Genomic DNA, 72,089 nt, shown 5'->3' on the forward strand with positions numbered 1-72,089 from the left:
TTGCATCCAAAGAACACCATACCTACTATGAAGCATGGGGGTGGAAACATCATGCTTTGAGGCTGTTTTTCTGCAAAGGGACCAGGACGACTGATCCGTGTAAAGGAAAGAAAGAATGAATTGTGAGATTTTGAGTGAAAACCTCCTTCCATCAGCAAGGGCATTGAAGATGAAACGTGGCTGGGTCTTTCAGCATGACAATGATCACAAACACACCGCCCGGGCAACGAAGGAGTGGCTTCGTAAGAAGCATTTCAAGGTCCTGGAGTGGCCTAGCCAGTCTCCAGATCACAACCCCATAGAAAATCTTTGGAGGGAGTTGAAAGTTTGTGTTGCCCAGCAACAGCCCCAAAACATCACTGCTCTAGAGGAGATCTGCATGGAGGAATGGGCCAAAATACCAGCAACAGTGTGTGAAAACCTTGTGAAGACTTACAGAAAACGTTTGACCTCTTGTCATTGCCAACAAAGAGTATATAACAAAGTATTGAGATAAACTTTTGTTATTGACAAAATATTTATTTTCCACCATAATTTGCAAATAAATTCATTAAAAATCCTACAATGTGATTTTCTGGATTTTTTTCTTCTCATTTTGTCTGTCATAATTGAAGTGTACCTATGATTAAAATTACAGGCCTCTCTCATCTTTTTAAGTGGGAGAACTTGCACAATTGGTGGCTGACTAAATACTTTTTTGCCCCACTGTTTGTGCGCACTACTGTAAGTCATATTTAAAATAGGCCGACATTGTAAATAATAACTTGTTCTTAATTGACTTGCCTAGTTAAATAAAGGTTAAATAAAAAATACAAAAGTTGCCTTGGATAAATGCATCTACATTCCAGAACCACAGAGAGAAATGTGCAGAAATACAGAAAGAAAGCAGTGCTTCCCAATCCACCCAAAGTGGTGCACATTTTTGTTTTTTACTTAGCACTACACACCTGATTCCTCTAAGCAAAGGTTTGAAGATGAGTTGATTAGTGGAATTAGGTGTATAGTGCTGGAGATAAAACAAAATGGTGCACCACTTTGGGTCCCCAGAACCAGGATTAACAAACACTAGACTAAATTATGATATATGCTTAATTTTAGATCAGAGAGGTAAGTACATGTTGGAATCAGGAGAGTAACTGTGAAGTGAGGAGTGACACAGAGAAAACCCATACAGTACGATGTCATGACTAAATACTATATGTCTGTGATTCTGCTATACCATACTATTGTTTACTAATCCCATAGAACGCCCTGTGTTAAAGTGTTTTCTCTGCATTGTGAAAGGCAGGCACACAGCAAGTTAGGTTGAGTTACTGTGCTGCCTCTCTCTGGCGGTGCGTGCCATCCTCCAGCTGGTTGTGCACTGATGTATGAGGCAAACAGACATGCCCCCTAGTTATTAGCAGGTGCACGGGTCACCTCAGCAGTTGATTGATTTTTCAAACCATATTGATTTTTTTCCTGTCTTTCTCTCTTTTTCTTTTCCCCTGCTGAGCACAAGAATGTCATCAACCCCCTCGGGGCAAGATGAAACAATTCAAAGACGTGATGATGAGGGTGAGGAAGGGAGAGACAGAGGGGAGTTAGGGGAAGACAATGGGGGGAGTAACAGAGTGGGGTTGAACATACGAGCCCAGAGCAACATGCTCACTCGCTCTGAGCAAATCAAAAACACGCATGCTGCACTCCATACAGTGTGTCTATGAGTTCACACAGCAAGGCGCCATGTGTCAAGGAGCCAATATGTATAAAAATTCCACATTGGCACGTCCCCTTGTTTATATCCTGCACTGAAGCTGGACACGTCTTGGCCTAACCTGGACTGAGGGAGTCTTAGCCAGGGCCTCAATTTCCCTCCCTCCCACTCACTCACTCACCCACTGACAGACCTGGGTTCAAATTGGTGCTTTATTGGTGCTTGACTGAGCTTGCCTGTTGCAATGGAATGAATAGAAAAGTCCCAGATGTGCACACACCGCCCAACCGGTACTTCCAGGCAAATGCTGAAAATATTTTAAAGATTTCAAATAGTATTTGAACCCAGACCTGCTCTTTGACACAGGTTCATAATGGGCCAGGGGAGTAGTGCCAGAGCACATGACTGTTGGGCAGAGAGAGTGGTGGAAAATAAAATTGTTCATTCACCCTCGTAAGAAATCTTTTGAATTAACAACAACACAAAACAGAATGGTGAGTTGCATTTCCAAAATAAAATAAGAACATTCATAATCTAAGCTTGTTCCTTTTTTCCCAGTGGAGATTCCAGAATATGAGCTCAAGTTTTTTGGGCCTCTGCTAATCGTCTACTAATAGTGCCAGCGCCAACATTTCAGATTTTTACTGTCCCTTTCTCTTCTCATTATCTGTTGTAGAAATTAGGCCTCTGTTAATTCATGTACCACAGAAATGTGGTTGGTGTTCAGCTTTGAATGAGTTGGGAATGGGCTCAGACAACTCATACAAACGTGCGCACATGCACACCTCTGTGAGCTGATTTGATTAAAACCCTACACCTCTTATTACTAGGTAATGGACAGAGGGTCACTGAGGGGAGATTATGGGTGGTGTGTGCTAACAAAGCCATATCAATGAAGGGGAATTGTCAACTTTACACACACACACACACACACACACACGTGTGGAAAAAAAACACATACCCTCACTCACTCACACACACACACCACCTAACTACTTGGCAATACACGCTGGGTCCTTTAAAAATGATTACCTTGCCTTTTTGCCAGTTGAATTGAGTTAAACACATGCACGCATGCACCCACACACACTTGCACAACACCTAAATATTTTGGCTGCTGCACAGTAGTTTCCCTCTCCATCAAGGATAACCCCAACAATAGCTGACCTTCCATTTCCAACGAGCTCTGTCTGTTGTTATTGAGCTCTGAGTGCCATTCAGTTGGATCTGATATGAACTCACTTTAAGCTCCTGAGTGGCGCAGCGGTCTAAGGCAATGCATCTCAGTGCAAGAGGTGTCACTACAGTCCCTGGTTCAAATACAGGTTGTATCACATCCGGCTGTGATTGGGAGTCCCATAGGGCGGCGCACAATTGGCCCAGCGTCGTCTGGGTTTAGCCGGGGTAGGCCGTCATTGTAAATAGTTAAATAACATCTGGTGCTGGGATTATTAGCAAATTTGTCTTCATGTGCACACTGAGCAAACATAATTGTAACCACCTGAATGTGCATGACTCTGGTTGTCTACTCTATGAAATGCTGAATCACTTCAAAGATTGACTTGACCTAGCTAATCTACCTCTAGTGTGACATGTGACTGTCCATCATGAAGTTGTTTTTCCACTTATCTCTATGCACACATCACTGTTGTTTATTTTCTTCCACATGTCTTTAGCTTTCTTTCACTGAAAAAGGAGGTAATCACAGACACAGTTCTATTCACATTTTACACTGTACTACTCCTGCTTGCATAAGCAAGAAGACGCACCCAGTCTGGCCAGCCAATGAAAGTACTTGGGGGCGTGCTCCTCGAAAAGAACATGCTGTCCTGACCTAAATTAACTCCGTTCAAACCTGGCTGCAGTGAAAGCCAACCTAAGTGGCTGTCATAAGTGGTGTGCTTTTCTTAATGCGTGCCTGATTGGATAAAGCGAGTGTCAATAACATTATTTTTCACCCATACGGTAGTACAGGATGTGCCCTCACTATGCGTGTTGTTTTTAAGTCGAGTTTCGGTGCCAACTCCTGTAGAGAATGGCGCGTAAAATCAGCCCAAGATCTGTAATATAGAGTTGTGCGTCATTGTTTTGATACCACATGGAAATAGTGTGTATTGCGATAGTTGTAAAGTATCCTAGACACACTAGCGTAGTTTGCACATTACAAATGAGGTTGTTTACCTTCTCTGCAGCGCGAGCCACGTGTAATCGAAGTCCAATTATTTATTTTTATGCACATTCTCTTGAACATGTCTCGTGGAATCTATAGCGTTTTCAATTCTAAAGAATCTCTTCACTCAATAAACAGTAGCGTCATGCATTTTTTCAACTGTAGCATTATTATTTAATGTTTTCATTTAACCCTTATTTTACCAAGTAAATTGACTGAGAACACATTCTCATTTACAGCAACGACCTAGGGAATAGTTAGAGGAGAGAGGAGGGGATGAATGATCAAAAGTTGCAACTAGTCGTTGTCCTTTCACATAAGGATCCCTTAAACTCGCGTCCTGCTGCGCAACTATAATACCTGGGTGACTAGTACATACGTGAGTTTTTACACATGATCAACCATGTCATAACTAATACCTTTACTAGCCTACGGCCGAGGTTGGCCCTTGCGCACTATAGCCTAAATTAAACAATGTATAGCATACTGTGACAATGTGGACATATGGAGGAAAATGAATGGGCACATAATATGCAATTATGAAAATAATAAGTCATTTTTTTATTTAACCCAATATAATTTTTTAGCAAATGATTGCCTTTTTCAGAGACACAATACAAAATATACAGGTATATTTTTAATTAGGCTCAGTTTTGCAACCTTTTGTATCCAAAAACAACATTTTAAAAGTATTTACATAACAATGCACATAAAATGCCACTTTGGATATCCATACAACCACAAAAACCTGAACAAAAAATAAGTTACTATAATTTTTACAAGGAAATATACAAAGATACACTTCAAACTTTTATACAGTTACATGCAGTGTAACTTTGTCTTTAATCTATATAGTGCCATGTCATGCTCAACATGAATTCAACACACAATGAGAGGCAAATTGTTGATTCACATATTTATGTTTGCAAAGTGCCCAGTGGTTACAACACATCTGAGAGCATAGGCTACTCTGGTCAAACTGGACCACATTATAAATAAGTTAAAGGAAACCAACTGATTTTAGGGCGGCATAATAATAATTAATACTGAAAAATGGGAACTTATATATTTTAACCTTTTCCAATAATTTCTAACTATGCCATGAATAAGCCCTAGTCATTTAATAATTTTTCCATAAAAATAAGACACATGTTGAAACTTTGGCAGGTTCTTTCCCTTTCGCAGTAGGAAAACTTAATAATAATATATGATTTGCATGTAAACTTTTATCTAGTTAGGTCATGTAGCATATAAGTCATTCTGATTGACAGTATGACCTTAGTGTAGCGTTGGGTCAATTACATTCAAATTCAGTCAATTCAGGAAATAAACAAAAATTCCAAATATTTTCTCTCATTGAAAAGCATTGAGGAAAATTGGAATTTGAAACTTTGTTTACTTCATCAATGAAATAGAATTGACCCCACCCTAAAGACCAGTTTTTGAATAATAGGCCTTCAAACTATGTACTACCAATGAACACTGCAAAAAGCCACACAATAGAAACAACTGATTATTTGATGAGATACTCTCAAAAACCCTGATTTAGAAATAATCTACATTTATAACTATCAATTATACCTGAACAAGGATATCGTATGACCACTTTTACAAACAAACAATATATTTTTGAAAACTGCACAGCAATTCTTCAAGACACGCATTTTAACAACATAATACTATTATGTTTTATGTGCTACAAATGAAACATAGGTAGTAAAAATTAAACTGAGCAAAAAGGGAAAAACATTTTGGCACACTGCTACATTTTCTGCTTTTGAAGCGTTTGGATTAAATTGAGTGCCAAAACTTTAGTGTAAATATTCAGTGCTTGCACAGCCTCCCTCCCTCCTAAAGGCAGGCCATTTTGTATCCTGTCTTCTCTTCTATCCCTCGTCTCTTCTTCAGGTCCTGAAGTACAGTATTCAACGAAAAAGGAGGACTTCTCAGCACTGTGGGGAAAACCAATTCATATTAGCTCTGTTCACAGAAGGGGTTATGGGGACATAGCCTGAAGGTTATAACACATGCATAGTAAAGACAGTTTAGTTGTCCAGTATCATGCATTGTGTATTCTGTTGAAGCAAGTAAACAGTGCAAAAGTGTACATTAAATGTCAACATGTCACTCAAGACAGACTGCTGCAGAGTGAGAGAGCAGCAGCTTGCAGAGCTCATTCTCTTGAAAACAACCCTTCCTCATACAAAGCCTGCTGATGACGTGTTACTACTGTTCTGCACTTGAACTAGGCTTGCTTAAGTTAATATTAGACCAGATAGCTGGGGCGTTTACAAAAGTGTGTCATCACTAAGGCTTCACATTTAAAATCCAACATAGGCATAAAAACTGAAATGCTTATGTTTATAATAAGGTTATTAGAACAACCGGGTTATGCTCATTTTACAGTATGAAATTGGAAATGCATGATGATGTTCTTACCTTGGTATTAGTGTTCATGTGTCCTGGAATCGTTTTTGCTGGGTGTCTGCTCTACTGACTTTGACACAACTTCATCCTCTTCACTGGAATGCAACTTTTTACATGTACTTTGGGGCTCTGATAAAACACAATTTAAAGATATGTCAGTAAACAGTTTTTCTACAAAAAAAAGCTAATTTCCCGCTCGGTTGAATAGTTCCGAAATTAAGTTTATCATCAAGCTAAACAGTCAAGTCAAATCAAATTGTATTTGTTACATGCGCCGAATACAAATGTAGACCTTACAGTGAAATGCCTACTTACAAGCCCTTAACCAACAGCGCAGTCCTAGAAGAGTTAAGAAAATATTTACCAAATAAACTAAAGTAAAAAATAAAAATAACAAACAAAAGTGGTCATATAATCATGCTATTCATTAGGCCACAGCAGAACAAACAATTCAAAACTCAAGATGTCAAGAAATCAACGAAATCACAAAGCGTGTCTTTCTGGAAAGAAAATAAGTATCAACGGAATCAAGCGGTGTGCGGTACAAAGTATTGGCTTTCTGCGAGTTTATCAGTGCAGTGACGCAGAATTGTTATACAATCTCGCAGATTGCCACAATTTAATTCGACTGTGCCATATTGTGCGATGGAGACTGTCTGACTCGTTTTTGATTGGTTAACTTAAATGCTCAAGTACATTTTCAAAACTGCATAATTTACCTGGATTTGCAAGTCTTTTCCTTGCCCCGTTGTGAGAGTGGTGACAATCCGTCTGCCTCTCGCTCTTCTCGGATAGCTCAGCCCCGTTCGCAGGACAGCTCGGTCGGACTCCATGATTCCCGTTATGGTCCACATTTCCAGAGGACCACACTCGCTTATGAGACGGTCTGCTGTAAAAGTCTGGCATGTCACTGCTTTTCATCGGTTCCCATTTATAATCTCCCTGGGGAAGGGGCTCGTCGTTTAGAAAATCAAAATTCCATTTGTCAATAAAAACCTTCTCCATCTCTTTCATTTGAACCAAACACTCCCTCCCAAATTCGTCATGATCCACCGATCCGAAAAGATTTCTGCAAATCTGGGGCTTCGTGTGATCCGTCGGGCGCGGATCCACCCTTTCCAATGTCGGACTCCCATTCGAAAGACTAACATTTGACATGTTGTTGCACATATGAAAACGACCCTATATCGCGACGGTTTATCCCAAAAAACAAGTACTCCTTTTAAATAAGCGACCTGGATCACAAGATAGAGACGCATGCATAGCATCCGTAAACAGCCAACGTGACTAGCCCTCAATCTGCCCGACTAGTGACGGTTTAGTTCTGTTGGTTGTTTTCTGCCGTTTGACTACGGAACTAAGTCATCTGTGCTGTACCAAAGATGATGGATATACTGACAAGATACATGTCTCTCCGCCCTAACAATGGGAGTCGTTGTCCACACGCGGCACCCTGAGCTGTCTAGCTCCCGCCTATCCTTTCTTTGGATTGGTGGATACATCTCAATATTGTAATCAGTTTTTCAATATTCGATGACGGTGGTTGACGTCAACCGTCTGTACTGAATGGGGAGAGATGCTATGCTACTAGCCTCATTTCATTAATATGCATAACCATCTCGAGACAACTCCAATATAAAGTGTTTATCCTTAAAATTTGCCGGGATGTCACGTCTTTCTTATATCAGTATACTCGTAACAATTTAAGCATTACGAAACTTATATTCGATCAAATAAACCTCACTTAGAAAATAATCCATACTTTTTGTTGACCAAATTCGACATTCTTAAAAAACGCCTTGCTTGGTGGGCGAAACAACGAATAACACCTCCTGCTGGAGGGAGACAGATGTTTTTTGTAGAGTTGGGCCTCTCTTCCTCTCCCTGGCTGTACCCAATATGGCGATACGGCTCGTGTATACTAGCACGCAGTAAAATGCAGAGTGCTGCTTCTGCCGCACAGAGTGGCTCGCTTGTGGGCGTGCTGGCAACATATGGACACTACTCAATTGTGCGTCAATAATTCAGCGTAACACGTTTGTAGGAAGGTCTGGTTATTAAATGGGTTAAGAGTTGAATCCATTCTCCATTTCATGAATTTATTCAGAGGTAAATGGTAATATGCTCTAAACCGCTCTCGTGACAAACTTTGCTGCCCTGTTTCCAATCGTCCACAATGACTGGGAGAACCTATTCAAGTAACGTTAAGTGAATACATTTCGAAAATGTTTTAAAAAAATGTATTATGAGCTAACTAGCTACAGTGCAGGATAACTCAAATGAGCTGCTAGCTATCTAGTCAACTTTACATACTGTATAGATATAGTTAAGTTAATTAAATATCACATGCTACCTAAACTTCATATTAGCTAGCTATCTTGATATATTTATCACTGTAAAAAATAAATCGAAACGCATTTGTAGCTAGCTAGCTAACAGCCATGGAGGAGGGTGAAAGGATAGCAGCCCCAAGTGTCAAAGTGAGAGAAAAGGCTATTCTGGATAGGGCAGGTACTTTTGTGTAGTTCCAGTCCCTATAAGTGAGGACGGAGATAATAGTAACGTAATATTCAGTGCGGTCTAATTTGAGTAGAATTAATTCTGTTTCTTGTGAGGTTTTCTGTGCTCAGAGCTGTGAAAGCCTGTCTGCGGATGAAGCGGTACCAATGAAGTGCAGTGGTTCTCAGTCCTGGGGACTCAAAGGGGTGCACTTTTTTGTTTTTGACTTAGCTCTGCACAGCTGATTCAAATGATCAACTCATCATCAAGGTTGAAGTGGTATTTATGTATTAATTAGTGATGCTATCCTTGATATGATCCTGCTATTGTCTTATGCTACACATGTGTGCACATGCATCTATCTATCCAATGTTATCATGATTTGTTATAAGGGTTATTATAAACTGTGTGGTGCCAGCCCTGAATGCTGATTGTCTGACAGCCGTGATATATCAGACCGACAAGTATGACAAAACATTTATTTTCACTGCTCTAATTACGTTGGTAACCAGTTTATAATAGCAATAAGGCACCTCTGGGGTTTGTGGTATATGGGCAATATACCACAGCAAAGGGCTGTGTCCAGGCACTGCGATGTGTACCGCATAAGCAGTGGTATATTGGCCATATACCACATCCCCTCGTGCCTTATTGCTTAAGTAATCTACAATGACCTGGTGATGTAAAAGTCTAATAATGACATCTTCCATATTTCTACAGATACCTTGTTACTGGAGATTCCTTCAAACTGATTTCCTACAGTTACCGTGTAGGGCACTGCAAGGTTGGGTGACCAGGGCCATCTGGGACTGCCTCCTGGGGGAATTCATGCGTGTGAAGGCTACCTGTGTCCTGCATAACTTCATGAGTATGGACACGAGGACCTGGAGGGGTTCTACTGCCGTGTGCTAGAGGAGAGGTCTGCTGGATGGGGTCCAACAACGCAGCACGGGAGGCAATCCGTACTACTTCTTCGAAGAGGTTGCTGGCCCTTGGCAACAGCATATACTACACTGTAGATGTCTCTTTTAAGAGCCATCCACATTGCAATAAGAGTATTCTTACATCTATGTCAACTGCAGTTATTACATTTCCCAGTTTCTCTCCTTTTAATTTCTACTTCTCAGGTGAGGGTGCTGTTCAAGTAAGGGTGATGTCTGTACAAAAACAAAACAGGCGCTTTTAAGAGTCACCCATATTGAAAACATTTAGAACAAGTAGACATCCTATAACCCACACCCTCATGTATCAATCTGATTGATGGATTGTGTTTTGCAGTAAGCAGGCTCAGGTGTATAACTGTGGCTCCTTCAACCTTCAAAGAATGGGCAAGGGGACCAACCATGGAGAACAGTAAGACACTTCATTATTTCTATTCATATAACTACGCTATATTGTTTGTCCTCTGGTCTGCAAGTTTTTCAGTATTAAGTACTTTGCAGCCACACAGATTGGTGCAGTTCAGGTATGAATCTCTTGAGATCATTTTTCAGTCATATCCAATACCAGGAGTATCAAATTCCAGTCTTTGAATGATGGTGTATCTGCATGTATTACAATTATACACTTCAAGTGTTTATCAATCCTGGTTCTGGGACATCAATGGTTACACATTGTAACTAATAGACTAGAAACAGGATTTAAATAGTTAAAAGGCTGATTTGTATTTCATATATACAGAAATATAATTTAAGACAGTACACTACACTTCCTATGCATCATGTAAATACTCTAAAACCGGTTCATCTCAATATCGAATGCCCTTGATCTGATAAACACAGGATAGGTGTAGTATTTCATCAAATGAGACTTAATTTGAACCAGTAAAGAATGTGAAACGCTTTATTGAAAGAAGTTAATTATCCAAGTGTTATAAATAGATGCATTATAAATACAAGTTCAATCTGTACTTCAATGCACATCTGTGGTGTATTATAAAAACAGAGGAAGAAAGAGGTGGCGAGAGGTGTAAAAGACAAAGGGAAAGAGGTAAGAACATAGGAGCAGGGAAGATAGCATATGATTAATGAATCACAGTGCTACCCACACAGTGCTACAGTGCTACCTCTCAGTTCATCACAATTACATAATAGTGTCTCTAGTTGGCCCGAAGGTTATCTTAAAAGCAGGTGAGATGGAGATGATGGGACTGGGGGTTGGCATCCTCTCTCACATCAAAACATATCTGCAGACGAAAGACAGATGGGGAGAGAGAGAGAGCATGTTTAAGCCTGATGTTTTTATTTTTTATTCTAACATTGTTAGACATAATAAGCAGGAGGTGAAATGCAAAACTGACCTTGGATCAGTGGAACTCTGGGACTACTGCATCTCTGTATTTCAGTGTAAAGCATCTTTTTAATAATAGTTCCTGTTGACCTGACCAAGTGACCTCACCTCTGATCATACGGTGCCCTCTGTCAGCCAGTTCAGATGTGGGAGGGGTTCACCGACACAGCTGATATAACCTAGGGGAGTTAAAGAGAAGAGGGATGAAGTGAAGGAGAGAGACTTATTGAGAAAATAAGGTAGTTAGAGACAATGTTCAACAGGAATGTCTGTGTGGTCTCACCTGGTGTCCACACTAAGTGGATGCAGAGTACTTTATACTGAAAAACATGTACAGAGACGACAAACAATATAGCATAGTTATATAAATAATGATGTTTCTTACTATTCTCCATGGTTGGTCCCCTCTTCTATTCTTTGAAGGTGGAAGGAGCCATGGTTACACACCTGAGCCTGCTTACTGCACAACACAATCCATCAATCAGATTGATACGAGGGTGTGGGTTATAGGGTGTCTACTTGTTCTAAATGTTTTCAATATGGGTGACTTTCAAAAGTGCCTGTTTTGTTTTTGTACAGACAGCACCCTCACCTGAAGTAGAAATCAAAAGGAGAAAAACTGGGAAATGTAATAACTGCAGTTGACATAGCTAAGTAAATGGAAGAATACTCTTATTGTAATGTGGATGGCTCTTAAAAGAGCATTTGGTTGTGCATAGTGTAGTCTATGGTGTTGCCAGGGAACAGCACCCTTTGAAGAAGTAGGAGGTGAAGATCTCCCCCACAAGGATTGCCTCTCGTGCTGCGTTGTTGTCCCCCATCCTTGAAACATCCTGCAGAGCAGCAGACCTCTCCTCTGACACAAGGCGGCGAGCTGCAGATGCCCTCCAGGCCCTCGTGTCCATACTCATGAAGTTATGCAGGACACAGGTAGCCTTTCACACGCCTGAATTCCCCCAGGAGGCAGTCCCAGATATGGCCCTAGTCACCTAATCTTACAGTAACTGTTTGCAATTTAGACTTTTATAATCACCCGGTCATTGTGGATTCTCTCATCTCTCTCTACCCAGACTATTTGCATTGCCCCCCCCCCTCTTTTACACCGCTACTACTCTGTTGTTATCTATGCATAGTCACTTTAATAACTCTACCTACATGTACATATTACCTCAACTAACCAGTACCCCCCCCCTGTATATAGTTTTCACTATTGTTATTTTACTGCTGCTCTTTAATTACTTGTTACTTTTATTATTTCTGTATTTTTTTTAAACTGCATTGTTGGTTAGGGGCTCGTAGTAAGTAAGCATTTCACTGTAAGGTCTACCTACACCTGTTGTATTCGGCGCATGTGACTAATACAATTTGATTTGATGACTAAAGTATAATATCACGTAACAAATCATGATAACATTGCATAGATAGATGCATGTGCACGTGTAGCATGTGACAATAGCAGGATAATAATCAAGGGTAGCATCACAAATTAATACATAAATACCACTTGATGATGACTTGATCATTTGAATCAGCTGTGTAGTGCTAAGGCAAAAACAAAAATGTGCACCCCTTTGAGTCCCCAGGACCATGACTGAGAGCCACTGCTCTTCATTGGGCCTTCATCTGCAGACAGGCTTTCACAGCTCTCTGTATCCGAGGACAGAAAACTTCACAAGAAACAGACTTCATTATACCACACTGAATATTATGTTACCATCATCTCCGTCCTCACTTATAGGGACTGGAACTATACAAAAGTACCTGCCCTATCCAGAATAGCCTTTTCTCTCACTGACAGTTGGGGCTGCTATCCTTTCACCCTCCATGGCTGTTAGCTAGCTACCTAAAAATGCGTTTCTAGTTTTTTTTGTTGTTGTGATAAATACATCAAGATAGCTAGCTAATATGAAGTTTAGGTAGCTGGTGATATTTAATTAGCTCGCTATCTATACCGTATGTAAAGTTGGCTAGATAGCTAGCAGCTCATTTGAGTTAGCCTGCATTAAGTAGTTGGCTAATAATACATTGTGTTTTTTACATTTTCGAAATGTATTCACTTACTTGAATAGGTTCTCCCAACCATGTGGACAATTGCAAACAGGGTAGCAAAGTTTGTCACCAGAGCATATTACTATTTACCTGTGAATACATTCATGAAATGGAGAATGGATTAAACTATTTACTCAATTTAATAACCAGACCTTCACACATTTGCTATGCTAAATTCTTGACGCCCAATCGGACGTGCTGCTATATGCTGCCAGCATGCCCACAAGCGAGCCACTCTGGGTGGCCTTAGCGGCATGCAGCAATTTACCGCTTGCTAGTGTACACGGGACATTAGAGAGGAACTACTAGTTGGGGAATCAGATTGACAGGGAAGGCTATTCAAACAGAAAATGAGCTTCTTGGTTTAAGAACATGTAACCAACCATATTTCTTTCTTAAAGGTGAATATGGTTGTAGGAATATTGTATTTTTAGAAGTTAAACAGATCAACCCATTGAGATAAAAATGGTATTCATTTTTTATTGGTTTATGACAAAAGAAGGGATTAGTCTCTTGTGATCTGTCATAGAATGACACTTTGTGTCAGTTTTTGGAACAAGGGAAGGAGATTCTTGTTTGGAATGGTCTCCCTAAAGAGCTGGGAGAGGGAAAGGTTCTGTGGAATTATACCGGTCCTGCATTTGGCAATGTTGGGTTCAGGGTTCAACATATCCAATATCTCCATTTTGTTTGTGCTTTTTAAATCTGCTTCCAGTCCGGAGTGACATGTCCTCAGTGTTAAATGCCTTCCATCATAGTTGGCAGCTCGCCTATCATCAACTGCCTTTGACACAATCTGACTATCACTGCAGTTTAGTGGTTACAATTGCCTATGTACTTGGAGTTCCCTCACTGGGACACATACAATTTAAGTTTTGTCCAAAATAGCTCCCTATTTAGCGCACTACTTTCAGCCAGGGTGCCATTTGGGAGGCATACACAGAATGTTCCTTGGGAGCAGAGAGTTCTCATTTACTCTTCAAGGTCAACAAGTCAGTGCATCTTGTTTTATAAACATTGAGGTCGTCTATAGAAAAATAGCATTTCTATCACTGCTTGGGCAAAGCATATTTCATAAAGTGCAAACTACATGTATTTCTGGTAGTATATTTTTAACATTGTCAAATTTTTCCATGTTATACTGAAATATTAAACAAGGTACATTATATATTTTGACGTTGGGACTCCTTGTATTCAGCTGCTGTGAATGAGGGATGTAATGAACTGTCATTTTCAGTCTGGTAATAAGTCTTTACTGACATCTAGTGGTAAAACTGTATGACACCAAGTAGAATCCCTTATGTGATCCAGAAGTTATGTTCAGTTCCAACCATTTCTCCCAAAACAGAAACGTGTCTATTCCAGCGGGGTATATCACGAGAGTATCGCACTAAGTGGGAATACTACCCGGGTCACCTGACCAAGGCAAGCACGCTAGCCACAACCCTGAGAGATATCTTCTAATTGAAAGGCTATATATTTTCCTTCCTGAAGTACCTCCAGAGTCTTTAATATGTGTCTTATAGAAATCATGAAACATCTGTCTTTGATGGCTGCTTTTTCTTGGCGAGCTCAGCTTGAATGTGAGGGGGGAACTGGTCCAAGTGTTTGTTCACACACTGCATGCAGAATCGCTTGGAGTAGAAAAGGCTGCAGCCCTGGAAGAAGAGAAACAAAAATAGTAACAAACACATTAAGCAAGCACACTATCCCTGCAATGAAGTTATGACATGTAAACTCAGCAAAAAAAAAGTCCTCACTGTCAACTGCGTTTATTTTCAGCAAACTTAATGTGTAAATATTTGTATGAACATAATACGATTCAACAACTGAGACAAACTGAACAAGTTCCACAGACATGTGACTAACAGAAATGAAATAATGTGTCCCTGAACATGGGCGGGGGGGGGGGTCAAATTCAAAAGTCAGTAAGTATCTGGTGTGGCCACCAGCTGCATTAAGTACTGCAGTGCATCTCCTCCTCATGGGACTGCACCAGATTTGCCAGTTCTTGCTGTGAGACGTTACCCCACTCTTCCACCAAGGCACCTGCAAGTTCCCAGACACTTCTGGGGGGAATGGCCCTAACCCTCACCCTTCGATCCAACAGGTCCCAGACGTGCTCAATGGGATTGAGAGCCGGGCTCTTCGCTGGCCATGGCAGAACACTGACATTCCTGTCTTGCAGGAAATCATGCACAGAACGAGCAGTATGGCTGGTGGCATTGTCATGCGGGAGGGTCATGTCAGGATGAGCCTGCAGGAAGGGTACCACATGATGGAGGATGTCTTTCCTGTAAGATTGCCTGCAATAACAACAAGCTCAGTCCGATGATGTTGTGACACACCGCCCCAGACCATGACGACCCTCCACCTCCAAAAATGTATCCCGCTCCAGAGTACAGGCCTCAGTGTAATGTTCATTCCTTCGACGATAAACACAAATCACCCCTGGTTAGACAAACCCGCGACTCGTCAGCGAAGAGCACTTTTTGCCAGTCCTGTCTGGTCCAACGACGGTGGGTTTGTGCCCATAGGAAACGTTGTTGCCGGTGATGTCTTGTGTGGACCTGCCTTACAACAGGCCTACAAGCCCTCAGTCCAGCCGCTCTCAGCCTATTGCACAGTCTGAGCACTGATGGAGGGATTGTGCGTTCCTGGTGTAACTCAGGCAGTTGTTGTTGCCATCCTGTCCCGCAGGTGTGATGTTCAGATGTACCGATCCTGTGCAGGTGTTGTTACAGGTGGTCTGCCACTGCGAGGACGATCAGCTGTCCATCCTGTCTTAGGCGTCTCACAGTACAGACATTGCAATTTATTGCCGTGGCCACATCTGCAGTCCTCATGCCTCCTTGCAACATGCCTAAGGCATGTTCACGCAGATGAGCAGGGACCCTGGGCATCTTTCTTTTGGCCTTTCAATAGAAAGACCTCTTTAGTGTCCTAAGTTTTCATAACTGATTTTAATTGCCTACCGTCTGTAAGCTGTTCATGTCTTAACGACCGTTCCACAGGTGCATGTTCATTGTTTACGGTTCATTGAACAAGCATGGAAAACAGTGTTTAAAGCCTCTACAATGAAGATCTGTGAAGTTACTTGGATTTTTACGAATTATTTTTGAAAGACAGGCTCCTGAAAAAGGGACGTTTCTTTTTTTGCTGAGTTTAGAACCTGGGTGTATTCACTAGGAACCAAGCAAATAGAACAAAACGGGGAGGGACCTACCTGAACTTGTCCAATAGAAACTGAATTCATTACATCTTGCAATGGAAACTGTTTACTCCGTCGATCAGCGTGCATGCATATGCAAGGGTAGTCTTTTTTTGGGGGGGGCAGCGTGCACTTTAGTCTACATCGTTGCGTTCCACCCAGAGAGGAACTCCAGGGGTCTTAGGCAGCCAGAATAGCTTACCAAGCAAGAGGGTCCGAGGCACTCTGACTGTAGCTAGCAATGACATTTGTAATTCCAGATCCGGTGTTATATGCCATTTTGTTTACAAATACTAGCTAGCTACATGTCTGTCTAGTCTAGTGTTTTCTTTTGACACTATATTTTAGCCACAGAAGCAGAAACAAACATCTCTATGAATTCCAATTGCTAGAACTGCTCTGATTAATCAGAAGAACATTTAAAAAATGACAGAAAACACTACGAGAGAGACTATATAAATAATTTCCATTAAAAAACCCAGGCACTGGGCTGCCCCTCATTCACACTTTACTTTGTATCGGGGAGGGGGAGGGGGGTTGATCAGCTATAATATTGCTGATAGATTGTGGCTTCCATCAATGTAATTGTCTGCATAATTTCCAATCCCCCATATATACACTGCTCAAAAAAATAAAGGGAACACTAAAATAACACATCCTAGATCTGAATGAATGAAATTTTCTTATTAAATACTTTTTTCTTTACATAGTTGAATGTGCTGACAGCAAAAATCACGCAAAAATTATCAATGGAAATCAAATTTATCAACCCATGGAGGTCTACAACGCCTGGGCATGCTCCTGATCTGGTGGCGGATGGTCTCCTGAGGGATCTCCTCCCAGACCTGGACTAAAGCATCCGCCAACTCCTGGACAGTTTTGGTGCAACGTGGCGGATGGAGCGAGACATGATGTCCCAGATGTGCTCAATTGGATTCATGTCTGGGGAACAGGCGGGCCAGTCCATAGCATCAATGCCTTCCTCTTGCAGGAACTGCTGACACACTCCAGCCACATGAGGTCTAGCATTGTCTTGCATTTGGAGGAACCCAGGGCCAACTGCACCAGCATATGGTCTCACAATGGGTCTGAGGATCTCATCTCGGTGCCTAATGGCAGTCAGGCTACCTCTGGCGAGCACATGGAGGGCTGTGCGGCCCCCCAAAGAAATGCCACCCCACACCATGACTGACCCACCGCCAAACCGATCATGCTGGAGGATGTTGCAGGCAGCAGAACGTTCTCCACGGCGTCTCCAGACTCTGTCACATGTGCTCAGTGTGAACCTGCTTTCATCTGTGAAGAGCACAGGGCACCAGTGGCGAATTTGCCAATCCTGGTGTTCTCTGGCAAATACCAAACGTCCTGCACGGTGTTGGGCTGTAAGCACAACCCCCACCTGTGGACGTCGGGCCCTCATACCACCCTCATGGAGTCTGTTTCTGACTGTTAGAGCAGACATGCACATTTGTGGCCTGCTGGAGGTCATTTTGCAGGGCTCTGGCAGTGCTCCTCCTTGCACAAAGGCGGAGGTAGCGGTCCTGCTGCTGGGTTGTTGACCTCCTACGGCCTCCTCCACGTCTCCTGATGTACTGGCCTGTCTCCTGGTAGCGCCTCCATGCTCTGGACACTACGCTAACAGACACAGCAAACCTTCTTGCCACAGCTCGCATTGATGTGCCATCCTGGATGAGCTGCACTACCTGAGCCACTTGTGTGGGTTGTAGACTCCGTCTCATGCGACCACTAGAGTGAAAGCACCGCCAGCATTCAAAAGTGACCAAAACATCAGCCAGGAAGCATAGGAACTGAGAAGTGGTCTGTGGTCACCACCTGCAGAACCACTCCTTTATTGGGGGTGTCTTGCTAATTGCCTATAATTTCCACCGGTTGTCTATTCCATTTGCACAACAGCATGTGAAATTTGTCAGTGTTACTTCCTAAGTGGACAGTTTGATTTCACAGAAGTGTGATTGACTTGGAGTTACATTGTGTTTAAGTGTTCCCTTTATTTTTTTGAGCAGTGTATTTTGTACATTTTTCCCTAACCATACCACCCCTCCCCTAATTGGAGTAAACTAATGGACAACACTTAAGCTTCTACTTCCAGCTTATACAATGCATTCAGAAAGTAGTCAGACCCATTCCCTTTTTCAACGTTTTTTTTTTTTTACGTTAGCCTTATTTCTAAAATCGATTAAAAAGAAAAAAAAACGGATACATTTTTCATCTACACACAATACCCCATAATGACTAAGTGAAAACAGGTTTAGAAATTTTAGCAAATTTATACAAATAAAAAAAAACTGAAATACCTTATGTACTTAAGTATTCACACCATTTGCTATGAGACTCGAAATTGAGCTCAGGTACATCCTGGATCCATTGTTCATCCTTGATGTTTCTACAACCTGATTGGAATCCACCTGTGGTAAATTCAATTGATTGGACATGATTTGGAAAGGCCCACACCTGTCTATATGAAGGTCCCACAGTTGACAGTGCATGTCAGAGCAAAAACCAAGCCATGAAGTTGAAAGAATTGTCCGTAGAGGTCCGAGACAGCATTGTGTAGAGGCACAAATCTGGGGAAGGGTACTAAAACATTTCTGCAGCATTGAAGGCCCCCCAAAAACAGAGTGGTCTCCATCATTCTTAAACGGAAGAAGTTTTGAACTATCAAGACTCTTCCTAGAGAGGGACACTCGGCAAAACTGAGCAATCGTGGGAGAAGGGCCTTGGTCAGGGAAGTAACCAAGAACCCAATGGTCACTGACAGAGCTCCAGAGTTCCTCTGTGGAGATGGGAGAACCTTCCAGAAGGACAACCATTTCTGCAGCACTCCACCAATCAGGTCTTTATGGTAGAGTGGCCCGACGGAAGTCACTCTTCAGTAAAAAGGCACATGGCAGCCCGCTTGGAGATTGCCAAAAGGCACCTAAAGGACTCTGACCATGAGAAACAAGATTCTCTGGTCTGATGAAAACAAGATTGAACTCTTTGGCCTGAATGCCAAGCATCATCTCTGGAGGAAACCTGGCACCATCCCTACGGTGAAGCATGTTGGCAGCAGCATCATGCTGTTGAGATATTTTTCAGAGGCAGGGACTGGTCAGGATTGAGGGAAGATGAACTGAGGAAAGTACAGAGATCCTTGATGAAAACATGCTCTAGAACACTCAGGACCTCAAGACTGGGGCGAAGGTTCATCTTCCAACAGGACAACAATACTAAGCACACAGCCAAGACAACGCAGGAGTGGCTTCGTGACAAGTTTCTGAACGTCCTGGAGTGGCCCAGCCAGTGCCCGGACTTGAACCCGATTTAACATCTCTGGAGAGAACTGAAAATAGCTGTGCAGCAACGTTCCCCGTCCATCCTGACAGAGCTTGAGAGGATCTGCAGAGAAGAATGGGAGAAACTCCCCAAATACAGGTGTGCCATACCCAAGAAGACTCGAGGCTGTAATCACTGCCAAAGTTGCTTCAACAAAGTACTTAGTATTGTACTTATGTGTTTGTGATTCATTTACATCTGTCCTTCATTTTAAGGTAAAACCTGTTACGTGAACTGAACTCATTTTAATATGGTGAAACTTTTCCCTTTTAAAAATATTTATTTTGAAAGAAACATAGAACATGTAATAGTCAAATCATAGTGTAGAAGCAGGTGAGCTGGTTCTACTCTTTTTAGCCATTTTCTCGTGTTTTGTGGTGAAAAACTGAGCGGGTCGAGCATAACGTCAACCCTGTTACCCATAGACAGGCTAGAAACGTTTTAACAATAGCCCCTCTCTGTTGCCCACAACACGCTTCCATTCCCCCTGTCACAAGGGAATTCATGGCTGATTTAACTTGTAATTAACTAGTTGGAAGGCCCTTCAAGTGGATTTTTCACAGATCTGGAAAATTCCCCACTCAGTTATGAACACACCATAACACCGCTAACCATACACCATACAGCAGTATAATACTGTACATCTTATTGGAAGCACAAGACCTAGACATTGAAATGACTGGATATTCCTTTCTAGCTTATGACATTGACATCATATATTGTACAATGAGACAACAGATTTCAGCCATTTCATGCTCATTATTTTTGGCAATATGAGCAAACAACGTACCGTTCCAACACAAACTGTGATGTGGCACAAACTGCAGTTGGATCCCAGGATAAGGAACCTCTCTCCATCTGGACTGAAAGGATCCTTGGTCACAAAACACTCTTCCAACAAGCTGATGGGAAAGAAACAAAAACATGACGAGTAAATGCAAGAGCTACAACCTTCTGCAAGGTTTACTTTACACCTCATGAGTTGACAGTCATAGACACACACTAAACGTTCGCTAGCTTGGGCCACTAGACTCCACTATACTATATACTCTAGAGAAGCTACTAGCCAGGGACCAACTGCATTGCATTCCATGTTAGCCAGTAAGCATGAGCAAATCTTGAGTTCACACTTTGCTAGTGTTATCAAAACTGTACTCACACAATAGCCCTGGTATTGGGTGGCTTCTGTCCGTAGTATGTGAATGGTGTAGATAAACTGCACAAATGGCAAGTAAACATATTATGAGGAACCGCATCTGTGCTTGACTCCATTGTTGTGAATGTGAGCGTGCTTGTACTTCCTGGTCTTTTCTTCATTTGTGGGACGTGTGCAACCGCACGGTTCTACCACCACGTAGTGGACTGGAGTGATACTGCTGCATCCAAGAGGTCAAATAATGTGGGCCTATTGTACTTTGCGTTCAACCTTCACTATGGTCAACTGTCTATGTCCAAAAGGAGTACATATTTTTCAGTTAGCTGATTCCTGCAGTAGACAAATATATTCATGGCATTCAAAGTAATACTTTACAACCAAACTAAGACAATGAAATTGACTTTTTAAAATGGAAACATTCAACATAATTTATTTAAAATACATCAATATCAAATTAATTAATTTACATGACTGAACAACACAGTTGATAACCCCACCAAATTGTAGGTGTATATCACAATGTCTCCCAGCAGTTTCCCTCAGACCTTGGCTAGCAAACCACTGTACAATCTCAAAAGATGAAATACTGTAAATCTGATCAACACTACTTGAGATAAAACATTATGTTCAAGTTAATGACATCTATTGTAGCTAGATATGTCACTGAATGGACAAAGGCAATGGACAGTCAGTGGATCATCCTGACCTGAATTTACCAACCATTGTTGCTACAAATACACAGGGAGGTATAGAGAACAGGACCTAATTGATATCATTAACTGGACACAATCCATACTTATGATCATGATGAAATTAGCATTAGAATATAGTGTAGATATAGTGTAGTGTAGATATGATATATGATATGGTAGAGTTTAATACACACAGTGTACTTTATTATGTTATAAACAGAACCCTAAACTGCCATATAGTTTATGATGGATTATGTGAATATGATATGAGCAACATATTTATTTTGATAGTGGTATGTAAAGAGACACATTGGAAAAAAAGTAGGGTCACGCAAATGCATGAGATAAGGATAAAAAAAATGTATATAGATGTCCCTTTCACCTTACTCTCAAATTGTTGGAATATTTACAAAATAAAGTATCGAGGAGTTTAGCAGAGGCATGGATTTCAACCTTCTGGTTACTAGTCCAACACTCTAACCACCTGCCTCACATTGCACTCCATGAGGAGGCTGCGTGGCAGGCTGACTACCTGTTACGCGAGGGCAGCAAGAAGCCAAGGTAAGTTGCTAGCTAGCATTAAACTTATCCTATAAAAAACAATCAATTTTAACATAATCACTAGTTAACTACACATGGTTGATGATATTACTAGTTTATCTAGCGTGTCCTGTGTTGCATATAATCGATGCGGTGCCTGTTAATTTCTCACCGAATCACTGCCTACTTCTCCAAACGGGTGATAACAAGCACATTCGCGAAAAAAGCACTGTCGTTGCACCAATGTGTACCTAACCATAAACATCAATGCCTTTCTTTAAAATCAATACACAACTATATATTTTTAAACCTGCACATTTAGTTAATATTGCCTGCTAACATGAATTTCTCATAACTAGGGAAATTGTGTCACTTCACTTGCGTTCCATGCAAGTAGTCAAGGTATATGCAGCAGTTTGTTTGCCTGGCTTGTTGCGAACTGTGTGAAGTCCATTTATTCCTAACAAAGACCGTAATTAATTTGCCAGAATTATACATAATTATGACATAACATTGAAGGTTGTACAATATAACAGCAATATTTAGACTTAGGGATGCCACCTGTTAGATAAAATATGGAACGGCTCCGTAGTTCACTGAAAGAATAAATGTTTTGTTTTTGAAATGATAGTTTCCGGATTCGACCATATTAATGACCAAAGGCTCGTATTTCTGTGTGTTATTATGTTATAATTAAGTCTGATTTGATATTTGATAGAGCAGTCTGACTGAGCGATGGTAGGCAGCAGCAGGCTTGTAAGCATTCATTCAAGCAGCACTTTCATGCGTTTGCCAGCAGCTCTTCGCTGTGCTTCAAGCATTGAGCTGTTTATGACTTCAAGCCTATCAACTCCCGATATTAGGCTAGTGTAACCGATGTGAAATTGCAAGCTAGTTAGCGGGGTGCGCGCTAATAGCGTTTCAATTGGTGACGTCACTCTCTCTGAGACTTGGAGTAGTTGTTCCCCTTGCCCTGCAAGGGCCGCGGCTTTTGTGGAGCGATGGGTAACGATGCTTCGAAGGTGGCTGTTGTCGATCTGTTCCTGGTTCAAGCCCAGGCAGGGGCGAGGAGAGGGACGGAAGCTATACTGTTACACTGGCAATACTAAAGTGCCTATAAGACCATCCAATAGTCAAAGGTATATGAAATACAAATGGTATAGAGAGAAATAGTCCTATAATTCCTATAATAACTACAACCTAAAACTTCTTACCTCTGAATATTGAAGACTCATGTTAATACCCATTGCACTTTTACTTTCTTCTCCAACACTTTGTTTTTTCATTATTTAAACCAAATTGAACATGTTTCATTATTTATTTGAGGCTAAATTGATTTTATTAATGTATTATATTAAGTTAAAATAAAAGTGTTCATTCAGTATTGTTGTAATTGTCATTATTACAATTATATAAATTAAATTAAATCGTCCGATTAATCGGTATCGGCTTTTTTTGGTCCTCCAATAAATCATACTCGGTTGACCTCTAGTGGATAAACCACAAGACCCGGGAATATCTCCGCACCCGCCTTTCAGCTCGGGGGGCCCGGCTAACCGGATGTTTGTCCCAGACGCTGCCTGCTCTGGACATCTCCACGTTTGTCGCGGCCTGCACCGTCTGTGCTCAGAACAAGACTCCTCGGCAAACTGGCCTCCTTCAACTTCTTCCTGTCCCTCACCGTCCCTGGTCAGATATATCCCTAGACTTCGTCACTGGTCTACCACCAGCTGATGGCAACACCACTATCCTCACGGTGGTGGACAGGTTTTCCAAAGCCACCCATTTCATTCCCCTCCCCATGCTACCTTCTGCCAAGGAGACAGCCCAGCTCATGGTGCAGCACATCTTCCGGATCCTTTGACTTCTAGTGGACATGGTTTTGAACCGTGGTCCTCAGTTCTCGTCCAGGGATATATCTGAACGAATGCCTTCGTCGGTGCCTTGTCTCGGCCAACTCCACCACCTGGAGCCAGCAACTCGTGTGGGTGGAGTAAACCCGGAACAGCCTTCCCTGCTCGGCCACTGGGCTCTCGCCCTTCGAGTGCTCTGTGGGTTATCAGCCCCCGCTCTTCCCGGAGCAAGAGGAAGAAGTCAACATACCCTCTGCCCAGATGTTCATCTGCCACTGTTGGCGTACCTGGAAGAGAGCTCGGTCCGCTCTTCTCAAGACCGACTTCAGGTATCATCAACAGACGGACCGCCACCAGACCCCGGCTCCCCACTATCATTTTGGGCAGAGGATATGGCTGTCCACTCGGGATCCCGCAAACTTTCCCCCAATTTTATTGTCCCTTTCCCCATTTCCAAGATTACTAGCCACTCTGCTGTTCATCTTCTGTTGCCCCATACCCTCCTTTTACATCCCACTCATGTTTCTAGAATTAAACTTTTCTCACAGCCTTTTGTCTCTTTTTTCCAGGTCCACCCCTCTCCCCCTTCTCATCAACGGCCAACCTGTGTACACGGTGAGGCTTCATCTGAAGGTTCAGCCGAGGGGCAGGGGATTCCAGGACCTGGTTGACTGGGAGGGTTATGGCCCAAAGGAGAGGTGCTGGGTCCTCGCTAGGAACATCCTGGACCCAGCCCTCATTGCTGAGTTCCATCACCGGCACCCCGATCAACCAGGTATGCGCTAAGGTAGGACTCCATGTGGCGTCCCTAGAGGTGGGGTACTGTCACACCCTGATCTGTTTCACCTGTCTTTGTGCTTGTCTCCACCCCCTCCAGTTGTCGCCCATTTCCCCATTATCCCCTGTGTATTTATGTGTTCTCTGTTTTTTCAAATCAAATTTTATTTGTCCATACACATGGTTAGCAGATGTTAATGCGAGTGTAGCGAAATGCTTATGCTTCTAGTTCCGACCATGAGGTAATATCTAACAAGTAATCTAACAATTTCCCAACAACTACCTTATACACACAAGTGTAAAGGAATTAATAAGAATATGTACATGAAAATATATGGATGAGCAATGGCCAAACGGCATAGGCAAGATGTAGTAGATGGTATAGAGTACAGTATATACATATGAGATGAGTAATGTAGGGTATGTAAACATTATATAAAGTGACATTATTTAGTGGCTAGTGATACATTTATTACATCCAATTTTTCATTATTAAAGTGGCTAGAGATTTGAGTTAGTCTGCTGGCAGCAGCCACTCAATGTTAGTGATTGCTGTTTAACAGTCTGATGGCCTTGAGATAGAAGCTGTTTTTCAGTCTCTCGGTCTCAGCTTTGATGCACCTGTACTGACCTCGCCTTCTGGATGATAGCGGGGTGAACAGGCAGTGGCTTGGGTGGTTGTTGTCCTTGATGATCTTTTTGGCCTTCCTGTGACATCAGGTGGTGTAGGTGTCCTGGAGGGCAGGTAGTTTGCCCCCGGAGATGCGTTGTGCAGACCTCACTACCCTCTGGAGAGCCTTACGATTGTGGGCGGAGCAGTTGCCGTACCAGGCGGTAATGTAGCACGACAGGATGCTCTCGATTGTGCATCTGTAAACGTTTGTGAGTGTTTTTGGTGACAAGCTGAATTTCTTCAGCCTCCTGAGGTTGAAGAGGCGCTGCTGCGCCTTCTTCACCACACTGTCTGTGTGGGTAGACCATATTGGTTTGTCCGTGATGTGTACGCCGAGGAATTTAAAACATTCCACCTTCTCCACTACTGTCCCGTTGATGTGGATAGGGGGCTCCTCCCTCTGCTGTTTCCTGAAGTTCACGATCATCTCCTTTGTTTTGTTGACATTGAGAGTGAGGTTATTTTCCTGACACCACACTCCAAGGGCCCTCACCTCCTCCCTGTAGGACGTCTCGTCATTGTTGGTAATCAAGCCTACCACTGTAGTGTCGTCTGCAAACTTGATGATTGAGTTGGAGGCGTGCATGGCCACTCAGTCATGGGTGAACAGGGAGTACAGGAGAGGGCTGAGAACGCACCATTGTGAGGCCCCAGTGTTGAGGATCAGCGGGGTGGAGGTGTTGGTTCCTACCCTCACCACCTGGGGGCTACAAAGGAAGGAAGTCCAGGACCCAGTTGCACAGGGTGGGGTCGAGACCCAGGGTCTCGAGCCTAATGACAAGTTTGGAGGGTACTATGGTGTTAAATGCTGAGCTGTAGTCGATGAACAGCATTCTTTCAGAGGTATTCCTCTTGTCCAGATGGGTTTGTGCAGTGTGATTGCGATTGCATCATCTGGTGACCTATTGGGGCAGTAAACAAATTTGAGTGGGTCTAGGGTGTCAGATAGGGTGGAGGTGATATGGTCCTTGACTAGTCTCTCAAAGCACTTCATGATGACGGTAGTGAGTGCTACAGGGCGATAGTCATTTAGCTCAGTTACCTTAGCTTTCTTGGGAACAGGAACAATGATGGCCCTCTTGAAGCATGTGGGAATAGCAGACTGGGATAAGGATTGATTGAATATGTCCGTAAACACACCAGCCAGCTGGTCTGCGCATGTTCTGAGGACGCGGCTAGGTATGCCGTCTGGGCCGGCAGCCTTGCGAGGGTTAACATGTTTACATGTTTTACTCACATTGGCTGCAGTGAAGGAGAGCCCGCAGGTTTTGGTAGCAGGCTGTGTCGGTGGCACTGTATTGTCCTCAAAGCGAGCAAGGAAGTTCTTTAGTTTGTCTGGGAGCAAGACATCGTGGTTCGCGACGGGTCTGGTTTTCTTTTTGTAGTCCGTGATTGACTGTAGACCCTGCCATATACCTCTCGTGTCTGAGCCATTGAATTGTGACTCTACTTTGTCTCTATACTGACGCTTAGCTTGTTTGATTGACTTGTGGAGGAATTAGCTACACTGTTTGTATTCGGTCATGTTTCTGGTCGCCTTGCCCTGATTAAAAGCAGTGGTACGCGCTTTCAGTTTTGCGCGAATGCTGCCATCAATCCACAGTTTCTGGTTGGGGAAGGTTTTAATAGTCGCTGTGGGTACAACATCATCGATGCACTTGCTAATAAACTCGTACACCGAATCAGCATATTCATCAATGTTATTGTCCAACGCTATGCGGAACACATCCCAGTCCACGTGATCGAAGCAATCTTGAAGCGTGGAATCCGATTGGTCGGACCAACGTTGAACAGACCTGAGCATGGGCGTTTCCTGTTTTAGTTTCTGTCTATAGGCTGGGCGCAACAAAATGGAGTCGTGGTCAGATTTTCTATTGCCAGTTCGTCTTGTCTCGTCAAGCTTACCAGCGTTTTTCCTATGCTCCTGTTTTCTCTTTAGTCCCTGTTTTCTTGTTTTGACACTCCTGCCTGCCCTGACACTGAGCCTGCTGTTCTATACCTTGTGACACTGCCCTGGATTACTGACCTCTGCCTGCCCTTCATGTATGTGGGCATTCCTGCATCTGCAGGAACCTCTCTTTATACTTCTATTGGCTAATTTTTAAGTTGGGGCAGGAGGGAGGCGGGGAGTGCACCAGTACAGTAGGTGGTATTAATAACGTTGGATGCCAGCAACCGATAAACCCCACAGAAGAAGGGGTGGGGGGCGACAACGGATAGCTAATATACACCGGTAGACGGTGTCCTTCACCCCCGCCTCTCAGGAACTGTTTTCCGTAGTTCTGTTATTAATGGTGAGAGCAGGTGTTTGGCAGGCGGGAGCAAAGGACACTGTTTGCTAGCTTAGCCAGCAAGTTTTTGAGGTACACAGCAAGCGGGATGCAACGCTGTGTGCTATCTAACTAGCAATCTAGCTAGCACACATTGTCACTAACTATCAAGCTAGCTAGTACACGGTGTCTCCCTAGCCTCCCATCTGCTGTGCTCAGGGCTGGGGAGTAACGGATTACATGTAATCCGCTACATGTAAGGGATTACAAAAAAAATGTAACTGTAATCCGTTACGTTACCAGCAGAAGTATTGTAATCAGATTACAAAAAACTAGATGATTACTTAGAGGATTACTTTTAAATTCAGAAAGGATGTTTGCGTAAAAAATCTTTGACAATTCTCTGTTTTCTCAATGACATTCAAATCAGCATTTAAAAAAGGCTCAAGTTGACCACTATGTTGACACACCGAATGTGTTTGATGGATCATGGGAAAAGAGCAGGAATAGGTTTTTGGAAAGGCTACAGTCCAAGTCTTTCAATGGTGCGACTCCTGTCGATATCCAAAGATTATCCAATTTGAATAAATGCTTGGAGGTAAGAATGACAGCAGTGGTGTAGTCTACTGTGATACGGATATCACTTATTATTGATATCTACATAGCACACTGATGTGAATCATACTGCTGCTCTCTCATTTAGCTATTTGTGCCTTATGGATTGAGGTTGTTGTGAATGGCTGTTCACAAATCTAAATGTGTATTTGAACCCAATAATGGTTAAATTCAAGAAGTTTAAGCTGCCTATCAATTATTGTTTTTGAATCCAATGGGCAACCAATGAAATATGTTCTCTTGCAACAGATGCTTAATCCAAGCCCATGGAATAAAGGGGATTTTATTGCTCAATCTAATTCATTCTGATATATAAAACAATTCCATACATCTAATTGATACATGCTCAAGCTTGCACATTTTTTATAGACTTAAAGGGGCAATCTGTAGTTGCTTCATCCAATTTTGGACTTAAAATATATATTCAGTACCAGTCAAACGTTTGGACACACCTACTCATTCCAGGGTTTCTTTATTTTTTACTATTTTCTACATTGTAGAAAAATAGTGAAGACATCAAAACAATGGAATAACACATATGGAATCATGTGGTAACCAAAAAAGTGTTAAACAAATCAAAATATATTGTATTTTTGAGAATCTTCAAAGTAGTTACCCTTTGCCACTCTTGGCATTCTCTCAACCAGCTTCACCGGGAATCCATTGATTCTTGAAGAATATAACTTATAAATAAATGCCTCATGAGCTTAGTTCAACTGTCACACACCATGAGAACCCAAAATATAAGTTTGTTTTACTCCAATGTTTGTAAACATTGTAAATGTATACAAACACTCTATAGCCTCATAACATGGTTAAAACAATAATTGTGATATCATGGATGGTCAGTCTTTGCATCCATAGCTCTGCCTATTAATCTGAGAGTGGCTACATTATTCCAGGCCCATCCCTCAGCTTTTTACCAAAACAGAGGCAGGGCGACCATTTTGTTAATATTTCATCTGTGGATTTGCCCTTTAAACAGCTGCATATTATCAAGATATCAAAGTGTCACCAACAAAAAGGTAAACAATGCAGCATATGTGTCACGTTCTGACCTTTATTTCCTTTGTTTTGTATTTATTTAGTATGGTCAGGGCGTGAGTTGGGTGGGCAGTCTATGTTTGTTTTTCTATGTTTTGGGGTATTTCTATGTTTCGGCCTAGTATGGTTCTCAATCAGAGGCAGGTGTCATTAGTTGTCTCTGATTGAGAATCATACTTACAGTGCCTTGCGAAAGTATTCCCCTTGAACTTTGCGACCTTTTGCCACATTTCAGGCTTCAAACATAAAGATATAAAACTATATGTTTTTGTGAAGAATCAACAACAAGTGGGACACAATCATGAAGTGGAACGACATTTATTGGATATTTCAAACTTTTTTAACAAATCAAAAACTGAAAAATTGGGCGTGCAAAATTATTCAGCCCCCTTAAGTTAATACTTTGTAGCGCCACCTTAACAACAGTGAGGGAATGTGTTCGGCAGGCTGCTGCGAACGACACTGGCGGGGGCGAAAAAACTCAGATAATACTTTTGTTTCCCTTTTGACCCACATTCAAAAGTGTCATAGGAATGCCCACATTCAGGAATGCCCTGAATAGCGGGCTGCAGTTGCACACTTGGGGCGGCAGGTAGCTTAGTGGTTAGAGCGTTGGACTAGCAACTGAAAGGTTGCAAGAGCAAATCTCCGAGCTGACAAGGTACAAATCTGTCGTTCTGCCCCTGAACAAGGCAGTTAACCCACTGTTCCTAGGCTGTCATTGAAAATAAGAATTTGTTCTTAACTGACTTGCCTAGTTAAATAAAGGTTAAAAAAACACCATTGGAAGAGTTAGAGGCATGGTTTATTGGGGGCGTGGCATTCAAGTTGTTCTTTTTGCACACCCGTCAGAGTTTTTGCTCTATAACAAAGAACAAACAGCAAAAACATATACATGATCAAATACAAATCTTAGAATCAACTATTAAAGACTTCCAGAACGCACTGGATTCTCCAATTACAGTGCCTTGCGAAAGTATTCGGCCCCCTTGAACTTTGCGACCTTTTGCCACATTTCAGGCTTCAAACATAAAGATATAAAACTGTATTTTTTTGTGAAGAATCAACAACAAGTGGGACACAATCATGAAGTGGAACGACATTTATTGGATATTTCAAACTTTTTTAACAAATCAAAAACTGAAAAATTGGGCGTGCAAAATTATTCAGCCCCCTTAAGTTAATATTTTCTAGAGCCACCTTTTGCTGCGATTACAGCTGTAAGTCGCTTGGGGTATGTCTCTATCAGTTTTGCACATCAAGAGACTGAAATTTTTTGACTATGTACAGGTAAAGGGAAAAATAGAATTGGAACAAGATTTTTTTTTAAAGGGTTTTATTTACAATAAATATTAGTTTGTATTTGTTATTTATTAGGTTTAAAGGTGAAATATGCAGAAATGGCTCCGCCATTTCCTGGTTGCTGAAATTCTAAACAAGCAATGTATAGTGCAGAGAATCATTGTACCATCTAATCCACTGTGAAATATATTTTCAATAACCAAACTCATTTAATTGTAACCAGTTGAAGCATTTTTTTTGTTTGATCCAAAGACAATTTTTTACAGTGTCCTGCACTGGGCTGGCTATGCATCCATCATAGCTGCACCATAGTCAAAAGGGTCTGTGTTTTGTATTTTACCTCCACAGCAGAGGATAGTGGCCTAGAACAGCACCAGGTCACTGTCATCCAACTCTAAGGAGTTAAACCTCATGGCGAACTGGAACTTGGGCTCCATCATGTCACTGAAGGGCCACTGTAGACTCTTGAGGAACTCCCGGGTAATGAACCCTCCTCCGCTCACCACCAGGAGGCCATCTTTGTTCATACAGGAGGCCAGGAAGGTGAAGAGGGCCTCATACAGCCCGTACTTCAACAGTCACCTGCAGAGTATGGGGGTCAGTTAACTTCAATTAATTCAGGAAGAAAATGTAGATTATATTAGTATAAGAGGTAGAAAACTATTCTCAAGTGGATTTTTTTTTTGCAGAAGACTCATCCATAAAACAACAACAGACATTTCACAAGGAATATGATACAATATACACAACATGAACCACACATTGCACATACATAAAGTTCTACAAAATCCTTAAACTGGTCACCCATTTGGTCATTCAGGTCCAGGCACTGGAAGCCTGGTACGGACTTGGCGAATTCTGTGAGCTCTGTCACAGTCTCCACAGAGAAACATTGGGAGCAGTGGAACAGCCTGGCCTCTGCCTCCCTCTCCTGGAGTTCCTCGGGCCCAGACCCTGCTCCATCTGGGCCGACACCACCTCCTCCTCCTCCTCCACCTACCAGCTTGGCCATCACCATCTGCTCAGCCAGCAGGACTGTCTCCATGTCGTGGATGACAAAAGGCTGCCGGAAAGAAGGGAGAAAGACCAACCCAGTTTGTAAATAATACAGTTTTATAAGCATAGTTACGTAATGTATAGTATATTACACATTCTAGACCAGTTTCCTGGGTCCAGATTAAAACTAGTCCATGATTAAAAAAACATTCTCAATACAAAATCTTCATTGAAAGTGTGTTTTAGCCCCACATGGCTGGGTCTGGTAAACGTGTCCTAAATGTCGTGCATGATATAGGCTGCCAGAAAGGGGCGCCAGTGAGCAGTCACTGACTAGGAGTACACTGTAAAAATGTTTTTATTGTCCCAGTAAATTACTGTATAATCAACAGTAACATATTGTATAAACTGAATACAGTAGATTACTGTAAATTCCATTGTGGAAAAGAATTCACTGACAGGAAATATTGTGTAAAACACAGTAGCAGTTCACTTACCAATCAAAAATAATGCCACACAAAAATCACACAGGCAACAAAATCAAAGCTCATCCTCTGGAGCAAGAGAGAAAAACATTTTTGCTAATTATTATTATATACATTTAATATTTTAGTCTTAGTTAATTGGTATCTGTTTTGTTATGTTATATACATTGCTTTCTTTGTGGCCATGCTGTTTTATAATAAAGAAAAAATATACAATTAGAAAGGCACATCATACAAATAAATAACTTTGTAAACCAAGCACAGACTAAATAGAAGCTATATGTAAAACTCAGGCCCCTTGTGGAAATTAGACAAATTACACTTAGCCTGATTTCAAACAACTCTCACTCTCCCCTTCCCTTACAATAGATTACAGTACCTGTAATGGTACCGTCAATGGATTACAGTAGAGGCATTGATACCATAAAACAGTCTTGTTTACGGTAACTTACTGGCAGCCAGTTACATGTAAAATAACTGTAATTGTTATCACATTTCCCAGCATGCTCTGCTGCAGGTTGAATTTTTAGTTTTTAATATCTGTATTTTGTATGTACATTGATTGATTATTCTTATGCTACACAAAGATAAATCATATCTTAATAATATACATGTTTCTAAACTAATCCAATGAGTTAGTTTTTTTGCACCCGTTACTGAAATGGTTGTTCCAGTTTAAATGGCTTAACTCAAGGGTGTCAAACTCATTTGATGGAGGTCTGAGTGTCTGCAGATTTTTGTTATTTTCTTTCATTAAAGTCCTAGGCAACCAGGTGAGGGGAATTCCTTACCAATTAGTGACCTTAAGTCATCACTCAAGTACAAGGGTGGAGTGAAAACCTGCAGACTGAAATGTAGCTTTATAGTAAGTATATGTTACCGTAAAATGACTGCAGTAGCATTATTGGTGCTGTAATTAATTAGAGTAACAGTATTGCATCCCATAAAATATGGTACGGTAACATGCTTTTCCTGTTTTACAGTAACTTACAGGTAACTGGCTGAAAGTAAGTTACTGTAAAAACAACTGGCTTTTTTTTTTACATTAAAGCAAAGTAATGAAATTCTCCCACTCACCGGTGTGCAGATCTTGCCGGTCAGTATGATTTGTGCTTTAGCCTTGTTCATGTTGAAGTTCTTCATGTAGGCTTTATGGATCTGTCTGACCAGGGTCTTGTGGCCCACCTGCCTGAGGTCTCCTCCCGCCTCTCTCTCCCCCATCTGACTGAGGCATCCGACCAAACCGGATAGCTGTGGGGTAGACCAGGTAGATGCACACATACAGTAACAGTCAAAAGTTTGGACACAACTACTCAATTCAACCATGAAGGCATGATTCACACAGTCTCCTCTGAACAGTTGATGTTGAGATGTGTCTGTTACTTCAGCTGCAATTTCTGAGGCTTGTAACTGTAACAAACTTATCCTCTGCAGCAGAGGTAACTCTGGGTCTTCCTTTCCTGTGGCGGTCCTCATGAGAGCCAGTTTCATCATAATGTTTGATGGTTTTTGCTGCACTTGAAGAAACTTTCAAAGTTCTTGAAATGCTTCAGATTGACTGACCTTCATATCTTAATGTATTGATGGACTGTCGTTTCTCTTTGCTTATTTGAGCTGTTCTTGCCATAATATGGACTTGGTCTTTTACCAAATAGGGCAATCTTCTGTATACCATCTCTACATTGTCACAACACAACTGATTGGCTCAAACACATTAAGAAGGAAATAAATTGTCACGCGGAGTGGAACAGGGGAACCCAAGAGCAGACTCAGATGAGGAGACTGGCATGAGGTAACCAAGGTATTTATTGAAACACAGGGGGAAGATGGGGTGCAGGCCAGGGGAAGCTCGGCAGGTTGCAGGTGTGGAGGCCAGGTGTGGAGGCTAAGGCTGGAGCGAGGGGAGTTGGGACTGGGTTAACAGGTCCAGAGAGGAATCCCAGGACGCAGTGGAGTGGGGGGGTCCAGGACAGAGTAGCAGGACTGATGAGACGTGGGACTGGAGACGGGCCAAAGTCAGAGCGGGCAGAACTGTAGCGGAGAGGAAAACAGTGTCAGGCAAGGGAAATCAGGATCTTAGCAGGCTAAAAACCACAGAGTAGAGGTTATGATCTGGCAGCATGGAAGTGGCAGGGCTGAGTATTTGTAGAGGTCTTGATTATGGAACAGGTTGCAGCTGGTGGGGATCAGCTCTGCCTCCAGCACATCTGTCTCCGCCCACACAATCACACACACAGAGAGGGAGAAAGCACTGGGGGAGTGGTGGCAGGTTAGGGAGACACAGGATGAGAAGTAGAGGGCGTGTCAGGAGCAGATGTAACAGATGATCCACAAATTAACTTTTAACAAGGCACACCTGTTAATTGACATGTATTTCAGGTGACTACCTCATGGTTGAGAGAATGCCAAGAGTGTGCAAAGCTGTCATCAAGGCAAAGAGTGGCTACTTTGAGGAATCTCAAATATAAATTATATTTTGATTTGTATATTTTGATTATTCCATATCTGTTATTTCATAGTTTTGATGTCTTCACTATTATTCTACAAAGTAGAAAATGGTACAAATAAAGAAAAACCCTGGAATGAGTAGGTGTGTCCAAACTTTTGACTAGTACTGTACACATGCCATTGAGTTTGCCATTGTAGAAAAAGAAAGCAACTGCTGCACTTGTCTGTGACTGGTCTATAACAGCCCCACGTTGAGAAGTGGCTTTGACCTCATTGAACCCCCGACCCCTACAGAGCTATTGTAGATAACTCACTGTGTGTGTGTGTGCGAGCGAGCGCATGTGAGTGTGTGGTGGCCCTGTGCTATCTCCACGTCCACAAGGTCATACAGTACGTTTACAAAACAGTAGAACATTTTTTTTGAATAATTGTAAACACATATATACGACCAGCTCTGGAGTCAATAACATCTCCCTCTCTCCTTCCCTCCTGAGACAAAGATGTATTGACATCGAGATAGCTTTTATAGTTATATCATATATCATATATCATGCATTCTTGAGATAAGAAGAGGGGATATGAGACTGTTTTACAGTTTAACTATTTCCCTTGTTATTGGTTGTGTCCCAAATGGCACCCTATTTCCTGTCTAGTGCATTACTTTTGACCAGGGTACAAAGGGAAAAGGGTGGTTTGTTTCCACTGTGTAGCGCTAACATGTATTATTTTCAGTCCTTGTGATAAAATATATCTTATTTTCTAAATACTGTGGTGAAGCTGTGGGACAGCTAAGGGAGGATGTCACTAAATTATGAAGTAATTGCTTGCAACTGTGCCTGCTTGCAAGACTCTGCCCGGGGCTTTGAGAAACTGAAATAAGGTGGAGCGGAGAGTGCAGTCAGGTCCTGGAGGGGGCTCTGTGCTTGGATGAACATTTGGCTTGTAGCTTTTGCAAGTATCCTTATTGCACTCACCTTAAGGGGTCTACACCGGTAATGAGTGTAGATCTATGCACGTGTATGTTCGTGGGTGGAGTTGTTTGTTTGGGGCAGTGGACTGTTTTCGTTGAGTTAAACCCAGAGAGGAAGTCCGCCTTGTGTAGTGTACAGTGGCTGGCGAAAGTATTCACTTGGAATTTTTCCTATTTTGTTGCCTTACAACCTGGAATTAAAATTGATTTTTGGGGGTTTGTATCATTTGATTTACACAACATGCCTAAAAATTGAAGATGCAAAATATTTTTTATCGTGAAACAAATAAGCAATAAGACAAAAAAAAATGAAAACTTGAGCATGCATAACTATTCACCCTCCCCCCAAAGTCAATACATTGTAGATCCACCTTTTGCCACAATTACAGCTGCAAGTCTCTTGGGGTATGTCTCTATAAGCTTGGCACGTCTAGCCACTGGGATTTTCGCCCATTCTTCAAGACAAAACTGCTCCAGCTTCTTCAAGTTGGATAGGTTTCGCTGGTGTACAGCAATCTTTAAGTCATACCACAGATTCTCAATTGGATTAAGGTCTGGGCTTTGACTAGGACATTCTAATACATTTAAATGTTTCCCCTTAAACCACTCAAGTGTTGCTTCAGTAGTAGGCTTAGGGTCATTATCCTGCTGGAAGGTGAACCTCCATCCCAGTCTCAAATCTCTGGAAGACTGAAACAGGTTTCCCTCAAGAATTTCCCTGTATTTAGCGCCATCCATCATTCCTTCAATTCTGACCAGTTTCCCAGGCCCTGCCGATGAAAAACATCCCCACAGCATGATGCTGCCACCACCATGCTTCACCACACACTGGATGGTGTTCTCGGGGTGATTAGAGGTGTTGGGTTTGCGCCAGACATAGCGTTTTCCTTGCTGGCCAAAAAGCTCAATTTTAGTCTCATCTGACCAGAGTATCTTCTTCCATATATTTTGGGAGTCTCCCACACGCCTTTTGGCGAACACCAAACATGTTTGCTTATATTTTTCTTTAAGCAATGGCTTTTTTTCTGGACAGCCCAGCTCTGTGGAGTGTATGGCTTAAAGTGGTCCTATGGACAGATATTCCAATCTCCGCCGTGGAGCTTTGCATCTCCTTCAGGATTATCTTTGGTCTCTTTGTTGCCTCTCTGATTAATGCCCTCCTTGCCTGGTCCATGAGTTTTGGTGGGCAGCCCTCTCTTGGCAGGGTTGTTGTTGTGCCATATTCTTTCCATTTTTTTTTATAATGGATTTAATGGTGATCCGTGGGATGTTCAAAGTTTCGGATATTTTTTTATAACCCAACCCTGATCTGTACTTCTACACAACTTTGTACCTGACCTTTTCAGAGAGCTCCTTGGTCTTCATGGTGCCGCTTGCTTGGTGGTGCCCCTTGCTTAGTGGTGTTGCAGACTAGGGCCTTTCAGAACAGGTTTATATATACTGAGATCAAAAATCTATTTAATTTACAGGTTGTAATGCACTTATATTGCACACAGGTGGACTTTATTTAAATAATAATGTGACTTCTGAAGGTAATTGCTTGCACCAGATCTTATTTTGGGCCTTCATAGCAAAGGGAGTGAATACATATGCACGCACCACTTATCAGGATTTTAGATTTTAGATTTTTTTGAAACACATTTTTTTAATTTCACTTCACCAATTTGGACTATTTTATGTATGTCCATTACATGAAATCCAAATAAAAATCTATTTAATTTACAGGTTGTAATGCAATAAAATAGGAAAAATGCCAAGAGGGATGAATACTTTTGCAAGGCACTGTATATACACTAGGGGGCTTGGGGAACCAGAAAAGCTTACCAAGCAAGAGGAGCCGTGGCACTCTTTTTGACTCAAGCTAGCGATGACATTTGAACTTCCGGATCCGGTGTTACAGTTGAAGTCGGAAGTTTACATACACCTTAGCAAAATACATTTAAACTCAGTTTTTCACAATTCCTGACATTTAATCCTAGTACAATTTCCTTGTTTTAGGTCAGTTAGGATTACCACTTTATTCAGAATGTGAAAAGTCAGAATAATAGTAGAGAAAATGATTTATTTTAGTTTTTATTTCTTTCATCACATTCCCAGTGGGTCAGAAGTTTACAAACACTCAATTAGTATTTGGTAGCATTGCCTTTAACTTGTTTAACTTGAGTCAAACGTTTTGGTAGCCTTCCACAAGCTTCCCACAATAAGTTGGGTGAATTTTGGCCCATTCCTCCTGACAGAGCTGGTGTAACTGAGTCAGGTTTGTAGGCCTCCTTTCTCGCACACGCATTTTCAGTTCTGCCCACATATTTTCTATAGGAATGAGGTCAGGGTTTTGTGATGGCCACTTCAATACCTTGACTTTGTTGTCCTTAAGCCATTTTGCCACAACTTTGGAAGTATGCTTGGGGTCATTGTCCATTTAGAAGACCCATTTTCAACCAAGCTTTAACTTCCTGACTGATGTCTTGAGATGTTGCTTCAATATAGCCACATAATTTTTATTTCTCATGATGCCATCTATTTTGTGACCAGAGGACATTTCTCCAAAAAGTACGATCTTTGTTCCCGTGTGCAGTTGCAAACCGTAGTCTGTTTTTTTATGGAGCTGGGGCTTCTTCCTTGCTGAGCGGGCTTTCAGGTTATGTCGATATAGGACTCGTTTTACTCTGGATGTAGATACTTTTGTACCTGTTTCCTCCAGCATCTTCACGAGGTCCTCTGCTGTTGTTCTGGGATTGAGTTGCACTTTTCGCACCAAAGTACGTTCATCCCTAGGAGATAGAACGCGTCTCCATCCTGAGCGGTATGATGGCTGCGTGGTCCCATGGTGTTACACTTGCGTACTATTGTTTGTACAGTTGAACGTGGTACCTTCAGGCGTTTGGAAATTGCTCCCAAGGATGAACCAGACTTGTGGAGGTCTACATTTTTCGCACCAAAGTGCGTTCATCTCTAGGAGACAGAACACGTCTCCTTTCTGAGTGGTATGATGGCTGTGTGGTCCCATTTTTTGAGGTCTTAGCAGATATTTAGATCTTTAGATTTTTCCATGGTATCAAGCAAAGAGGCACTGTGTTTGAAGGTAGGCCTTGAAATACATCCACAGGTACACCTCCAATTGACTCAAATTATGTCAATTAGCCTATCAAAAGCTTCTAACTGGAATTTTCCAAGCTGTTTAAAGGCACAGTCAACTGGGTGTATGTAAACTTCTGACCCACTGGAATTGTGATACAGCGAATTATAAGTGAAATAATCTGTCTGTAAACAATTACTTGTGTCATGCACAGTGTTAACTGACCTGCCAAAACTATAGTTTGTTAACAAGAAATTTGTGGAGTGGTTGAAAAATGAGATTTAATGACTCCAACCTAAGTGTATGTAAACTTCTGACTTTAACTGTATATGCCTGTTTACAAATGCTAGCTACTTGTCAGGCTAGGCTGATGTTGTCACGCCCTGACCTTAGTATTCTTTGTTTTCTTTATTATTTTGGTTAGGTCAGGGTGTGACAAGGGGTGGTTTGTGGTGTTTTACCCTGTCTAGGGTTTTTGTATGTTTATGGGGTTGTTTACTAGTCTAGGTGTTGTGTATGTCTATGGTTGCCTAGATTGGTTCTCAATTAGAGGCAGCTGTTTATAGTTGTCTCTGATTGGGAACCATATTTAGGCAGCCATATTCCTTGGGTAATTCGTGGGTGATTGTCTATGTCTAGTTGCCTGTGTCTGCACTTGTTTATATATAGCGGCACGGTCGTTTTTGTTGTTTTGTATAGTTTGTTTAGTGTTTCTTCATTAATAAATAGAATAATGTATTCACATCACGCTGAGCCTTGGTCTCCTCCATTAAAAAAGAGGAAAGAGGAACAGTGATTAATGGGGAAATGGACCTGGGAGGAAATACTGGATGGAGCAGGACCCTGGACACAGCCGGGGGAGTATCGCCGAGGAGAAGTACCGAGGGGAAAGGACTCTGCAATGGAAGCAGGTGGAGAAAGCACAAGAGGAACGGCAACGTTATGAGGGTACACGGCTAGCACGGAAGCCCGAGAGGCAGCCCCAATATTTTTTTGGGGGGGAGGCACACGAGGAGATTGGCTGAGTCAGGTAGGAGACCTAAGCCAACTCCTTGTGCTTACCGTGGGGAGCGTGTAACTGGTCAGGCACCATGTTATGCAGAGATGCGCACAGTGTCTCCAGTGTGCTATTCTAGCCCAGTGCACACTATTCCAGCTCCTCGCATCTGCGAGGTGCCGGCACCACGCACCAGGCCAGTGAAAATTGTCCAGCCTATGTGAAGCGTTAACAAGGAGAGACATGTTCAATACTTTCGTATGTCGGATGCCAGATATGACGACTTGCTTCAGTGGCTTTCCCCTAACATCTCGCACGAGAGAACTCACAGCTTGCCCATAAGTGCTGCAGAAAGTCTGTGTGATCCTTCGGTTTTTGGCGAGTGGCTGCACACAGCCAAGTCTTGCTGCGAGTTATCATTTATATGCTAGGAATCTCAACAGTATGTGCAATCGTCAATGAAGTGTGCCAAGCCACCTGGCATGTCCTGAAGGAGGGTTTTGTTGCTTATCCCTCCGTGGCAAAATGGGCAGAAATCGCCAGAGATTTTGGGGATCGTTGGAATTATCCATTCGGATCAGAGATTCGGCAGACGAATACTACACCTACAAGGGCTTTTTCTCAAATGGTCCTGATGGCAGTCTGCGATGCAAGGTACCGACCCACCATACGCTATATACATATAATGTGAATAATATACCGCTACAGATGTTGTAATGACATGCCTCACATAAAAGTGATTTGGCATCCCAATAACGGGATGGGGGCCTATGTCTAAAGCATTGGCTACACAGTTGTTGCAGTATACAATTGATAGCCTTCATGTTCCTGTTCAATAGTAATGGAAACACTTGTTTTTTTGGCCATCCTGACACCATGAAGATCTACAACTGTCGCCACTCAAGAGCCAGAAGAATTTAAGAGAACTGCTTTGGGATCCTTGCTGCAAGATGGAGGATCCTGGGACGAGCCCCTGAGGTTGCCCCAGAGAAAGCCGAGACCATTGTGCATGCCTATGCGGCCTTCCACAACTACCTTTGCGCCACAGACATTAACAATACAGATTCATCAACACGGTACATCCACCCCACGATTATTGACCACTCCACACCCACCTGCTTTCAGGAGAGTGGAGACAGGTTGTATAAGGGGACACGAGCATTCTGGACCCAAGAAACATGTCGTCAGAGTTGCCATAGACGTGCACAACAACCTCAAGGACTACTTCCTCACACCAGCAGGTCAAGTGGCTTTCCAGGATGCTGCTATCACGCGTGGCACCCTACTGTAAATGTTGGAGTGTGGTTTGGAAAATATGTGCACAAATACGTTCTCTTCTCCTGGTGGATGACTGTTTGTGTCATGTTGTGAGCTACACACTTGGTTTTGCTCTTTTTCTTATTCACATTTTACAAATCACAAAGAGTACTATGATGACAATTACTTCATCCTTCGTTTTTCATATTTTTCGGGAGGCTAGACCCTCAAGACATTTAACTAACCTTGTGTTGTGTAGTAGCCTTTCAATGAGAACTGTCTTGCTATAGCAAAAATAAAAGTATCTGTCCAGCTGTAGACAATAAGGCTAGAATCTCAAGACATTAACCTCATCTACAATGAGGTAGAATGATCTACAATCATGTACAAAGCAGTAGAAGTTTACTGAATGACTGATTCAAAACAGTAATAATTTTTGCCACAAGTGCAATGTAAAACAATGTAGTACACAGGTGAAAAGTGTGATGAAAGGGGAAATACGAGAAATACAGTGCCTTGCGAAAGTATTCGGCCCCCTTGAACTTTGCGACCTTTTGCCACATTTCAGGCTTCAAACATAAAGATATAAAACTGTATTTTTTTGTGAAGAATCAACAACAAGTGGGACACAATCATGAAGTGGAACGACATTTATTGGATATTTCAAACTTTTTTAACAAATCAAAAACTGAAATATTGGGCGTGCAAAATTATTCAGCCCCCTTAAGTTAATACTTTGTAGCGCCACCTTTTGCTGCGATTACAGCTGTAAGTCGCTTGGGGTATGTCTATCAGTTTTGCACATCGAGAGACCGAAATTTTTTCCCATTCCTCCTTGCAAAACAGCTCGAGCTCAGTGAGGTTGAATGGAGAGCATTTGTGAACAGCAGTTTTCAGTTCTTTCCACAGATTCTCGATTTGATTCAGGTCTGGACTTTGACTTGGCCATTCTAACACCTGGATATGTTTATTTTTGAATCATTCCATTGTAGATTTTGCTTTATGTTTTGGATCATTGTCTTGTTGGAAGACAAATCTCCCAGTCTCAGGTCTTTTGCAGACTCCATCAGGTTTTCTTCCAGAATGGTCCTGTATTTGGCTCCATCCATCTTCCCATCTTCCCTGTCCCTGCTGAAGAAAAGCAGGCCCAAACCATGATGCTGCCACCACCATGTTTGACAGTGGGGATGGTGTGTTCAGCTGTGTTGCTTTTACGCCAAACATAACGTTTTGCATTGTTGCCAAAAAGTTCAATTTTGGTTTCATCTGACCAGAGCACCTTCTTCCACATGTTTGGTGTGTCTCCCAGGTGGCTTGTGGCAAACTTTAAACGACACTTTTTATGGATATCTTTAAGAAATGGCTTTCTTCTTGCCACTCTTCCATAAAGGCCAGATTTGTGCAATATACGACTGATTGTTGTCCTATGGACAGAGTCTCCCACCTCAGCTGTAGATCTCTGCAGTTCATCCAGAGTGATCATGGGCCTCTTGGCTGCATCTCTGATCAGTCTTCTCCTTGTATGAGCTGAAAGTTTAGAGGGACGGCCAGGTCTTGGTAGATTTGCAGTGGTCTGATACTCCTTCCATTTCAATATTATCGCTTGCACAGTGCTCCTTGGGATGTTTAAAGCTTGGGAAATCTTTTTGTATCCAAAAAGTATGTATCTCGGACCTGCCTGGTGTGTTCCTTCCTTTCATGATGCTCTCTGCGCTTTTAACGGACCTCTGAGACTATCACAGTGCAGGTGCATTTATACGGAGACTTGATTACACACAGGTGGATTGTATTTATCATCATTAGTCATTTAGGTCAACATTGGATCATTCAGAGATCCTCACTGAACTTCTGGAGAGAGTTTGCTGCACTGAAAGTAAAGGGGCTGAATAATTTTGCACGCCCACATTTTCAGTTTTTGATTTGTTAAAAAAGTTTGAAATATCCAATAAATGTCGTTCCACTTCATGATTGTGTCCCACTTGTTGTTGATTCTTCACAAAAAATACAGTTTTATATCTTTATGTTTGAAGCCTAAAATGTGGCAAAAGGTCGCAAAGTTCAAGGGAGCCGAATACTTTCGCAAGGCACTGTAACTAAGTAAACACCAGTAACATGACAATGAGGAAATAAGTATAAAAAAACATGCACAAAAAAACCCAGTAATTTACCCACCACCCTAATATATATATATATATATTTTTTAAGAGCACAAGAGTTTTTGGGGTGAGATAAATGGGAGACGTTGATCAGCAGGAATAGACACCATTTATGGTATCATGACGTTGTAGACGGCCTTTGCTGGGACACTGATGCTGTTTCTGTAACCCCTGCTGGCATTTCTTTATTAAGTCATCCACCCGCTGCATAATGTCAGTGTTCAAAGGATCCTCAGCTGTCTTCCTCTTCCAGCCATTGGAGCTGGGTCGGGGAGATGGGTTGGAGGTTGATGGAGATGCAGGGCAGAGAGACAGTGGGTTGGGTGTCGGTGAGAGTGGCCGGGGATGGGGGCTCAGCTCAATCTCTGGACTGTCCAACCCTTCCCCCCTACAAGCAGATGGCAAATACATTAGAATACAATGCAAGCAATCTATAAATATCTCCATGGGCTCCTTTGAGTTCAAATGTTTACCCAAAATAACTGATTTCATAAACTTCTCAATCTAATTAACACACACAGCACACTGTCTGTTTTCTGATGTTTGAACTAGCTCTGCTATCATTATGTTAACCCAGGCACTGAATATTTCCCACTCACAAATTCTCCTATCCAGAAAACAGCTGACTTCAATTGATCTAACTAGGTCTGCTAAACATAAGGCCACAAACACACTAGCTGTACAAAAGGACTCCGCTGCATGTCGGTGTCTGCTGACAATGTTTTACATGAACACGAAGCCAATCGGTGAGACACACACCAGTGGCAGCTCCACACCTCTTCTCCTTCACTCTTTTCAGATTGTGAACATACCTGTCCCAAATATTTCTCCATGTTTCTTTGATATCAGTATCGGTGTTCAAATTCCGTGGTATCTCCCTCCAGCTGTTGACATTTGCTTGATTGTCCAAAAACAACCGCATCGAAGGGTTGTAAAGGTTCTCAAATTGTCTCACCAGCTCGCACAGACACTCCTCCAAACTGGACATAGACATAATTGCGTTTAGCAAATCTCAAAATAAAAAGTGGGAAAAGGGTAGCTTGCAAGTAGTTAGAGGGGAAGTAGCTGAACGTCCGTCCCTTCAGTGTTTATACCAGAAGGGATGCCGGAAAACATGTGATGTAGACACAGGTGCGGGACAGACGTTGCGAAACTCACTCCATACTGCTACTTCCCTGGAAAACACTGCGTCGCTTGATGGAGCATATTACAAGGAGCTGCCCCTTTTGTGATGAAAAACGACATTGCAGCACTGCAATACTCTATTTATCTCTGTGTGGTTCCACTGCGTGGGACTAGATCTGACTAACTAATACACACACAGCTGCCTCTCTTCTCACTCTGTGGTTGGAAACATCTGCCGGAGACATCATAGCACTGTGGGTGAATATCCCCCCTCTGTAGCTAGCACTTCGTCCTGCAATGACCCTTGAAGGTCTGGACATACAATAGACTGTCTAGGGTTCTTTGGTTCATCGTTATTGATCAGCTGTCAGATGTTGATCACAAGAGGCAGTTGTATCTAAGTTTTGTTATTTGTTAGCTATAGACACTTTAGATAAAGCTACTGCTACGGCATCCACTTTTTTGCTACCACCAATTATTGTAGATCACAGTATGAATAAGGATCTTTCCAAACACGGATTGATACAGACATACACAGAGGTTCCCAGCAACAGCACATTTCCAAGTAAATCTACCGAGACGCTCAATCCCAGACTCTTTACCGATTTCGTCTAAGCTCCGTCCAAAATTGAGACTGAAGTCAATTAACCAGCTGTTCACATCTGTCCTCTTAGAAAACATCTACCAGAGAATGGTTTTAAAGGTATTAGAAATACATCAAAACACAATGATGTTGAAGTTAAGACCCTTGCCAACTAATATAAACATTTATATTTAATTTCAATGAAATGACGTTGAACCAACTTGGAATAAACGTTGAATTGACGTCTGTGGCCAGTGGGCAGCGTCCTCAACCTTTGAGCACTGACCGAAAACATGTGCTCCATGGACGTTAACAAGTGGTTGAAATTTGGTCAGTCCAAATCTGAACCAATCATAGCCGTCTATGTTTCAAAAGTCTGGACAGCACATTACAGAACAGTACAGTAGAGCACATTAGAGTACAGTATAATGTACGTTACGGTATTGTACTGTAATCTACTAAACTACACAGAGTGTACAAAACATTAGGAACACCTTCCTAATATTGAGCCGCACCCCTTTTTGCCCTCAGAACAGCCTCAATTCGTTGGGTGCATGGACTCTTCAAGGTCTCGAAAACGTTCCACAGGGATGCTGGCCCATGTTGACTCCAGTGCTTCCCACAGTTGTGTCAAGTTGGCTGGATGTCCTTTGGCTGGTGTAGCAATCATGATACACACAGGAAACTGTTGAGTGTGAAAAACGATTGAAGTGGATTTAACAAGTGAAATCAATAAGGGATCATAGCTTTCACCTGGTCGGTCTATGTCATGGAAAGAGCAGGTGTTCCTAATGTTTTGTACACTCAGTGTATACTGTACTGAATTAAAACTACTCTGCTGTGCTGTTCTGTACTGTACTTTGCATAATAATGCATTTCTGTACAGGACAGATCAGGGACACATGATGTCATTCTGTTACCAGTTGTTCATCCATTTCACTTACTGTAGTTCAATAAACAAAATATATGTTTTCAAACTCATAGCTGACACCCCATTCTTTCTGCAGACATCTTTTGAGTTTTTGAAAAACTTTGTCACATAAAGGGAGATTTTTACATAATTCTGTTAGGAAACTCTTTCTCTCTGCTGTTTTTGTCAAATTTTCTGTGGAAATTGTTAAATGTAGTCCTTGTGCATTGAGTTGTATGGTATGTTTAACTTTGTAATCACTGGTTTTTATTTGGCATACATTTTAAGGTGAAAAATCGGTGTCATTCTGTTACCATGGAATTGCCTCTGACGCAAATCCCTCATAGTCTTTGCCAGGTAAACGCCTCACTACTTCCAGGGCAGAGGCCAACAATCACTGTATTGTTGCAGAGACAGAAGCATGCAAGTTCCTGTTTACCTCAATTCCAATTACACCATCATCTCACTCAAGTCCTGACAGTAAACGATCTCTTCAGTTTAAATATGATGTTTGTTTTTCATCACATGCTACTAGATCAAGGGGGGACAAAGTATCCGGCACGCCGGGCTGGAAACAGCCTGGGACCGAACCCGGGTCTGTAGTGATGCCACTGCGCCACCCAGGAGGCCCCTGCACAATTATTTGAACAAACAATAAGTCCCCCACAAAATGCGGCCCTCCGTTGAATTTCAAAATCCCGATGTGGCCCTCGAGTTTCCCCACCCCTGTACTGAATCCATGTGTGAGTGTGTGTGTGCGCGTGTATGTGTGTGTTCGGCTACATATTTGGGAGTAATCACAGACAGACCTGATTCGGAACAGGTGTGTATATACAGTGCCTTGCGAAAGTATTCGGCACCCTTGAACTTTGCGACCTTTTGCCACATTTCAGGCTTCAAACATAAAGATATAAAACTGTATTTTTTTGTGAAGAATCAACAACAAGTGGGACACAATCATGAAGTGGAACGACATTTATTGGATATTTCAAACTTTTTGAACAAATCAAAAACTGAAAAATTGGGCAATTGGTTGCATCAGATCTTATTTAGGGGCTTCATAGCAAAGGGACAAATACATACACAGGCACCACTTTTCTGAAACAAGTTTTTTTTTTTTTCACTTCACCAATTTGGACTATTTTGTGTATGTCCATGAAATCCATATAAAAATCAATTTAAATTACAGGTTATAATGCAGCAGGGTGGGAAGAACGCCAAGGGGGATGAATACTTTAGCAAGGCACTGTATTGCACTTTGTGACATCGGATGATGTAAAAAGGGCTTTATAAATACATTTTATTATATATTCTTTTATTCTTTTATTATCTCCCGATCACTTCAGAGGTCATTGTGTTCAGTTAGGCTATTCCCTAGGGGTCCATAATCCAGACTCCCTGGAGGTATATTTTTGGATCGCAGTAGGTGAAGAAACATCTCTGAGCCAAGCTCAACAAGGCAAAGCAAGAAATGCTAACAGATAATATACCTCTATAAACTAGACAATTTGGAACGGCAACAACATTGATTACCAAAGTTGATTGAGATCATAAGGTGAAATCAATAAAACAGACCATGTCAAAGGATAGCCTGAAGTCCAACATGGCAAATAACAGCAAGCATGGCATGTAAGTAGTATTTCTAACAAGCAGATATTGACAAGAAGTTGACTTGGTCTACTATATATCTCTAACAATCAATATTTATCACTTACAGCTACAGGCAAAAATAACTACAGTCCGGTCAAAAATGATTGACATCCTTGATAGTAGCAAAAAAGTTTAAGAAATAAATAAAACAAATATATTGTATGCTCCAAAAATGTTGGAAATTATTTTATATTACTTGTGTTAGGTTCTAATTTTTCAGGGTAAATAACTCACGGACACTAGAGAAGCTTAACCAAGTTTTATTCTTTCCAAAGGGTCATTACAGCTGTAATTCAGACAAAGACATAGAGTATATATATTCCACTTTAGGCACCCCTCCTTCTCTCCAATCCTTACATATTATGGTTTGACAGGAAGAGGGTAACAGGATAATAAACCATTATTTCTCCCTTCAGGTGATCTGACCTGACCTCCTGACCTTTTGACCTCAACTCCTCCTTCACCTAATCCATAGATGTCCTCTCATATCACCTATGGCACTCCCGTGACTCCCTCCCATCCACCCAGCACATTCCACTGCCACTCTGTCTTTCTACAGAGAACCATTATCTTCTCACTCCTTTATATGGAATGACATCAATGATGTCGCTCTTGCTGCTGGTGATTCTCTGATCCACCTCTACGCAGACGACACCATTCTGTATACTTCTGGCCCTTCTTTGGACACTGTGTTAACTAACCTCCAGACGAGCTTCAATGCCATACAACTCTCATTCCCTGGCCTCCAACTGCTCTTAAATGCAAGTAAAACTAAATGCATGCTCTTCAACCGAGCTGCCCACACCTGTCCGCCCATCCTGTCCCTCTGTGCCAGTTCGTCTTGTATGTTTTCCAAGTCAACCAGCGTTTTTCCCGTTCTCCTACTTTTTGCTATTCTCCTTTTTCTAGTCCTCCCGGTTTTGACCCTTGTCTGTTTCTGGACTCTGTACCCGCCTGCCTGACCCTTCTCAGCAATGCTACTAAAGTAACCCCTGCTACTACTAACATGGCCCATGACCATAGTCTCACAATAGCCCACATTTGCTCAGTAATCCAATTCCATATAGCATATTTGCTCAATAATCCAATTCCAATATAGCATACTTCGCTAGTAATACTGCTCCTTCAGTTACTGTCCCTACCGCGATTGCCGTGAGAATAACTCCTACATGTAATCTGTCAAATGTTAGAAATTGGCTGTTAGAAATTTGGAAAAAGATTAATGATTTGGGAAAAATATCCAACCTAACAAAACTCTGAGTCACAGGTTTCCTGAAAGTTTACCATAGTGTCTGAAATGCCTTCACTCTCTCTTCTACTCTCACCATGATTTGGGTATGTGTAATGTTCAGTTAAATCCCCATATTGTATACAGTTAGCTTTTAGCTGTCCTCTCTCTCCTAAGAGCTATCTCCTATAACAATATACAGTCTCTGGGAATGATACTCCTCTATCATTACACCTAACCCATAACAAACTAGTCACTACTCCTAATGCTTTTCCACAGTTATAAACATACTAAAACATTCTCAAATCAATTAGTCAATATACATCAGTCCCTCCTCTGGAACAATGAACACGCTTATGTTCCACGAAACCTAAAAACATATTGACTTGAAAAGGAAAGAGAAAAAGTACATGTTTAATAACTTAGCATCACCTATTGATGCGATTTAACATTCACATTCTGAGTACATGGTAAAACAAAAGAGAACAAAACACTTTCATGGTTGTCCCATGCTATCATCCAGTGATTACCCTAACAAACCACCTCCCTTTAGTATGACACTTAGAGATAAGGTTTCTGGAGACTCTCTCGGCCAAATAAATGTTAGCAGCACCCCCACCCCTCACCATTCTGTAGCAACTCTCTCTCGCTATATCCAAATCATAACTAAAACATTTTATAAATTATCCAACCCAAATTTAGAATGACAGTCCTTAGTGCTTACGTTGAGTCCAGGACTCGAATTCCAGTTCCTCAATTTAGCACACATCATCCCTGTTAGAACATACACTTAGGGAGGGTTTTGAGATTCACACATGCTGTCTGCGGTCAAATCATTCCTACCATGCATTAAGACACGATCTGACGTCACCTTCCACGATAATCTCAAAAAAGCACAGATCACAACAACAGTTTAGCTCAATTCATTTCTGTTTCAGGAAATCCAGACAAGTATTGATTATATGATGAATTATTACATTAACCTTTTCTTAATAACATTATCTCTACGACAAATGTCAAAGAGCATACCAACATACTGTTACTGCTGAAACCATTTTCAAAATGGATCCATACTCCCTTATTCAACTGGCAACCTCTTGGAAGAGTTACCAGATCATGAAGTTAGCACCCTAACCCCTCGCAGAATCTCACACTCCAGTATCCCAATCTGGTGAATTTTGTATCGAAACTAAAACATAAAATCAAATCAGCAATACACATCACAATCCATTTGAAATAACTGTCATCCCTTATTAACATATATTTTCCCTTCTATATGCAGACTAAACACAGTACTTCTGTATATTTACCCAAAGACCAGGAACTCAGGGAACGGGTAATTTACCCCGTTGAACACGTGATTCAAAAACAACATGTTAAATCAAAAATAAACTAATTCGAATAACTAATCAACTTATAATTACAACTCTTTATAACTCCCTACGCAAATAATAATAAGCTCTTAAAGTAATGGCACAATTTGACTAGAGACTGGTGTTTCTCATTCATTTTATAACTAAACCCCCCCTGTTCCGATCATTTCTAGTGAAATTGATCAGGCCTCACGAGAAAAAGTCAGTATACAGGGCATATGTCCCCATTAACAAGTTTCCTCTCTCTTTTCTTTCCCTGTCCTTCAGAAACCATTTAAATACCTTTTCAAAACATTTCCATCCTTCTGTATACTCAGTTTAACTGAATTGAAATGACCCCATATCCAACACCCCGTTTACCCCTAATTCAACACTTGTTATTTATTTGAGCAATTGTATTAGTATAAAATCATGTAATTTCAATTTCTTTGGAGCCCAATAATGTTTGTACCATGTTTTGTGCTGCTACCATGTTGTGTTGCTACCATGCTGAGTTGCCATGTGTTGCTGCCTTGCTATGTTGTTGTCTTAGGCCTGTTCTTATGTACTGTTGTGTTGTCTCTCTTGTCGTGATGTGTGTTTTGTCCTATATTTTTATATTATTAACATTTAAAAAAAAAAAAAATTCATCTCAGCCCCAGTCCCCGCAGGAGGTCTTTTGCCTTTTTCTAGGCCGTCATTGTAAATAAGAATTTGTTCGTAACTGACTTGCCTAGTTAAAAAAAGGTTCAATAAAAATAAATAAATTAATACAATACGCAGTGCCTTCGGAAAGTATTTATTCCCTATTTTGTTATGTTACAGACTACTACTCTAAAATGTATTCAATTCTATGTTTTCCTCATCAATCTACACACAATACCCTATAATGACAAATAAAAATCAAATTTATTAAAAATAAATAAAAAGGGAAATACCTTGTTTACGTAAGTATTCAGACATTTTGCTATGAGACTTGTTTCCATTGGTCATCCTTGAGATGTTTCTACAACTTGATTGGAGCCCACCTGTGGTAAATACAATTGATTGGAAATGATTTGGAAAGGCACACACCTGTCTATATAAGGTCCCACAGTTGACAGTGCATGTCAGAGCAAAAACCAAGTCATGAGGTCAAAGGAATTGTCCATAGAGCTCCGAGACAGGATTGTGGGGAAGGGTACCAAAACATTTCTGCAGCATTGAAGGTCCCCAAGAACACTATGGCCTCCATTACTCTTAAATGGAAGAAGTTTGAAACAACCAACACTCTTCCTAGAGCTGTCCGCCAAGGCCAAACTGAGCAAACGGGGGAGAAGGGCCTTGGTCAGGAAGGTAACCAAGAACCCAATGCTCACTCTGACAGATCTCCAGAGTTCCTCTGTGGAGATGGGGGAACCATCCAGAAGGACAACCATCTCTGCAGAACTCCACCAATCAGGCCTTTATGGTAGAGTGGCCCGACGGAAGCCACTCTTCAGTAAAAGGCACATGACAGCCCGCTTGGAGTTTGCCAAAAGACACCTGAAGGACTCTCAGACCATGAGAAACAAGATTATCTGGTCTGATGTAACCAAGGTTGAACTCTTTGGCCTGAATGCCAAGTGTCGGGATGAAACCTGGCACCAACCCTACGGTGAAGCATGGTGGTGGTAACATCATGCTGTGGGGATGTTTTTCAGTGGCAGGGACTGGGAGACTAGTCAGGATCGAGGGAAAGATGAACAGAGCAAACTACAGAGAGATCCTTGATAAAAGCCTGCTCCAAAGAGCTCAGACTGGGGCGAACGTACAGCCAAGACAATGCAGGAGTGGCTTCAGGACAAGTCTCTAAATGTCATTGAATGGAGAGACCTGAAAATACCTGTGCAGCGATGCTCCCCATCCAACCTGACAGAGCTTGAGAGGATCTGCAGAGAGGAATGGGAGAAACTCCCCAAATACAGGTGTGCCAAGCTTGTAGCGTCGTACCCAAGAAAACTCGAGGCTGCAATCACTGCCAAAGGTACTTCAACAAAGTACAGAGTAAAGGGTCTGAATACTTATGTAAATGTGATATTTCCGCTAATTTATAAAAACCTGTTTTTGCATTGTCATAATGGGGGTTGTGTGTAGATTGATGAGGGGAGAAACGATTTTAATCCATTTTAGAATAAGGCTGTAACGTAACAAAATGTTGGAAAATTCAAGGGATCTGAATTCTTTCCGAATGCACTGTAGCTCAGTATTATTTACTTCATACAGTCGTTTTTGCACATCTTTATCAAGGGTGCCAATGTTGGACCTGACTTCTACATTCTACTGTTAGGTGCAAAACACATCCTGTCAATACAAAAATTGGTCAGTTAAGTTAGCAATTTATGTTATTCTTCAATAACACAAACTCCAAAGCAAATCAGGGGAGAGAGGACAAATCAAGATATTATGCTGGAAGTCAGATGTTCAGTCCCCCTGTCCTCAGCTTTTCCCCCCAGAACTAAGGACAGGATGCCACTGATAACCCCCCACCCTAGCCTAGGGTTGACCAATTAGAAGTCTTTGCAGTACAACTTGGACAATGGCCAGATAACAAGTATCCCACCCTGGACTCATTGTACAGACCAATGAAAACGTAGCTCACGTAGAACACATCGCTCTGAGTTCAGGGGTGACATTCCACAGATTCTGAACAGATGTTGATCTGAAAGCCAACTCCTATTTACAATTCACTATTGACCATTAGTACTCTAATTTTTAGTCCTCTCAAACTCTGCGTTGTGTATTTATCTTCAAAATATTCTTGCAGCTACATCATAGACTGATGATATAAAACAGATAGCATCATGGTACTATACAGTATAGCTGGCTATCAGAGATATTGTCAAGAAGTCCTACTTCAGGTCAACTGTATCTCTCTAATAATTGATATTTACTGTCCAAAAGTTACATCATCAACTTGGGCCTCAAGTGACAGTTAAGGAGCTGTTAGCATGCTGTGAGGCCCCCGAAACCTCTCCGACCTCTGACCTGTTACTGTGCTTATTCTTTGTTTTGCTATTCAAACTTGTCTACTCTTACCCCTAACCCCACCAGGGTATTTACACTGAACAAAAATATAAACGCTCCATGTAAAGTGTTGGTCCCATAATTCATGAGCTGACATAAAAGATCCCAGAAATGTTCCATATGCACAAAAAACTAATTTCTCTCAAATGTTGTGCACAAATGTGTTTACATCCCTGCTAGTGAGAATTTCTCCTTTGCCAAGATAATCCATCCATATGACAGGTGTGGTATATCAAGAAGCTGATTAAACAGCATGATTACACAGGTGCACCTGTGGACAATAAAAGGCCACTCTGTGCAGTTTTGTCACACAACACAATGTCACAGATGTCTCAAGTTTTGAGGGAGCATGCAATTGGCATGTTGACTGTAGGAATGTCCCCCAGAGCTGTTGCCAGAGAATATAATGTTAATTTCTCTACCATAAGCTGCCTCCAATGTTATTTTAGGTCCAACTGGCCTCACAACTGCAGGCCATGTGTAACCACACCAGCCCAGGACCTCCACATCTTCACCTGCGGGATCGTCTGAGGCCAGCCACCCGGACAGCTGTGGGTTTGCACAACCGAATAATTTCTAAACTGTCAGAAACTGTCTAAGAGAAGCTCATTTCCATTCTTGTCATCCTCGCTCTTTTGGAATCCCTTTTGTAGATAACTTTGACACCTTGAAACAGAGAATGCTCTACAGGGTTGATGGAGTTCATCCAAATCATCTTGGCAACAGGACTTTGTCCACACATTTCAAGGCTGTGTTGAGACAATTACTTATTATGACCCAAGCCCAGCTCAGATAATCCCTACAATTGTGTCGCTAAATTATGATAATCATTCAGGAAATGCACATTATCCCTGGGGCATTGGCAGACACAATGTAAGTAACCTAATTTGTGTCCATCTGACTGTTCTGAATGCCTCTGTTCATCCTACAGCTATTGTATGCAGTAATCATGTGCCTATGAACCAGAGATATTCGGTTAGCACTGAAGCGGTGTGTCCTAGTAGGAAATCCACTGTGTGCAGCAATGCACGATCAGCTCAAACAAAAATGAGATGTGCATGTCTGATTCCCAGTAAAAAAAAATCTAATCAATCAAACATCCCAGGAAAGTGCTAAAATTAGCCCACCTTAACATATTTAGCCTACGAAACAAGGTTCATGAAGTCAATAACTTGCTAGTAACAGATTACATTTATATTCGGATTATCACTGAAACTCAATTAGATAATACCTTTATACAGTGGCAGCAATACATGGTTATAACGTCGATAGAAAATACAGAAATGCCAATGGGGGAGGTGTTGCGGTCTATATTCAGAACCACATTCTTGTAAAGCTTAGAGAGGATCTCATGTTAAATACTGTTTAAGTAATATGGCTACAGGTTCATTTGCATCACCTAAAGCCCATTCTTGTGGGAAGCTGCTATGGACCAAAAAGTGTTAACAGTCAGTATCTGGATAATATTAATATGTGTGAATTGCTTGATAATGTAGAGGTATATTTTCTGGGTGATTTAAATATTGACTGGCTTTCATGCCCACTCAAGAAAAAGCTTCAAACCATAACCACTAACTGTATCCTGTTTCAGGTTATCAGTCAACCTACAGGGGCAGTTACAAACAGCACAGGAATGGGATCAATACATGGGATCAATACATCTTTACTAATGCAGCAGAAATTTGCTTTAAAACAGTATTAAAATCCATCAGATGGAGTGATGACATTATAGTAGCCATATCTAGGAAACCAACAATTCCAAAGGCTAGGCCTAATGTAGTGTATAAGAGATCATACAATAGCTTTTCTGTTTTCAACCCTCTAGAGACAGCAGGAGCGGAAGAGACACTCTGAATGTGAACGGCTACAAAAAGCCAACTGACATTTACTCCTGACGTGCTGACCTGTTTCACCCTCAACAACCACTGGGATTATTATTATTTGACCCTCTTGGACATCTATGAACATTTTGAACATCTTGGCCATGTTCTGTTATAATCTCCACCCGGCACAGCCAGAAGAGGACTTGCTACCCCTCATAGCCTGGTTCCTCTCTAGGTTTCTTCCTAGGTTCTGGCCTTTCTAGGGAGTTTTTCCTAGCCACCGTGCTTCTACACCTGCATTGCTTGCTGTTTAGGGTTTTAGGCTGGGTTTCTGTACAGCACTTTGATATATCAGCTGATGTAAGAAGGGCTATTTAAATACATTTGATTTGAGTGTGTCTATGTATGCGGATGACTTACCACTCACTATACACGACAGCTGTCTCAGTGAGTGAAATCACTGCAAAACTTAACAAATACTGTTCAATTGTGTGGTCAAGTGCCACAAATAGGGATTTAGGAACATTACAATTGGCTCAGAACAGGGCAGTGAGGCTGGCCCTTAAATGTACACAGATAGCTAAGATTAATAATATGCATGTCCATCTCTCATTGCTCAAAGTGGAGGAGAGATTGTTTTTGTAAGATGTGTTGGCATGCTGAATGCAACTAGCTGTCTGTTTAAAATACTAGCACACAGCTCGGACATCCATGCATACCCCACAAGACATGCCACCAGGTCTCTTCTCAATCCCCAAGTCCAGAACAGACTATGGGAGGTGCACAGTACTACAGTACATAGAGCAATGACTACATGGAACTTTATTCCACATCAGGTAACTGATGCAAGCAGTAGAATCATATTTAAAAAACAGATACAAATACACCTTATGAATCAGCAGGGACTGTGAAGAGACACACACACAGGTACAGACACATGCTAATACACACATATATTGTTGTATGGTGGTATTATGCACTTTGTATTGTAGATATATAGTGGGGTAATAATGTTATATGCTGTACTGTTATGTGTGATGGCAGCAGCTAATGGGGATCCCTAATCAATACAAATACTATGGTCTTGACCTGACTGCAGTTCGGTGTTGTAACTGACTTCAGTGGGCAGATGGCGTTGTGTGGGCGAGCGGTTTGCTGATGTCAACGTTGTGAACATAGTGCCCCATGGTGTTGGTGGGGTTATGGTATAGGCAGGCATAAGACAATTGCATTTTATCGATGGCAATTTGAATGCGAGTTCCTGAGGACCATGGTCGTGCCATTCATCCGCCGCCATCACCTCATGTTTCAGCATGGAAATGCACAGCCCCATGTCGCAAGGATCTGTACACAATTCCTGCAAGTTGAAAATGTCCCTGCATACTCATCAGACATGTCACCCAACGGCCTGCTACTCTATGTGAAAGGAGATGTGTCGCGCTGCATGAGGCAAATGGTGGTCACACCAGATACTGACTGGTTTTCTGATCCACGCCCCTACCTTTTTTTAAAGTATCTGTCCCCAACAGATGCATGTCATGTGAAATCGCAGTCATGTGAAATCAACAGATTAGGGCCTAGTGAATTTAGTTCAATTTACAGATTTCCTTTTAGGAACTGTAACTCAGTAAAATCTTTCAAATTGTTTCATGTTGCGTTTATATTTTTGTTCAGTGTATAGCAGGACCATAATACTGTATTGTCCTGTTTTAACAGAAGGTAACCATGTTCATGTGTAGCTCATTTGGTAGAGCATGGCACTTGCAATGCCAGGGTTGTGGGTTCAGTTCCCATGGGGGACCAGTACTCAAAAAATATGTTAATGTATGCACTCACTAATATAAGTTACTCTAGATAATGTAAACCAGACACCTGCCCATAGTCATCAGGATCTAGATGAACTGAATCAGGTATGCTAAAACCAATGACCTTTCTTTTAGGTCAAGTCTTGTATACAGTAACCGTACACCCCTTTCATCTCTTAGCGCCACCTATGAAAGACGTCTGTGTAGCCTAGTACTCAAAACATAAACATGGAGCCTGCAAGGCTGCCAACAGACTATGATAAGAACAGGTGTACGAAAGGAAGTGGTTGGGAATGCTTCCTGTCACACCACTGGCATTCTGAGAACAATGTATGAATGCATGCTTTATACAGTGAATACCATTTGCATTAGGCCAACTTTGTATAGGAATATAGATAAGCCTAGGCTACTGTACTGTATGTAGGTTATTGTAACTAGAAATCCACCCCATTGTCCAACTCTACGAGTGTGGCAGGTAGTTTAGCGGTTGGAGCGTTTGACCAGTAACCAAGAAGTCGCTGGTTTGAATAACTGAGCCGGCTTTGTTATCCACTTAACCCGTATTTGCCCCAGTGGCGCCATCCTACTATGGCTGACCCTGTAAAACAACACATTTCACTGCACCTATCCGGTGTATGTGACAAAATAAACATCTTAAGCAGAACTGATACTTTTTAGCCTATTAGATGGGGAATTATACAATGCAGAACACAGGAATACTTTTTAAAAGGAAGGTCAATTGTCTGTATTAAGTTTCTCATTTTTGCCTTCTCTACTTTCCAATTTAACTTAACTGATGTTTAATTTTATAATTAATAATTCAACATGATACTAAAGTCAAATATTGATCTAAATTGATCAAAAATGAGGTTAAAAGCATGCAGTTTTTAATTCCTTCATCCAAACAGTACATAATGCGTAGGCTATTATCACAATATTACATAACAACATTGTTCAGTAAGAGAGAGGGTTTATACCTCAACAATGACTGTCCAATCCAAAGTCGCCATATGGTTGCAAAGCGTGCTGAATACGACTGTCAGAGGTGAAATCGGAGGGGGCAGGTGCATATAGTCCTTTGATACGAACAAGCCTGCGCTGTTCACCACTGACTGTCAAAACTACTGTACCCTCTGTCAAAACCGTCACACTCCCTTTCGGAAATGATGTAGTAATACCACTCCGGAGAAGCACGCCCCTCCTGACACACCTATGGTTTCAGCGAATTGGAAATCAGAGGTCTCAGTGAGAGATGCCTGTTCCACACAGGTGAGATTTCCATTTAATAAAAGCCTGTTGTTAAACCGTAACAATTGAGATTATGCCCACTGGCCAGCTCCACAGAGACATGCCAAAGCTTTTCATTTATCCTACAGTTTCATCAACCCCAGATGACAGAAAGAATCCTTCACCCACTACTAAATGCATTGCAAAACACTGTCCAAAATGCAATTGAATAGAAAATAATACAATAGGGAAATTGTCTTGTTCAATTTAAAAGCACAATGACAGATGAAGGCCAAGTAGCCATCAAGCCACATACAACACATGATAGCAAATAAAAGAGGAGTCAGTGTATGTATGAATGTGAAGTGTCTGTATGACATTTCCAAATGTTTCATGAATAGGCCAACAGGTTTTTAGACTGTAAATCATTCACTGTCAACTCTGGCAGTCAATCTTAAAATAAGTTTTAAAGAAAAAAATACAGAAATCCACTGAGATGTGGACATAAACTAAATATATCATCTGCACGATGGCAAGTCTACCCTACCATAAGTAGACAGTTGGCTAAAGTGACTGTCCACTTTTTAAAACTTTCTCTCAACGATTGCTTGTTGGTATAGTCTGGTCATTCCAAAAATGCATCCACAGTTTGCTTCCTGACTATATCTTTATGGTGGCTTTTTTTGGGCTGCAATGGCTGAATTTACTTCTATATATCTCTACAAATGTATTCTCATTCGGTCTGTAAAATCATTACGGAAGGAAAACTTGCCTGGCTGCAGAAAATACAATGATCTATGGCGCCACCTGGTGTTGTTACCTAGTTACCTAATTGTCAATGAACAAATCGCCCAGTGAACTCACTTCATTCACATTTAATAAATAAACACAGTTAAAACAGTTATAAGGTGCTATTTGAGATGTTGTGTCCTTGTATAGAAAACGCAGTCTTCAAACCCTCACTTCCCCCTGCGGCCGTGTTTCCTTCTGTCGGTCTGGGACTGTGTGTGCCTGTGCCAGCCGACAGTCATAAATTCTGGAGCAGTGACATAGGCATCTGTGACTGAGGGCCTGTCTGCCCTATACACTGGCTAATGGCTGTCCGGGCTGACTGTGCTCATATTTTATCTACCATAAAAGCTATAAATGACATGGAATCTGGCTGGGAAGAGAGTGGGGATACAAACGTTGTAGATTTCAAACACAATGTTACAAAATGTTGGCCTTGTTTTATCCTGACATGTATCCTTCTTTATGTATTGATTGATCCATTCTCACAGCAGATGTTTCAGTCTTCATGTCCAGGATAAGAAATGGCCACATACAGTATTTCTAGGAACATTCATAACTATATACTTCCAATTCTTGACAACCAAAAGGAGTCGACACACATGTGACTAAGACTACTCACTTTTTATTATGACTTTTAGTACAGTATGGATTATTACAAAATTGAAGATATATAAACAATAGGTATATTTCCAAATTCCAATACATAAAATACTCTGTTTAGCACATTTTGGTAGGTAGCCTAGGTGGTTAGAGCGTTCGTCTAGTAACCAAAAGGTTGCAAGATCAAATCCCTGAGCTGACAAGGTGAAAATCGGTTGTCCTATCCCCAACCAAGGCAGTTAACCCACTGTTCCTAGGCTGTCATTGAAAACAAGAATTTGTTCTTAACTGACTTGCCTAGTTAAGTTAAATAAATAAAAAAGTACCATGGCAATGATTTGAGATAGCTTACCTTCTTTACTTTTCGCTCCACTTAAAAGCAGCACAGTAGACAGTGAGCTCCATTGTGGCCATGCTCGTAGCGTTGTGTTGCTGCCCTTCAGGGAAGGCAGTAGGTTGTACAGTTAACTCCTGATGGGGCAAAATAACAACCCTGAAACCACACAACCTACTACCTCACTCTGTGCGAACACCATGAACCATCGACCCGGTCACAATCCGATTGATCAGTTGGTTAGAGATGGAGTCCAACCAGAAAATGTGAAATCCCATTTCCTGTTCAAATATGAAATTAATAATGATACAATGATGTAATAATATTGTAATAATGGTAATAATGTAGGCACGAAAGGTACATTTTCATTGCAGCTTTTGACGAGGGTTCTTCATGTGGAGAGTCTGTGATGATATTACAGCCACTTCAGGAAAGACAGTATGTTGTATAGTCATCTGACAGCTTGGGTGTGACCCTAAAACTATACAACCTACTACCTCACACCAAAGGACAGTTGGTTTGTCTCTGATGAACAGTCCGAGTGGTCCTTAACGTGATCCTCACGTGAGAGCGCAGACATGAAAAGGTGAATTGCATGCAATCAATCAATCACATTTATTGATAAAGCCCTTCTTACATCAGGTGATGTCACAAAGTGCTGTACAGAAACCCAGCCTAAAACCCCAAACAGCAAGCAATGCAGGTGTAGAAGCACGCAATGAGTCCATATCCGATCTCATATTTTGCCTCCTGTTCCTCCTTGACCCATCTCAGGTTCACACCATCTGTAAGACTCAAAAGAGGAGAGTGTGTTAACAACAGCTACTTGAGTGGACAGCTAGGCTTAAACCTGCTGTGTTGTTGCCTTGCTACATTATTAACTACCCTTGATTATAGTTTAGCCAGGCAGACCAGACCAGACCAGGGTCAGATATATCTGTTCCACACAACTAAGTTACTCAAGCCTCACATGTTGGCACATGTAACACAGTTAACATTAAATGTCGTTGATGTTTTCAATCATGGGATTACATATAATTGCATATTAGAGCCATTAGGATCTCTGTTTTTTCTATGTTGTTGATTTCACTGTTACAGCTAAGACTCAAATCAAGAGTTTGTCTATATTATAAAGGTTTATAAAGGTGACACTGACAAATCAAGGCCATATTAGAGAGTTACTATTAGGAGACTATCAAGTGACTCAAGTAGGGAGGTTTTAAATCTGGTGATGGTTTAGTGTTGGGGTTGTGGAGGGGGTGAGACGAGAGGTGAAAGGTTGTGGTTAACGCTGGGAGTTTTCTCTGTGACATAGGCTGTGGGCAGCACTGTGGTTTACCTCAGAAAGGGGGAGACGGTGGAGTCACAACCACAAAGGTGAGTCACAGGCCTCAGGAGGAGTGAGATTGACGCACAGTCGCGAATTACACACACACACACACACACACACACACACACACACACACACACACACATCAGCTTTTGGCTATTTTATAGGATAGGGATCACATAAATGGCACAGAAATCCAGTACTCCCTGTCCATCAGTCACTGAGAATAGGTTATTTAAATCAAAACGGAATCACTTGAATAAGTGACTGATGTGTTGCTGAAGCAATTCCCATTGCACGGATCCATGCCTCTTTGTCAAGTAAACCGTGGCCCATTTTACACAGGAGTGGGGTGAAACACTGTTGCGTGTAGTTGAATTATTTGTGTCAATGTATCTTAACAGTCTGTATCAATGTACACTGAGTATACAAAACATTAAGAACACCTTTAAATGACAAAACTGAGAGGTGAATCCAGTTGAAAGCTATGATCCCTTACTGATGTCACCTGTTAAATCCACTTCAATCAGTGTGGATGAAGGGGAGGGGACAGTTTAAATAAGGATTTTTAAGCCTTGAGACAATTGAGACATGGATTGTGTATATGTGCCATTCAGAGGGTGAATGGGCAAGACAAAAGATTTAAGTGTCTTTGAATGGAGTATGGTAGTAGGTGCCATGTGCACCAGTTTGTGTCAAGAACTGCAACGCTGCTGGGTTTTTCACACTCAACAGTTTCCCGTGTGTATCAAGAATGGTCCACCACTTAAAGGACATCCAGCAAACTTGACAACTGTGGGAAGCATTGGAGTCAACATGGGTCAGCATCCCTGTGGAACGCTTCCGACACCTTGTAGAGTCCATGTCCGACAAATTGAGGCTGTTCGAAGGGCAAAAGGGGGGAGGGGGTGCAACTCAACTCAATATTAGGAAGGTGTTCTTATTGTTTGGTACACTCAGTGTATATGTTATCAATGTAACTGACAACAGGGCTTTGACTGAGAAGAGAAATCACATTGTCACATTCAGCCAGTGTCCAGAGATGCCCTCTTTAGCCAATCTAATGTTAGGACAACACACAACCCCATGGCAATTGAAGTAAATAGACTCTACCACTGTTTCTAACATTTTTTGGCACAGTCACAGTGTATCCCTCCGTAGCAATCCACTGTCAGTGCTACTCCTCCTATTCCAACCTGGATGGGTGAGACCATATTAAACGAATAGGGTTGTACTATTATACTAATAGATTATAATATGTATTTGTATTTGGTTATATTGGTTCGGTTTCCTGGACACATAAGCACAGTCCTAAACAACAAAAAATCTTTCAATAGAGATTCTCCATTGAGAATGCTTTTTAGTTCAGTAGTAGGCTTGGTCTGTGTCCAGGAAAGTGCGTATTATATTATACTAACAGGGTTATAATAACATGTGGAAGTGAAACTTTAGGTGTCACACATCAATACCCTGGCTCTGCCTCTAGCTTTGTGAAACCTCCCGCACAGTCAGTGGCTTTCATTTTGCTTTATATGAATGGAGCAGATTCATTCTCCATTGTGGAGAAGAGGAGCTGAACCGTGGCTGAACTTCACAACTCCACTGAGGGTAAGGACACTCACAAAACTCACAGACAAAATATTGTACTATTTCTAATGTCACATCATTAACAGACATCATTCTTCGGGGTGCCATTTCAGTGGAAATGTTTTGAACATGTCACACTAATATTGAATGGCCCGGGTTTGAACCTGGGTCTCCAGAATGCCAAAAGACTGTGTTATCCCACTGAGCTAAAGGCTGGGCATTCACTACGGGAGCATAAATCTACAGGTTTCAGGCAAGGTTACTCATCACACAAGCATGATTCTAGAACTTGCCTCGTCAATCTGCAGTATATTACCAAACGGCCAACAGGTGGTGCTTTCCCCCCAGGACTGGAGCCGTAGGCCTTGTAGCTCTATTGAGTGCTGTTTGCAGTGCACCCACTGACAATAGGGACTTTGTGTAGTTCAGGTTGCCAACTCACTGTGGGTTGCACTTCTCAGGGAGCCAACTGTCTCTTCATCTTCATCTGACCTTTGAGGTACTGGATTTACTTTTCCTCTTTCACTGATTTCTTTGGCAGCTTCAGGGTATGAGCCGCTTCTACTGTACTGTACAGATCACTAACATTACCGTAACCACAGTCTACTAGCTGAGATTTTTTTTATCTTGTAACGGTGAGTGCGAGGGTTTATTCAAAGCAAACAACTGCACCATAAACATTTGACTAACTTTGTGCAACTGCAGGCTACGGAACAATGAGGCGAGACGCTTTTCATTTCAGGTTAAACCAAACAGCTACACAGTGCCATTGATTTGACTTAGTGTACAATGAAAATCACACAATGGAAAGCAAACCAAATACCAAACCAATATAAACTGTACCTTAATAAGCTTAAGAAACAAGAATATTTAAATGAAACATAATTTCACCTTTTAATCCGGGGTCTGTTCCGTCTCTATACATTGCCCCCCCCCCGGATCCAATCAACCTGCAAAAATAAAACAACACATTTAAACAACTGAAATTATTCTAAAAGTCTGAAAGTACAATAATGCTCGTGAAGCAAATCACAAACACAGAAACAAATGTATTACCGTTTTATTTAGTAAAAACTGGCATATAGTTTGTATAAAGTTGGTCTGCCCAGTACAAGTTCACTTCACGTTGACTGGTACAGGAGCACTCCCAGGCCTATGCTTTCCCCGAACCTCTGCTCAAATATATAATTAAGACTGAATTCCCATATGCTGAAGTGATCAGGACTGTACCAAAATGGACTACAGTATTGGACAGTTACTGGCCCGAGTGGCATCAAATGCAAGCGGTTGCACAAAGTAAAACACTCGCTCTATCTGGTGTCTCTGTCCATAAAGTAACTTTCTGTATTGAGCATTGCTATTTTGGCCCACATACCGAAGATCACAGATCGTATGGGTTATTACTGTAAATGTCTATTTAAAACTTGAATAGAAGTATGTCTGTTATTCTGTCTTTCCTTCGGGTGTATCCTGATTTGTGTCCTCATTTGCTTATCTATGACCTTCATCACTGAGGTGATTTCTAATCATCAAGGGTCATGTATTATGACTGAAATTACAGGTCAAAACTTTTATTAGATCACTATAGCAGGAAAACATAAGACAAATCTATATAGATGTATACAAGTCAACATAATGTCTGTAAACAAACCCGAAACGCATGGTTTTAATTATATATAATGAGGTAACTCGGGCTCCCGAGTGGCGCAGCGGTCTAAGGCACTGCATCTCAGTGCTTGAGGCGTCACTACAGACACCCTGGTTCAAATCCAGGCTGTATCACAACCGGCTGTGATTTCTCCCATAGGGCGGCGCACAATTGGCCCAGCGCCATCTGGGTTTGGCTGGTGTAGGCCGCCATCGTAAATCAGAATATGTTCTTAACTGACTTGCCGAGTCAAATAAATTGTCTAACTGACGCACTAAAGTTGTTTTTATACTCCACCTCTTCAAATTAGAACGTCTACATGTTGATAAATTAACAGTTCATTAGGATAGAACTGGAATGTGTATGGACACACACACACACACACACACCTGAAATGTTGCACCTATTTCAAATGTTGACCATCCAACACAATACACAGTTATGTCGTAAAGTGTGAACAGTTTGTTTATGACAAGTCAATTGTAAACTATGTGAGAGTAAGTAAACGTAAATGTGCAAAGGCTAACACTTCAAAATTATAATTTTATAAAATAATATTATACAGCTTTTTATTGTTCAATTTAAAAAATATATTTCCTTCCAGAATTTCATGCAAATGTAAATTTGTTTTAAAATACTGATTGAAGTCTGGATATGTTTATACCAATGTAATGTAATGGCAAATACTGTAAGTTACAATACTTTTTGTCATTTTGACCCAAACATTATAATTGATAAGACATTTTTATCATGCAAACCGCCATAATTAAATAACTGTGAATAATATAAATATTGAAAAAATGGACTTACATATTATTATTGGCTCAGTCTCTCACACACACACACACACACACACAGTCTTTGGACTTGAATAAGCTGTTAGATTTTCCCATAGACCCAAGCGCAGACAGATCTTTTGTTTCAATGCTTCATTTAGATTCCCTCCACCAAACCAGCTTTATTACCATTTATTTCTCCCTCTCCCCCTCTCTACCTCCCTCTGGCTCTCCCTCCCTCCGTCTGTCCCTCTCTCTCTCACACACACACAATGTGCGCGCAAACACTTACTCAGCCTCGCAATCACATCTTAAAAAATTGTCTGAATGCAATTTAGCCTGGCCTACATTTCTTTCTGTTCTGTTTCTCATCAATCAATTCTCTCACGAATGCAGTGGTGTTGCACTTCTCTCTGTCAATATTTTATATTTTATTTTGCTTATGAGTATTAACAAAACACAGGGTTTCGAAAATCATAATATGGTAATTAAGTGTCTCTTCTTACACATTTTTTTAACATTCTGAGTGTGTGGAGTTTATTTGTGTTTGAGTGTGATCGCACGTAAGTGTATAAGTGTGTGTGTAAATAGTGTGTATGTTTGCGTGTAAATGTGTCATTTATTTTGCTTTTGTGTATGTGAATGCTAAAAGGAGGGGTTTGCGCCCTCCTCTCCTTTACAGTGTCGTGGGAACTCCATTCATCGTTAAACCCAGGGTCCATTGTGGAGCACATGGCATCGAGTGTGCCTGGGTGTTTGCTGCCTCTACGTGACAGTATATGTGTGTGTGTGTCTGCTTACATGAGCAGTCCCTTTGGCATACCCCAGGAATGGGCTCAGTATGTCTGAAATGTATCTTATGCTTACATGCGCTTCAATACAACTATAAATACCCACCCATTACTGACATTGGAGGGCCGATCCACTGTGTCCTCTTTTACGATCTTTCCTTTCTATACCCTGAAACTGTACAACCCGCTGATGAAATGATGTAAGAAATGGTACAGTAGACACGTGCCAAAAAAATCATCTTTCTGTATTTAGGTGTTGGATGATATGTAATGGTGAAGGTACAATGACAACTATAACACCTTCTAGAATGCCTCACCAGTTTCTGGAACACCTCGTCAAATTCTAGAACATTCTGGAAACACATTGTGATCCTAGGTTTCGGCTCGCTCCTTCCCACCAGGCCTCTAAAAGCCTGAGACAGAGGGGGTACGCCCTGTGCCTACACGTGCATATCTTCATCACCCTTCTCTAGTCCAACACACTGTCCCTCATCTTGCCATTGTTAACACCTATGATAAAGTTTTTAATATGGTATTCCGAGACAATGTATGATTGCTTTTAATGGCATTGAAACAACAATTTATTACGAGGGGCTACATTACAATAATAAAATAAGAGTTAGTATCTTACCGTATGAAGGATCATTTCTATTTGTTAAAGAAAACGAAATGTAATAGGCCTAAACATAATCTATTTCGGTGTTCTGTAAGTCTTATACTGTTCCAGTGTTATGTGGTGAAGAATAGAGTATTGGACAACTAATATATGTTGGTTCTCGTGTGTTTTATCTGTGATGACTCACCTACCTCTAAGTCAACTGCTATTGGTTAAATCAAAATACCCTCCTGCTATTGGTGAAGGTCTATCAGAATCTGCATGAACACTGGACATACCACAACTACTATCAATGGATTTTTGGGGCCTATTATTTTTTCAAGCCCATTTAAGAGAAAACATTGAAAGGGGCGTATTTTCTAAGAAATGATATAAACCACATTTTATACATAGAAATGTTGCTATATTAAATGTGTCACGAGGCAGGACCACTTGAGCAAATACACTTGAGAAAATAATATATTGTTTGTCGATTAAAGTTAAATGAAACATTTGTTGAAAAATGGAAACTGACTTGCACAGTATAAAAAGACATTGATGTAAACAATTAAACCATCATGTGACTGTTTGGATTATCTTCCGCATTTACGGATGAAAAACAAAATAAAATCGGCCAATATCTGTAAGCGCTTAAATTAAGAATAAGACAACAATCTTTTGGATTTACACGTTCTGATGGCTTTCTCTTAGCTGCAGTGGTTCACTGAAAAGCCACTCTGGGAGAGAGTCACAGACCTGCTACCATGCTTTGGCATGTCTCCCAAAACTACAGCAACCACACTCAACTCTGGTCCCTCAAAAACTGTCCTCCTCTTTTGACCCCAAACGATGACCATTGCAAACACAGCCACGAGGGAAGCAGGAACTATAACTACATCGGAAACTACATTGGCAGTTGCTTCAGCGAAGTACAAATTGGCAACATCAAAATGCTGGATTGTTTGGGGACGTGGTAGTGTATGTTATTGTTATTGATGTTTATCTGTATAGCGTATTATTGAGAAGTCAATCTCTGCATTGTGTGAGTCTGAGATCCTTAAACTAAAAATAAACAATATTAAAATAATGTGCACTCCCATGTGTGGTTTAAACAGACTAGTTTACACACATTCACGCAATGAAGCACACTTAGAAATGTACCACTTACCTCAAATCGGACATGGGTAGACAGTCAGCAGCACACAACAACTATGGATGCGAAATACAGGATGTTGAAATCCAGACAGGCCTTTTTCCACCAGGGTAGTAGATCCAGAACCATAATGTAGTTATCCTGTAGAGAGGGACAGACAGAGGGCAGCCACAGTCAGTCAGCCAGTTAGTTAGTTAGATTCAGACTCCTGGTGAGAACCAGAGATGGATGACAGGGAGCTGCCTTTTACACCAGCTCAGTGAATCATATCTGGGCTGTCTTCCTGTCTGCCACCCCCTAGTCTGTCTCGGTCTATCACCGGGCTGCGCCACAAGAGTCCATGTTCATGCCTGGGAGGCGCATGGTCATCCCCGTCTGGCAGTTAAAAAGTATTTGAATGAGGAATGTTAGCAAACAGACAAGCTGCATGTCGAATGATTGCTAAAGGCAGCAGCTACAGCCAGTCAGCCAGTCCCGTCTCTGCATTGGGTTGGTTGGCCCAGGAATGTGAATAATTCAACAGCAACCAAAAAGGAGGACCCCTTCCCTTTTCACCCACCACCCCTCCCTCCGAGTCCGAAACTCAAATGCCTCCACAAGACAGTGAGAGAGAGAGAGAGAATCTAAATCTCCGCTCGCTCACTCAATCGGGCGCTCGGGAATCCTGCAAGAGTTTGTTTTTGCACACATACACACACACACACACATGCACATACACACACGCACGCATACAGTACACGATCACTACAAATCACTTCTTGTGTTTCAACATGCAACATATTTTTTTATTTCGTTGGAGGCCTCTCACTCATTGCCTTTTTGTGTCTTTTGTTTGAAATTGGCACCTGTCCCAAAAAAAACTCCGCCACTGCTGCACCGCCCTCCTACTCTCCTTTCACAGGAAGGAGAGAGGGAGAGAGAGAGTGGGAGAGCTAGAGAGAGAAAGTTAGAAAGGACGAAAGAAAGAGGAATTGGGAGAGAAAGGGAGAGGGGGAAATAAATGGTAAGGGGGATGAAAAAGTCTAGGAGTATGTGTGTGTTTTCTTCTTAGTGAGAAACAAAATAGGCAGAGAAAGCAAAAAGCGGCGTGACAAGACACTAAACGAGCTAATGCCACCGCAGATGCACAGCGGTCGCCAAAAACACAGCCATCGTCATCTTCAGCATGAAGAAGCACATCCTGATCTTCCAAAGAGGGACGACATGGCGAACAGGCAATGCAACACACCGTGGAGTATGTTAAAAGCAGTAGCTACCAAAAAAAATAAAAAATATCCAAGCGCAATGCACAATAACTCAAAATAATATGCAAAAGTATGGAATCTGCTGCAAGAAAAAAAGTCCACAAACGTTTTCAAAAGGGCAACCAAACCTAAAGTCAAACGGCGGAGGCCCAAAAGCTACTTGTTGCAGGGTATTTAGTAGCTGGACTTGCTTGCAGAGCTGAGAGTTAGAGGCAGAGCTGAGAGATAGAGGCAGAGGGTTAAACTCCCCAGAGTAGTAAAAGCCCTCCTCCTCCTGGCACAGTCGTTCTGAAGGGGAGGATCTAGCTTTAGAAATAGCAGCAGACGCTTTTCCCTTTTTTCATATCGCTAGTCTCCCTCTTGCATGTGGCCGGGACTGGGAGAGTGAGGCGAATGAAGAGAGAGAGAGAGAGAGAGAGAGAGAGATAGGGGGGAGGGAGGGAAATAAAGAGCTGTGAGTGGAGGAGATGGAGCTCAGCTGATGATGAAATAGGGACGCATTGAAGTAAGTGCGGAAGACGCATTTTTATCACAGGTTGGACACAACGTGTTTGTGTGAGAGCAAGAGAGACGATCGATAGGGTGGAAGAATGGCAAACTACTCCCGTATCACACACACACACACACAGTTGCCAATCATCATTCCAGGGCCCCACACACATCTAGTGCATGATTAAAACAAACTTCATACTAAAAATGTTCCACAACCATGCAGCTACAGCCCTGGCAAAAGGCACGGTTTGGAACCTTTTCAGTGACGGACGAATCCATTCTTATAAAAACAGGAGGGGGGGGGGGGGGGGGGGGGGGGGGGGGGGGTGAGGCTCATCACAATGAAACATTTTTTTTATTAACACCTTTACAGACAACTTAGAGTGTGACTGCAGCAGCGTCGACTCCCTATCCACCCCACCTCGGGAACTTTTTTTAGTTTAAAATGCGCTCGGCCCCTGCAATTATTTTGACAAGGAGTCGAAACCCAGATAAGCCTCTGGGGTGAGACTGCTTCACCGAGGCTGCAGGCTGGAGAAGCAGTAAAGCATTGGCTGTGATTTTATACACACACACACAACGTACTCACGCACACACAAAGCTTAGTGCACCGTGAGATCCTCCTCACATTCACAGTGACGATGCAGATGGCTGCACTAGCAAATACGATCTACAGGGAGGGTAAGAGGGGGACGGGTGTCTTCGATTTAGGGGCGCATGATAAAAATGGACTCACATCCTATACACAGTTGCGCATACCCACACATCTCATCTCACTGAACCATAAGTATCTATCATACAAATCATGTCTTAATCCCTCTGTAACGAGATAGTCCTTGTTGCCGCACACAAATATGTGGCCTATCATTCATGTAACAGATCATCTAAATATGAAACATTATTGCCAGTTTCCCCAAACCCTACTAGGGCACACACTACTACACTTTCTCTGGACTGGCTGCTTGCAACCACAGCAAGGGTCTTTGGAAATTTGTGACAGATAGGCTATTTTATAACAACTTCCTGTCTCTTTAGGCTACCGTCCCCCTCCCGTTCCCTAAAAACCAAGAGCTCCCAGAAGCTCTCCCTTCTCCCTGAAGTAGCAGGAGCACAAATGAGAGAGAAAAAAGTGGAGCGCTAAGCAATTTAATTTCTCTCCTTTTTGGTACATTAGCTACTTGAGATTAAGAAGGACTGCATGCATTAAAATGAAGTTTAGGGATCTATTTTTTCCTGGTTTTCTCCTTGTGTATATATATATTTTAAAATGGTGAATAAAAAAGAAGATGGAGCTAACATGGCTGCTTTGGCTCTATCCCAGTGTGTGTGTGTGTGTGTGTGTGTGTGTGTGTGTGTGTGTGTGTGTGTGTGTGTGTGTGTGTGCGCGCGCCTGCCAGGGAGGTGGGACGGAGACAGAACACACTCCAGCCCGGCACTAAAATCTGGGCTACCCTCAGCATTAACTCTGCCCATTCTGCAACGACCCAGTATATAATAAAATATAAATATTGCCATATTCAGAAACGCTTGTAATCCAGTTTACATGGGAGTTGTGGAGAAACATTAAAGATGGAGTCGGTACAGCTGAATATGCTAAATTAAACTATATTTCTCCCATGTCTTCTTATGAAAAAAGCTGATGGGGCATCTACAGTACAAACATGAGGTTAAACCTACTACGTCACATCTCGCCACCTCTTTAGCCAATCGCTACTCCTCAAGACTAAAAACCGCATTGCACAAAGTACATAGATCAAATACTAAGATAAGCAAAAGTATACTCTTTTCACTCATGCGTTTTGTTCCATTCTGACTATCAGGCCCATTTCACTACTCTAGTCTGAAGAGAGACTGTTGTAAAATTGTTGTTTACAATTTTACATGTAGCAAGAATTCAAAAAACTTGGCAGGGCTGTTGTGGAGAGTTCATTCGAGGATACAGTTCTGGTTTTGGGTAGGCTGCCAAGACCTGACACTGTGAGCCTCTCTAAGGCCTCACCCCTCTCAGAGAGCTCTGAGTTGCCTGCGTAAGTCTGCCATTGATCAAACTCCAATATTAACAATCTCTTTATCACACCTTCTTTAGGAGTCGTACAACCGTCAGCTGTAGCGCAGAACTTTATTGGCGCACTTCATCTAGCTGTAGATTTCTAAATCAATGCTGTATCGTGTGTTTCATCATGCACATACTCTCAAAGCAATTTAGTAAAACAATGAATATGTGTTGTCTTTAAACAGTGCATGTGTTTTTTTGTTCAATTGTGACCAGACATGTAACTCCATCAGAATTCAGCATTCTGATGGAGTTCCATGTCATCGGAGGAGCTTTACTATTTGAACAAAACATGCCAAAATAAGTTCCTAATCACGTAAGGCTATATTATCCTTTCCCACACAACTACAAATCATATTGCTGCCCAACTATCCGGAGAGGGTAACTTGGCAACTCGTAAGGGAAAATATTTAATCACAACAACAACAACAAAAAATGGCTGCTTCTTCAATCATCACCTCAATCACCACAGACACTCATAAGAGAACAAAACAAAAATGATTCACAGCATAATGATAACTTAATGTAAACGGAGCTTTAAAGCTTAAATGATATCAAAGTACTAAAATCCTTTTTTTTTGGGGGGGGGGGGTCCCAGAGGTAATGCTGTCTTTTTATTAGCTGTAGTGTTGGTTGACAATTTACCTGTAGTGTTGGTTAAACAATTAACCTGTAGTGTTGGTTAAACAATTAAAGAAATACACCGAAGCAGAGTAATTACAAACAGTTGGAGAATGGGAGAGTTATGCTGCAGGGTATGTACGCTACCCAATACCTGTAATAATAACCGTGTAAATAAATAGTACACTGCTTTGTGTCACATATAATATATATCACATTCATTTGTAGGGTAAAGAAGAACACATACCCTTTATTGTATACTTGTCCATGACAAATGTCATGTGTTCATCTCATTGACACCGCACGCCGAAGAAGACGGAGGCTGAATCGCCCAACCCAAT

General features: G+C 41.7%; 2 protein-coding genes, 1 long non-coding RNA gene and 1 pseudogene across 4 annotated transcripts in view; all 4 read right to left on the reverse strand.

Annotated features, from left to right (window-relative positions):
• Nucleotides 1–4,403: 4,403 nt before the first annotated feature.
• LOC139393318 (cyclin dependent kinase inhibitor 1Ba) lies at nucleotides 4,404–7,847 on the reverse strand. Its single transcript, XM_071141867.1, has 3 exons — nucleotides 7,013–7,847; nucleotides 6,306–6,422; nucleotides 4,404–5,818 (listed from the first exon to the last, which is right to left on the reverse strand). Exons 1-2 carry the CDS (start codon nucleotides 7,461–7,463, stop codon nucleotides 6,313–6,315), a joined length of 561 nt encoding a protein of 186 aa, XP_070997968.1. The 5' UTR covers nucleotides 7,464–7,847; the 3' UTR covers nucleotides 4,404–5,818; nucleotides 6,306–6,312.
• Nucleotides 7,848–13,584: 5,737 nt separating this feature from the next.
• LOC139392883 (cysteine rich DPF motif domain containing 1) lies at nucleotides 13,585–20,980 on the reverse strand. Its single transcript, XM_071141200.1, has 3 exons — nucleotides 20,837–20,980; nucleotides 20,468–20,579; nucleotides 13,585–14,788 (listed from the first exon to the last, which is right to left on the reverse strand). The coding sequence occupies exons 1-3, from the start codon at nucleotides 20,947–20,949 to the stop codon at nucleotides 14,660–14,662; spliced, it is 354 nt and encodes a 117-aa protein (XP_070997301.1). The 5' UTR covers nucleotides 20,950–20,980; the 3' UTR covers nucleotides 13,585–14,659.
• Nucleotides 20,981–30,936: 9,956 nt separating this feature from the next.
• Nucleotides 30,937–36,863, reverse strand: LOC139392553 (peroxisome proliferator-activated receptor alpha-like; annotated as a pseudogene).
• Nucleotides 36,864–62,484: 25,621 nt separating this feature from the next.
• The window catches only part of LOC139393055 (uncharacterized), a 30,451-nt gene continuing 20,846 nt past the window's right edge, over nucleotides 62,485–72,089 (reverse strand). For both annotated transcript variants that reach the window (XR_011629748.1, XR_011629749.1), the window contains 2 exons: nucleotides 67,354–67,479; nucleotides 62,485–63,325 (listed from right to left, as the gene is read on the reverse strand). This is a non-coding gene — a long non-coding RNA (uncharacterized lncRNA). The remainder of the gene's footprint in view (nucleotides 63,326–67,353; nucleotides 67,480–72,089) is intronic.

Source organism: Oncorhynchus clarkii, chromosome 33, assembly GCF_045791955.1.
Source record: "Oncorhynchus clarkii lewisi isolate Uvic-CL-2024 chromosome 33, UVic_Ocla_1.0, whole genome shotgun sequence".
Classification (NCBI taxonomy): Eukaryota; Metazoa; Chordata; class Actinopteri; order Salmoniformes; family Salmonidae; genus Oncorhynchus; species Oncorhynchus clarkii.

Bases quoted from the DNA above. Each gene is read 5' to 3' on its own strand.
- LOC139393318 (XM_071141867.1), bottom strand. From the start codon at position 7,463: ATGTGCAACAACATGTCAAATGTTAGTCTTTCGAATGGGAGTCCGACA. The intron at 6,423-7,012 runs GTAAATTATGCA...GTGTTTTATCAG, and splicing joins GAAAAGACTTGCAAATCCAG to AGCCCCAAAGTACATGTAAA.
- LOC139392883 (XM_071141200.1), bottom strand. From the start codon at position 20,949: ATGGAGTCAAGCACAGATGCGGTTCCTCATAATATGTTTACTTGCCAT. The intron at 20,580-20,836 runs GTGAGTACAGTT...CTTTCCCATCAG, and splicing joins CCCAATACCAGGGCTATTGT to CTTGTTGGAAGAGTGTTTTG. The intron at 14,789-20,467 runs GTACGTTGTTTG...CTCTTCTTCCAG, and splicing joins TCACAGTTTGTGTTGGAACG to GGCTGCAGCCTTTTCTACTC.